This window comes from Hibiscus syriacus, unplaced genomic scaffold (genome assembly GCF_006381635.1).
Source record: "Hibiscus syriacus cultivar Baekdansim isolate YM2019G1 unplaced genomic scaffold, ASM638163v2 tig00111621_pilon, whole genome shotgun sequence".
Lineage (NCBI taxonomy): Eukaryota > Viridiplantae > Streptophyta > Magnoliopsida > Malvales > Malvaceae > Hibiscus > Hibiscus syriacus.
In genome coordinates this window covers 3,688,453-3,760,541 of record NW_024063138.1, presented here as the reverse complement: position 1 = coordinate 3,760,541, position 72,089 = coordinate 3,688,453, and the positions used below count along the sequence as shown (strand labels likewise).

At 33.4% G+C, this 72,089-nt stretch overlaps 4 protein-coding genes and 3 pseudogenes across 8 annotated transcripts; 3 read left to right on the top strand and 4 right to left on the bottom strand.

Annotated features, from left to right (window-relative positions):
- The first annotated feature begins 22,001 nt into the window (after window positions 1–22,001).
- On the top strand, window positions 22,002–24,336 carry LOC120165973 (annotated as a pseudogene).
- An 849-nt stretch (window positions 24,337–25,185) lies between these two features.
- Window positions 25,186–28,061, bottom strand: LOC120166115 (annotated as a pseudogene).
- A 12,593-nt stretch (window positions 28,062–40,654) lies between these two features.
- Window positions 40,655–44,447, top strand: LOC120166114 (acetyl-CoA acetyltransferase, cytosolic 1). 3 transcript variants are annotated; one of them, XM_039175476.1, is made up of 14 exons: window positions 40,681–40,699; window positions 41,307–41,371; window positions 41,736–41,834; window positions 41,940–42,113; window positions 42,209–42,314; window positions 42,390–42,528; window positions 42,618–42,695; window positions 42,773–42,838; window positions 42,965–43,050; window positions 43,360–43,459; window positions 43,585–43,695; window positions 43,782–43,823; window positions 43,966–44,187; window positions 44,259–44,447. In XM_039175476.1, exons 2-13 carry the CDS (start codon window positions 41,326–41,328, stop codon window positions 44,140–44,142), a joined length of 1,224 nt encoding a protein of 407 aa, XP_039031407.1. In that variant the 5' UTR covers window positions 40,681–40,699; window positions 41,307–41,325; the 3' UTR covers window positions 44,143–44,187; window positions 44,259–44,447. The 3 variants fall into 3 exon arrangements, with proteins under 3 accessions (XP_039031406.1, XP_039031405.1, XP_039031407.1); XM_039175475.1 differs by having other exon boundaries at window positions 40,655–40,699; window positions 42,209–42,528; window positions 43,966–44,159; XM_039175474.1 differs by having other exon boundaries at window positions 40,655–40,699; window positions 42,209–42,528.
- Window positions 44,448–45,801: 1,354 nt separating this feature from the next.
- Window positions 45,802–48,345, top strand: LOC120166116 (protein NOI4-like). 2 transcript variants are annotated; one of them, XM_039175478.1, is made up of 3 exons: window positions 45,802–45,910; window positions 46,904–47,083; window positions 48,072–48,345. In XM_039175478.1, the coding sequence occupies exons 1-3, from the start codon at window positions 45,905–45,907 to the stop codon at window positions 48,111–48,113; spliced, it is 228 nt and encodes a 75-aa protein (XP_039031409.1). In that variant the 5' UTR covers window positions 45,802–45,904; the 3' UTR covers window positions 48,114–48,345. The 2 variants fall into 2 exon arrangements, with proteins under 2 accessions (XP_039031409.1, XP_039031408.1); XM_039175477.1 differs by having other exon boundaries at window positions 48,069–48,345.
- Window positions 48,346–49,341: 996 nt separating this feature from the next.
- LOC120166102 lies at window positions 49,342–52,200 on the bottom strand. Of its 2 annotated transcripts, none has more exons than XM_039175466.1 (6): window positions 51,690–52,200; window positions 50,878–51,189; window positions 50,741–50,786; window positions 50,370–50,649; window positions 49,923–49,985; window positions 49,342–49,785 (listed from the first exon to the last, which is right to left on the bottom strand). In XM_039175466.1, the coding sequence occupies exons 1-5, from the start codon at window positions 52,041–52,043 to the stop codon at window positions 49,937–49,939; spliced, it is 1,041 nt and encodes a 346-aa protein (XP_039031397.1). In that variant the 5' UTR covers window positions 52,044–52,200; the 3' UTR covers window positions 49,342–49,785; window positions 49,923–49,936. The 2 variants fall into 2 exon arrangements, with proteins under 2 accessions (XP_039031397.1, XP_039031396.1); XM_039175465.1 differs by having other exon boundaries at window positions 49,342–49,755.
- Window positions 52,201–58,257: 6,057 nt separating this feature from the next.
- On the bottom strand, window positions 58,258–63,764 carry LOC120165889 (annotated as a pseudogene).
- A 4,494-nt stretch (window positions 63,765–68,258) lies between these two features.
- On the bottom strand, window positions 68,259–70,686 carry LOC120165886 (DAZ-associated protein 1-like). The gene is made up of 6 exons (XM_039175317.1): window positions 70,571–70,686; window positions 70,444–70,484; window positions 70,140–70,303; window positions 69,706–69,805; window positions 69,411–69,580; window positions 68,259–69,124 (listed from the first exon to the last, which is right to left on the bottom strand). Exons 1-6 carry the CDS (start codon window positions 70,612–70,614, stop codon window positions 68,630–68,632), a joined length of 1,014 nt encoding a protein of 337 aa, XP_039031248.1. The 5' UTR covers window positions 70,615–70,686; the 3' UTR covers window positions 68,259–68,629.
- Window positions 70,687–72,089: the final 1,403 nt, after the last annotated feature.

The following is a 72,089-nucleotide window of genomic DNA, read 5'->3' as shown; positions in this document are numbered from 1 at the left end:
ATTGTCCTTGTCGGTGCCCCCTAGGGCTGCCGAACCCTCAATCCTAGCCCATCACAGGCTTTAGGGGATCGAGTTCAATTTCGAGGGAACACACCTCCTTATGTCCATGCGGAGGTGATTACCATCACGAGGACCATAAGGCGTGAGCTCCAGGAGAGATCCACTATCCCATGCGGAGGTGAAAACCACACGAGGGCATAGTCTCTCACTCCTACTTAATTAGGACGGAGCGGGGTTTTAGCTCATGTCATGAAAATGCAACTGTGCAGTGTGTGAGGAAAAGCGAAAAAAAACACAATAAAAACACTTTCCTAAATTCACACAATTAATCTGAAATCATTAGCAAACAAATTAGTACAACTATTTAATTGTTAATCGAATTAAATTAAAAAAATCAAAATACAAACAAAACTTATTAAAAACCAAACAAGGGATCAAAAATCAAATTAAAACGAATTTGTAATGTTCAATTGCAAAGACAATTAATTAATCGACTATCGGCTTGACTCTCTAAAAAAACTACGTCCCCAACAGAGTCGCCAAGCTGTCAAAACGATTTTTTTCTAATATGTGAAAAAAGTGAGATTTTAAAAACCACATTAATTCTTAATTATCTCTTTTTAATTTAAAAACAAATGCGATTTAAAAGACCTCTCGTTTCGAAAATTTTTGGATTTCCTTTACGATCGAAAAATACGGTTCAAAGAGTCGCCACCAATCTTTGATTAGGGTGTGATTGGGCACCCAAAAATGCTTTGTCATTTTAAATAAAAATTAATTTTAATTAAAATAACAAATTGAGGTATGCGTTACCAAAATCCGAGTTCGGGAGTCGGTTACGTGTGGGGAAGGATTAGCACCCCCACAACGCCCTAAATCGGTACCTAGTCGATTAATTAACGTTTTTACAATGAACTTTACAAATTCGAACTTAATTTGAGTTTTGATCCCATAAAACAAAAATGTAAATTTAAAACATTTAAGAACACTCAAACGAATTAAATTAAAATTACCAAGTCATTTTAGAAAGATAAAGAATGTTCGATTATTTACAAATATCGAGACCAGATCTTAAAGATATAACAACCTTTTCTCGATATATTTAAATAAACGAACATTTCTTTTTCTCTCGTTCCCAAATTTTAGGTGTTGAATCAATTTTTTGGTTTCACTTTCGGGATACACTTTTATTTTAAAATCATTAAAAACGGACCTCAAATCAATTATGACTGCCCACTTAATACAATTTTAAATTAAAAGTGTATTACCCGTAGTCTGATTATGTAATATGTCGAGTTATGCAAATGAGGCTAATGCAAATTATGCAAAAATGATGCCATGGAAAACTTAATTAAAGAATGATATATTATATCTAATTACTAAATAATATATGAAATTATCGTGCAATGCTACATTTAAATGAATAAATAATATATATATATATATATATATATATATATATATATATATATATATATATATATATATATATATGCATACTTTTAAATATAAATATATACTATACGCATATTAACACAAATAACTAAATATGACTAAAATAAAGAAAACGAATCATAACATAAAAAAAAGTTCAGAAATCAAGTAAAATGCTTAACCTAGATACTAAATAATACATAACACAAATTTACTATCTTAATTATAGAAATAATAATAATTGAGATAAAACAAACATTAAACCATTTTAAGTATTGAAATCAAAAAGAAACCCTTGTTATCCTAATGGACTAAAAACAGAATAAAGTCTACACATACAAATGACTAAAATTAAATGTGCATGAAACAAAGTACCAAGATTATAAACATGAAAATTTTGACCTAGGACTAAAATGCAACTAACAAAATTACAGATTAAATATAAAACTAATGTAAAACTCGAAACAACGTAAGGACGAACCAAAATGAAAGACGCATGAAATATAAAGACACAAATAGAAGCCTGAAAAAATTTAATCTGAGGACCAAATTGCATCAACCTGAAAACACTGTCGTTTTGGCAGTGTTATAAGTTTAAAACCTAGGTAAAATAAAACCCTATCCTCACTTCTCCTTCCCTAGCATCAGCCGTATTCTCTCTCACTCTCAATGTCTCTTCTCTCGTCGACAACCTTAAACGAAACCCACCAGCTACCACGGCTGTCGTGGCCTCTACCGCCTAATGGCTCCGACGAGGAGCGTAGACGTCACCTAACCTCGTTCTCCCCTCCAAATACCAACCTAAAACCAAGATCTAAGACCAAAATACCTGAAACCCAATCGATTTCATCACCTAATTACCTCTAAAACTGGACACTCATCTAAGAGAACGTCCTACCCAAAGCATAAACCGTGCTGCCCTAAAAAACCACTCGGTATCGCCCTCAAAACCCATACTTCTCGACCCCTATATCATGCAATAACAATACTCGCAAGGTGAAAATCTTACCCTCGACGACACAACAAGGCTCGGGTTTCATCACCTAATCACCCGATGGTTGTTAGTGATGAGTTCTTTGGTTTCCTTTCTTTTCGCTCTGCTAATGGATAGTTCTGTTTTTCGTTTCGCTCTGGTTGATTGTTTTTTTCTTTTGGTCTCTTTCGATCGCTGTCAATTTCTATCCTTTTGTTCTTCTCCACTGCTGATGATAGATGTTAACCTCTTTCCCCTTTGTTTTCGGTCGTTCCCCACGTTTCTGGTAGTTAATTCTGATAAAAACTGACCTTCACGTTTTTTTTGGTTTTTAACTCCCAAAAACTGCTTTCATTTGCCCATGATATAGGCCCCAGACAAATTAAGCATCTACATAGAGAATTTTTAAATTCCACCCCAAATGTAAGAAAATCCTTCTCACTCACCTTTGCTTTGCGGATGACTTGTTAGTGTTTTGTCATGGTTCCCTTGAGTCTGTGCTGGGAGTTCAAAGCACCTTAGAAAAGTTTTATGAGTTGTCAGGTCTTAAGTTGAATGCACTAAAGACAAATTTTTTTTTCTTGTGGTTTGGATGAGCATACTCTTGAACAGATTCGATTAGCAACTGGGTTTAGGGTGGCACAGCTCCCTGTCAGGTATCTTGGGGTGCCTCTTGTGACTCGTAAACTCACAGGGAAAGATTGTGTTACTTTATTGGTGAGGATTAAAGACAAACTCAGCCAATGGTCTAACAAGAAATTGGGTTTTAGGGGAAGGCTGCATCTTGTTAAAACTATCCTATTTAGCATCTTTAACTATTGAAATAGGCAGTTCATCCTTCCTAAGGGGATCATTAGGGACATTGAGAGGCTATGTATGCGTTTTTTCTGGAAAGGCTGTGACACCTCAGCTAGAGGAGCTCGTGTAGGTTGGAATCAAATTTTCTCCTTGAAATATGAGGGTGGACTGGGGCTTAGGGGCCTTGCTCTATGGAGTAAAGAATGATGCCTGCTGTTAGTAAAGAATATTCTGGCAAATGAAGGTTCACTTTGGATTGCCTGGGTTAACGAATATTGCTTCAAAACAGTGAGTTACTGGAAGGTAGAATGTAAAATTCACTTCAGTTGGACCTTAAGTAAGATAATGATAATGTGAGAGGAGGCTAGGAGATTGTTTGTTCCTTGTGCTAATTGGAGCCTAATTAAAGGCAAATGTATATGGGATAACATTAGAGTCAGAAGGGAGAAACTAAACTGGCATAAGCTTATTCGGTTTCCTGCTCATATACAAAAGTTCTCCTTAATTTCGTGGATGGCCATCCTTGATATGTTGCCTACTAAAGATAGGCTTGTTCGGTTTGGTTTGGTTTGGTTATGGATAATGTCTGTGTGGTGTGTGTGTAACATCCCAAATTACGGGTTAGTGACTAAATTGAAAATTTTCAGAATTTGGTAATCAAAGTAGAATAGTAGAATAATTCAATGATTTATTTGGGAATATTTCCGGAAAGTTATTAGTAATTATCCAATGAATTAAAGGGCAAAATGGTTAATTGACAAGGAAAGATATTTTTCTCCCCTTTAATAGGAGATAAACACGTAGAAGGGGAGTGTGAAATGGAAAACTCTATTCTCTTATTCATTTTCTTCTTCTCCACCGTGAAGCACCCCAAGCAAAAGTGAGTTTTCTGATTTCTTGATTATTTCTTGATTTTATGTATGGGTTTTTATCATTAGATGATAACTAAGCTTAAGGAAAGCTTACGTTATCTTAAAATCAAAAGATAAAGGAGTTAGAGAAGATTAAAGATTTTGAGTTCTCGAATGAAATCTTGGAATAGAGTTTATAATTAGAAATGAAAGTTAAATTTAACTTGTCATAAGTGAAATTAAGAAGTATGAAGTGTTAGAATTGAATTTAGAACATGTGGAAAATTTGGTATGATTCTTAATTTTAAGAATCATAATGAGATATGGAAGATAAAGATGGTTTATATGGATAAAAGTTGGTTTAAGTAATGGTAGTTGAGTTTAATGGTATGATAGGGGCTTAGAATAGAAGAATTGAGTGAAGAGTTGATGATTTTCGGGTTTAAACAGTAAAATTATGGGTTTTATAGATTATGCATAGGGTACAGATACCCCATGGGGGGTATCGATTCCCCATGGGGGGTATCGATTCCCCCTAAAGAAAAAAAATGGAATTTTAGTTCATTAAACTAGTTTAAGTTATTAACATCAAGTTTAAGGTTCAGGCTTCTGATAATTGTTTTGAAAATTATGTTTATGTAGATATTGAGCCTAAACAAGTTCCGAACAATCAAAGAATTAGAATCGAATCAAAGCAAGGCTAACGTGAGTGCAATTTAATTGTACTTATGTTATTGAACAAACATTGGCTTGTGATAAGCTAGTGACGAAGTTACTATGGTAAGAAGTGACTCCTAAAATGTAAATTGATTTGTGATTTTTATGTGACATGACCTACATGATTACATGTTATATGCATCATTATATATGAGTTATGTCTTACATGTTATTCTATGTGCTATATGATATATGAACATATGAGATTAAGTGAATGAATATAGATGATATATATATATATATATGATGATATAAGAATAAGACATGAATTACATGAAAGTAAACTACGTGATTATATGCACATGTGATATGTGATCATAAGAGCAATGATATGAGTACATGAATATATGAAGCAAAAGAAAAATGCCCATGTTATATGATACGAGAGCTATAGGTATAGTTGTCATGCCAATAGTCGAGGGTCTACGCGGTCCTTCGGGACATATACAGTGGTCATTCGGGATAAATACATAGGTCATTCGGGACAAATTTCATATGCCACTCGGTGGGACTTATACGAGCTGTGGTGATAACATTAGTGCACAACCTCAATATACTCACATACCTTCAGTTCTCACCAGTGTACCATGGGCTAATAAAGAGATAATATCAAATACAATATATATATGATGTATATGTTGTTTTTATGATACGAAATGTGTTATATGAATTATATGATGTTATGTGTGTTTTGTTATGAAATGATTATGTGTTCCATGATGTATATGGAAATGTTCAATATATGCTTATATGATATAAAGGAATTAGTGATAATAATATTATTATTGATAAATATGTTCATGATAAAGGTATATGTGTGCATTGGTTATACAATGGGAGATATGCTTTTATATGATATGATAGTATTTGCAGATGTATGCCTTTTGTTTATATGAAATGGTATCTGATTATACTATATGTTTTATATGCCTCACTAAGTCATCGACTTAGCGTATGATTGTTTCACACGTAGGTTCCGAGAAGAAGAAGATTGATAAAAGTTATGCAAGACAGGTCAGTTTCTCCTTTCCAAAGATCAGATCAGAAAAGAAGTTAATAGTATGTATTTTGTAATACTTATAGTGGTTGGCATGTAAACAAAGATTTGAATCCGATATGTTTTAATCGGTTTTGTAAAATCATATGATTGAATTTTGTAATGTTTTAAATGTGTATATGTAAATGGTAATTTTATACGGGTGAAACCTTAGATTTTTATGAATTTATACGTATTTTACGGAAGTAATATAGTAGGGAATCAATTCCCTGTAGCAGGGGAATCGGTTCCCTAGCAGCAATCTGGAAAATTTTAGCATATAGTATTGTAGCATGGTACTGTTCACGATATTGTTCATACAGTATTTTACTGTTCATAAATACATTTTTGCCTCAAAATTTTATAATGAGCACAATTCAACAATATATGATCGTATTTTCTTAATATAAGTTTAAATGTTCTGTTATTTTGCAAGAATAAAGGTTTTGAAATGTCAATGTGACATCTCGGACTCGTATCTGGGTCGGATACGAGTTGGGGTGTTACATTTAATGGTATCAGAGCTACGGTTTAGCTGATTCTAGGCTAAAAACGAAGTCAAAAGTATTTTAAAAAGTATACATGGCAACACAAAGTGAAAAATTTTCTGATCTGATAGTGTAATGAGTGTATTATCTTATAAATAGAGTTAAATTGTTATGTTATATTAAAGGTATGATCATGAGAGCTTCCAAAATGAAGCACAAGGTGATAGACCTGAAGGTAATAACATTCACCTGCTTTGGCCAGACAGGGAGAAGAGCGAAAACCTCAGGGAATCCTATACAAGATTAGAGAATGTTTTCACGACGTTGAATGATATTATGACGTGTTTCCAATTTTATCTTCTATAACTCATAGAATGAATGTATGGAAAAGAGTTAAGAACACTTAAGTTCAAGGGTGAATTTGAGGAATGTTCTGTTATTACAGACCTTTGGAATAAATGATATGAAGATAATGTAAGAAAGTTTCATTTCTTCAAAGTGGAGAAGTTAAATTGAATAGTTTCATTTCTATGTGAGCAAACTAGAGAATAGTGGACAAATATCACTATGAGAATGTTAAAGGATTCAGTGATGTGTGTATTATTTGTAAAAGAGTTCAAGAATAAGTACATCAATGACCAGTGTGTACGATAAATGAAGCTAGAATATACGAGCTTGAAGCAAGGGAGTTACATATGCATGTGTATGAAAGTAAGTTTAATAAGTTAAGTAGATTAATTGATGAGTTGATTCTGATTTAGAATGATAAGAATGATATATGTGATTGGTTGTATAGGGCTTACACCTTAAATTAAAAGAGTGTTACAGGTTTTGAATTAGTTCTCAATTTAAGAAATGGTTAATCTCGTTAAAGCTCTAGCAAGAGATCAGAATGAAAGGATTGGAGAACAAAAAAATCTCAGATGATTAAGAGAATTAGTCCTTTATAGAGTTAAGCATCATCAAAGAAAGATAGAGATTATGGTTTTTAACTTTAAACCAGATATGAATTAGTTGTATTCTCCACTAGAGAATAAAGCCAATCAGTTCAGACGGATTGGAAATTATAGTATTAAAGGAATTTTATTGTTCTGAAATGGAATAGTTTCTTTACAATATGTACAAGATAAAGTGGAGGATATGGATGTTAATTGGAGAATATTAAAAGACCAAGGAGTGGTTTAATAATATGTATATCAGTTATAAGACAAATGTAAATGGAATGGTTGAATTCAAACCGAAGGAATTGTATTATGGATGAGTGAGAATGAAGGTTTGATAAGTGAAGAAAATAGAGGATGAATTATTTTGACTGGAAAGATATATATATATATATATATATATATATATATATATATATATGGATAGTTTGATAAAGGTTTATGTTTTGATTGAAAGAAACAAGTTGAATAATAAAGTAGTGTGATAGTGAATGTATTAAAGTTAAAGGATTTGCATGTTTGATGGAAACTAAGGATTGATAGAAAAGTTAAAAAGGATAAAGAAGGAAAAGTATAAATGATATGAAAGGAATGTAAAAGCATAAGGGAAAAAGGTAATGAAGAATTAAAGTAATGAAGTGACGATTATGATAGCACGAAAGATTTATTGAAGAGGTGATATGTGAAAAAGAATAGTAGACGTGTAAATAGTATTGTGTATAAGCAAGAGTGTGGATATGATAAGGGGTTTGTATTATAGATGGAAAGAGTTAGCAATGGCTAACAAAATTATGAGATGAAAAATGTATTCGAATTAGGAAATTTTAAGATATTGTCAGGATAAAATAATCGAATATGAAGTGTATTTGAATATAGTTGTATATCTTGATTATGTAAATGTGATGTAGTGAAGGAGATAAGGATTTGTATGTTTAAGAAAAAATAAAGAGTAATAGAAAAATTTAAGAATGATTATATCGATGATCATTTTATAAAAAAAGTTACAATGTTTGATTTTGAAACAGAGGACTAGTATTGTGTGTGTGAGTAAGATTATGAGTTTGAAAAGTTGAGTAAGATACAATTGAGGAAAATTTCAATGGAAAAAAATGTATATGATTGAGTTGATAAGGGTTGTACCCTATATTAAAAAGTTAAGGATCAGAAAATTAAATGTGCAACTGGATAATGTTAGAGGATCTCCACTATTCTAAAGTGGAAAAGTTAGATGAAATAATTTAGTTGCTATGCGGTTGAGCTAAAATATGGTAAACAAATGTTATAATGGGAATAATGTAAGATTCATTGATGTGAATATTGTTTTGGAAAAAGTTTAAGAAATAGGTATGTCGGTGATTATTTTATAAGATGGAAGACGTTGAAATGTTGAGAGTGAACAAAGAAAATTTCATGGTGTATGAGAATGAATGTGGATTTGATAAGTTAAATAAACTATGGTTGAGATAATTCTGATTGGAAAAAGGGGTATATGATTAATTGATTAGGGCTTGTGCCATATATTGAACAGTTGCTATTGACTAACTGTAAGAGTAAAGGTGATAGAGTTATAAGATTGGAAGAAAAGATAAAGTGAGTTAATCAAGTATGATATGGATCTTGTTGAGTTAATCGAATGACGAAATTGGCCAAGAGGGGGGTGAATTGGCAATAAAAATTTTGTGGAAGCTTTTGCAGAAAATTGAAAGCAATTGCACAGCGATTTACAGTGGTTCGACTTTCTCAAACAAAGTCTACGTCCACTACCTTAGCTATCCACACTAAGGATTTTCCAACAAATTCACTAATTTGTTCTTTCTTTTGAGGCCAAAGAGATAACCTTACAATTCCCTCAAGAGTATACCTCAACTCTTGAGAACACTCTTTTCTCAAAGAGAAGATTACAAATTTGCAAACTTACAAGAAAACCTCACAAGGTAAGATGTTTGCACAATTCTAGAACAAAGAAAAGAACACTCAAAGATGAATACAATTGAGCACAGAAAGTGTTCTTGAAAGCAAAATGAATATTGAATGAAAATGGGCTTGAAATGCTCAAACTTGAGGTTTGATGCTTTCTCTTTGATTCTCTCTTGATTCTAGTTGCTTGATGTTTCTTGTTGTTGATCAATGGCTTCTAAGCTTGCTTAAATACACCTTGGATCACTTCTGAACGTTGGGGATAATTAGAGAATATATTATAGCCGTTTTAGTGTGAAAACATTTAATAAAATAGCTTGGACAGTGGGGGGAATCGGTTCCCTCTCATAGGGAATCGGTTCCCTAAGTGTAAAATTCAAATATTTCGACCGTTGAACAAGGGGGGAATCGGTACCCCCTTGGGGGGAATCGGTTCCCTCCGAGCATTCTGGAAATCTCGGAGCCAAACCATTCAGGGGGGAATCGGTTCCTCCTATGGGGGGGAATCGGTTCCCTCTGAGTAATCTGGAATTTTTGGCTTTGAATTGGTTCGAAATACTTTATAAAATATTTTGAAATTGTTTTATGATTAAAACTTAATTTTACACTTAAGTAAGGATCAAAAATGATTTTTGAAATATTTGGAGTAATGTTTTGATATTCGAATAGTTATATCGAATATACTTAGAAAATCATTTGGAAAATCTTAAAATCCATTTAACTTAATTTGTTATATCGAAATATTAAAATGTTTCAACAATCTCCCCCTTTTTGATATAACAAAACATTTTAGTAATTTTAAGATTTTTGAAATCAAGTTTTGAAATTAGAAAAAAAATGAAATTAGAAATTACTTAGAAATTACTCCCCCTTACTTTAACACTTATTCTTCTCCCCCTTTTTGTTAAATCAAAAAGACATTGTAAAACAAGGTTTTGTAAATCATTTAGCCAATTGATTTATTAATTATAAGCTTAAGCTGCTAAGATCATAATCAAAAGAGAGGTTAGCCATTAGTTTCATAAATCAATATTCATAAATAATGTGATATGGCAAAATTGGTCATATTGCTAATGATAATGTAAATGATGCAAAAATGAATAAAACACACCAAACATATAAGTTCACACCATTCATATATCCAAAATCCAACAATCCACAAAATCAAACAAATCAAAATGTTGAAACAATATTCATTTTGTTCAAAGGCTTAAAGCTAAACATAAAATCAAGCATCCGGATCGGTAGGAGGAAAACGGGCTCGCATAGCGGCCATCTCGTGTGTGAGTTCATTGATACGAGCGTTGGTTGATTCATTGTTTGCACGCATCTCCCGAAGAATCTCTAATTGTTGAGCTCCCATTGTGGATAAATGAGACTCTATAGAGGAAAAGCGCGAGTCCATGGTAGCGTATCGAAAATCGAATGTCTCCATAAAGGATTGAAAATATGGAGGCATTTGATGCGTTTGTTGAGCTTGCTCCTCGGGCTGCTCTTCGGGCTGATCAGGTTCTTCTTCAGCTTCATCAATATCCCTCATTAATTGTTCAAACTCGGGATCTTCGTCAGCTTCGGGTGGAGCTTGTGAAGAACTAGCTCCCGGAGTAGAAGAACGAACCCATTCACTGGTTTCTTTGTCCTTTACCCATCCCGCTCTCGTTAAGGAAAGAAGATTTATTTGTTTCTTAAGAGGAAAAACGGCATCTAGACCGACTCTAAGCCCAGCTTTGGAAAACAGATTACTCAAAAAGCAACCGTAAACTAGAGATGAACAGTGTTTCTTGTTAGGAACAAGATTTACGGTTTCAACAATTTCAGCAAAAATAATCTGAGGTAGGTTAATTTTAATACGGTTTTCGAAACAATGTAACCACCAAAGATCCAAAGCTCTAAGAGTAGAATAACGACCTCCGGATGGTCGAAACCACCAAGAAATCATTAGATGAAGAAAACGCTCATGTAGGTCTAAGACACTCGCACTATCTCTTCTTTTATAACGAGAACCTAAGATTTGTTTTCATTCGAAATACCATCATTATCTAATCCAAAAGTATTGGCTATATATGCCGGGTCAATATATAAGAATTGTCCTAGAAGGTAGGAACGAATTCCTATTGTTTCGGTTTCAGCTTGGTTTTTAACACATACGGCATTAGAGTAGAATATACGAACAAGTTGATGGTAAACGATGGGTTCAAGATCAAATAGTTTATCAAATTTCCATTCTTGTAAAATGGGAAGATATTTAAAATTGATAGCTAACATAGCTTGACGAGAAGGAATACGTTCTTCCCGGATTTTGTAAGAATCGAAATACTGATAATACCAATATCGGTGATTTCTAGACCCAGGATGATTGAAACACGAATTTTGGATAGTCAAGTTAGGATCAGTGGGATTGGGATTAGAAATTGGAATAGAATGAGGATTTGGAGGTGGATTTTGTTGACGACTAGAACGACTAGATGAAGACCTAGGACGTTTAGGATTTGACATGGTGAAGGAAATCGGAATAGATATAATAACCTGTAATTTTAAAACAAGTGTATGCAATTCAATTAATCCCAAAACTCAAATGAGTCCTCAATATTTCAAGATTCTCTAAATCAATCCTAATGGGCAAAGTTTTTGAAAAACTTTTGAAAAATATGGTTTTGAGAAACAATATATGTATAGTTTTTCATAACAACAATATAATTTGATCAAAACACAATAATTTGAAAAATAACAATTTTTTTTTTATTTCGAAAATTTTAAAAATTTGAAAAATTCTTGTGTTTTTGATGAAATTAGTTGTAACATCTAGTTTCTAATCACTAAATAATCAATGCCCGTTCACTATTTCAACCTAGAACTAATTGAAACTAATCCTATGTTCAAAAATAATGAAATAAAGAGTTTAGAAAAATTTACCTTGAAATATGAAGATTGAGGGGATTTAGATGTTGTTTGCACGATTTTAATGATTCCAACAGGTTTGGAAGATGATTTATGAAGCAAATTCCGATTAATATCGTTGATTTGAGGCAAAAATGGAGATTTGAGGGGTTTAGAGGGTGAGAACGGCGGAGAGAGAGAGGAAGAGGGTTTTTGAGCGTTTGGGGTTATTCTGCCCGATTTTAGCAGAACCCCAGGGGGGTATCGATTCCCCTGTGGGGGGAATCGGTTCCCCTTCAAAGGGGGAATCGGTTCCCTCAGGGGGGGATCGATTCCCTCTGCACCAAAATGCTAAAATCCGAATTTTTAAGCACAAAATGCTAAATTAATCTTTTCTAGTGGTATTGGCAACTCATATATCAAACATTAATTATGTTCAAATAATTAAATTAATCTTTAATTGATTTTTGAACATAAAATTAATTTTCATTAAGAATCACAAACTCCCCCTAACTAATAGCAAGAATGCAATCAAAAAAATATAAGCATTTTTCAAGATTTATTAAAAGTGCTAAAATTATTTTAAACACTAAGTGAAGATAGATTGGTCAAACTTAATTCTCTCCTAAGTGTCCAAAATATTTCCTTGTCTAAGGGTTTTGTAAAGATATCCGCTAATTGGTGCAAAGTATCAACAAATTCTAGAACTACATCTTCCTTAGTGACATGGTCTCTAATGAAGTGATGTCTTATTTCAATGTGCTTAGTTCTAGAGTGTTGGATGGGATTTTTAGTGAGACAAATAGCACTAGTATTGTCACACTTTATAGGAATAGTACCTACTTCAATTCCATAATCAAAAAGTTGTTGTTTCATCCATAAAACTTGTGCACAACAACTACCAGCTGAAATGTATTCAGCTTCAGTGGTAGATAATGCAACACAATTTTGTTTCTTTGAAAACCAAGAAATCAGCATATTTCCAAGGAATTGGCAAGTACCGGAGGTGCTTTTCCTATCTAATTTGCATCCTCCATAATCCGCATCAGAAAAAGCATGCAAGCTAAAACTAGAGTCTCTAGGATACCAAAGTCCTAAACTAGGAGTGTCCTTAAGGTATCTAAAGATTCTCTTAACAGCTAGTAAATGTGATTCCTTAGGACATGATTGAAATCTAGCACATAAGCAAACACTAAACATAATGTCCGGTCTACTTGCAGTTAGATAAAGCAAAGAGCCAATCATTGACCTATATAGTTTAACATCTACACATTTACCTCCTTCATCTAAGTCAAGCTTTGTTGAAGAGCTCATTGGAGTGTTATGAGGTTTCCCATTTTCCAGTCCAAACTTCTTGAGCATATCTTTGACGTACTTAGCTTGATTAATGAAGATGCCATCTTTTCTTTGCTTGATTTGGAGTCCCAAGAAAAATGAGAGCTCCCCCATCATGCTCATCTCAAATTCACTTTGCATTAGCTTAGAAAATTCTTGACAAAGAACATCATTAGTAGAACCAAATATTATATCATCAACATAAATTTGAACTACTAATAAATCTTTACCTTTTCTCTTTAAAAACAATGTAGTGTCAACCTTTCCTTTTAAAAAACCTTTTTCAATTAAAAAATTTGACAATCTTTCATACCAAGCTCTAGGAGCTTGTTTTAAACCATAAAGAGCTTTTGTCAATTTTAAAACATGATCCGGAAAATTTGAATCTTCAAAACCTGGAGGTTGTTCCACGTACACTTCTTCTTTTATAAAACCATTTAAAAATGCACTTTTAACATCCATTTGATATAATTTAAATTCATTGAAACATGCAAATGCTAATAACATTCTAATTGCTTCCATCCTAGCTACGGGAGCGTATGTTTCATCATAGTCTATGCCTTCTTCTTGAGTATAGCCTTGAGCAACAAGTCTAGCCTTGTTCCTCACTATATTACCACTTTCATCAAGTTTATTTCTAAAAACCCATCTAGTACCTACAGTAGATTTATCACTAGGCCTTTCAACTAATGTCCATACTTTACTTCTCTCAAATTGATTTAATTCTTCTTGCATAGCCATAATCCAATGTTCATCTTTTAATGCTTCTTTGATGTTCTTAGGCTCTATGCATGAAATAAATGCAACATAATTACAGATATTTCTAAGAGAAGATCGAGTAGTTACCCTTTTTGATGGATCACCTATAATTTCACCATCTTTGACATAGTTGTACTCTCTTGGAAAAGATACTTCCCTTTCTTCAATGGTTGGATTCTCGAGGGGATCACGAGTTTCCTCATCTTTTGTTTCTTCCTTTGATGATGATTCTCTAACGTCATATCTAACGTCATTTGCTTGTACAATACCTACATCATCATTAACAGAAGAATCCTTCCTCGGAAGGGGATTATCATCGAAAACAACATGTATAGACTCTTCTACAACTAAAGTTCTTTTATTAAATACACGATAAGCTTTAGAGTTTAAGGAATAACCCAGAAAAATTCCTTCATCACTTTTAGCATCAAATTTACCAAGATTTTCTTTACCGTTGTTTAAAACAAAACATTTACATCCAAAAGGATGAAAATAGCTAATGTTAGGCTTTTTATTTTTGAGAATTTCATATGGAGTTTTCTTTAAAATTGGCCTAATCATTACTCGATTTATAACATAACAAGCGGTATTTGTGGCTTCCGCCCAAAAATATTTTGGCAAATTATTTTCACAAAGCATGGTTCTAGCCATTTCTTCTAAAGTTCGATTTTTCCTCTCAACAACTCCATTTTGTTGAGGGGTTCTAGGTGCTGAAAAATTGTGGCTAATACCATTAGAATTACAAAACTCAATAAATCCAAGATTTTCAAATTCAGTTCCATGATCACTTCTAACACTAGTGATAGAGTATCCTTTTTCATTTGGATTATTTTGAAAATGTGATGAAATTTTCTAATGCTTCATCTTTAGTACTTAAGAATAGAACCCAAGTGTATCTAGAATAGTCATCTACCAAGACAAATGCATATGTTTTCCTCCCAAGCTAGTAGTTCTAGTTGGCCCAAAAAGATCTAAATGGATCAATTGTAATACTCTACTAGTTGATACATCATTAATAGATTTAAAAGAAACTCGTTTTTGTTTTCCTTTAGCACAAGCATCACAGATTTTATCATTATCAAATTTAAGCTTAGGCAACCCTCGAACTAAATCACCTTGAATTAGCCGTTGCAGAACACTCATACTAGCATGACCTAGTCTCCTATGCCATAACCAACTATCATGCTCATCCTTAGCAACTAGGCATAAATTAGTCATATCAATAGAATCTAAATGCACCATGTAAATGTTTCCTATTCTATGACCAACAAGCATAATCCGATTAGATGCAATGTCAATGACTTTACAACCATTAATTTCAAATAAGACATTGAATCCTTTATCGCATAATTGACTAATACTCAATAGATTATGCTTAATCCATTCACATATAAAACATTTTTAATTTGTATGGAAGAGGTATTACCTATTGTACCAATACCTTCAATGTGACCTTTTGAATTGTCTCCAAAAGTCACTTCTCCTCCATTTTTGGCGTTAAGCTCAATGAACCGGCTTTTGTCTCCGGTCATATGTCTTGAGCATCCACTATCAAGGTACCATGAGTTTGAATTTGTTTCCCGTGCCTTGTAGCAATGCTCCTTTCCCTACAAACATAGATTAATTTTGATTTTTGGTACCCAAATTCTTTTGGGTCCATATTCATTAGTTTCCAAAATCCTAGTCCCTTTAGGTATCCATTTGTGTAGGATATTTTTATCTTTAGTAGTAATGAGTTCTTTAGGAACCCACACACTTCTAATGATTTTTCCATTTGAGGTTCTTTGGGGACCTCTATGATTGTAGTTTCTAAAACTTTTTCTAACAAAGTTGGATTTTGAATTTTCACCTTTTTCAAAATGTTTTGTTCCAACTTTATCAAAAGAAGTTTTAAGATCATCAATTTTCTTTTGATGATCATCATTGATCTTTGAAAGTAAATTTTGCAAATCTAAATTTTTCTTTTCAAACTCTTCTAGTTTGATTTGCAAATTTTTGATTTTACTTTCAAGATCGTTGTTGGTTTTGGATATGAGTTTGTTTTCATTTTTCAATTTTGAAACATCATTTTATATTTTAAAAACAATTTCTCATAATCCGAAGCCAACCCATTGTACTCCTCAAATAACTCATCATAAGATAAATCATCAAAATCAGATGAGTTAGAGGTTACCTTAGAATCTTCCCCGAATGCCATCAAGCACAAGTTTGCTACTTCTTGTTCCTCTTCATCGGAACCTTCTTCATCGCTCCATGTAGCCACATGAGCCTTGTGCTTATTCTTTGATTGACCCTTTTTCTTCAATTGTGGGCAATCATATTTGACATGCCCCGGCTTTTTGCATTCATAGCAAATGATTGGGTCCTTCTCTTTTGGTTCATTTTTGAGGCCTTCGTTTCGTTTGAATTTTCTTCCTTGGTAAGGTCTCATCATTTTTCTGAACCGTTTGGCAAACAATGCCATTTCCTCGTCATCATCATCATTAGAATCACTCTCATCTTTTGTGGATTTGAGAGCAACTCCAATGTTTTTCTTCTTCTCCTTCTCCTTTGGTGTCTCTTCAACTTTATCAAGGTCCACTCATCTTCAAGCATCATCTCATGAGTGAGGAGTGAACCGATAAGTTCTTCAAGAGTTAAGGACGATAGGTCCTTAGACTCGATGATTGCCGTCTTCTTTGATTGCCATGATTTTGGGAGGGAGTAGACTAACTTCCTCACAAGCTTTTCATTTGAGATGATCTCTCCATATGATTTGAGACCATTGACAATCGTTGAAAATCTATCCGTCATAGCTTTGATGTCTTCATTTGGTTTCATCCTGAAATTTTCATAGCTATGCGTTAGAATACTAATTTTTGATTTCTTACTCATCTGTACCTTCATGTGTGACTTGAAGTTTGTCCCATATTTCTTTGGCGGTTGTACACGATGAAACTCTTCCGTATTCATCTGGTCCAAGAGCACAAAAAATAATATTGATGGCTTTGGAGTTGAGCTGGAACATTTTTGTCTCTCCTTCACTCCACAACCTTGGATGAGTGAGAGGTTTGATGTATCCTTCTTCTACAGCATTCCATGCTCCCATGTCACTTGCTTGAATGAAGTACATCATTCTATTCTTCCAATAGGCATAGTTAGCTCCATTGAAGAAAGGAGGCTTGTTGACGGGCATCGAATCGAGACGGAGTCGAAGTTTGAAGTGGAGGCCATTGATGACTTTGTAATCGATGTAACTCTTCCCGGATCGACTCAAGAGGCGATTAAACCTTCAAATGAGTTAGGCTCTGATACCAATTGTTGAGTTAATCGAATGACGAAATTGGCCAAGAGGGGGGGTGAATTGGCAATAAAAATTTTGTGGAAGCTTTTGCAGAAAATGAAAGCAATTGCACAGCGATTTACAGTGGTTCGACTTTCTCAAACAAAGTCTACGTCCACTACCTTAGCTATCCACACTAAGGATTTTCCAACAAATTCACTAATTTGTTCTTTCTTTTGAGGCCAAAGAGATAACCTTACAATTCCCTCAAGAGTATACCTCAACTCTTGAGAACACTCTTTTCTCAAAGAGAAGATTACAAATTTGCAAACTTACAAGAAAACCTCACAAGGTAAGATGTTTGCACAATTCTAGAACAAAGAAAAGAACACTCAAAGATGAATACAATTGAGCACAGAAAGTGTTCTTGAAAGCAAAATGAATATTGAATGAAAATGGGCTTGAAATGCTCAAACTTGAGGTTTGATGCTTTCTCTTTGATTCTCTCTTGATTCTAGTTGCTTGATGTTTCTTGTTGTTGATCAATGGCTTCTAAGCTTGCTTAAATACACCTTGGATCACTTCTGAACGTTGGGGATAATTAGAGAAGATATTATAGCCGTTTTAGTGTGAAAACATTTAATAAAACAGCTTGGACAGTGGGGGGAATCGGTTCCCTCTCATAGGGAATTGGTTCCCTAAGTGTAAAATTCAAATATTTCGACCGTTGAACAAGGGGGGAATCGGTACCCCCTTGGGGGGAATCGGTTCCCTCCGAGCATTCTGGAAATCTCGGAGCCAAACCATTCAGGGGGGAATCGGTTCCTCCTATGGGGGGGAATCGGTTCCCTCTGAGTAATCTGGAATTTTTGGCTTTGAATTGGTTCGAAATACTTTATAAAATATTTTGAAATTGTTTTATGATTAAAACTTAATTTTACACTTAAGTAAGGATCAAAAATGATTTTTGAAATATTTGGAGTAATGTTTTGATATTCGAATAGTTATATCGAATATACTTAGAAAATCATTTGGAAAATCTTAAAATCCATTTAACTTAATTTGTTATATCGAAATATTAAAATGTTTCAACAGATCTGAATATGGTTATGTATTTGGATCATATAGATATGATGAAGGCAAAGAGAAGAGTATTTACAAGTTTTAAAGGGAGCTTTGAGGAAGAAAAATACAGGTACAAGAGATGGTGAAGAATAAGATTATGTATAAGTAAAGTTGATTATCAAAGTTATAAAGATGTGATAAATATCAGTGATTAGATATGAATATAAGTAATAGGAGAAGAGTATGTGAACATGAATTAAAAGATATGACCTATGTATAAGGATATTTTGATTTTTGAAGAAATAATTGAATAAAGAAATAAAAAGATGAAGTATAAAGGGTTAAGTATGATAAAGGTTATATGGAAGTGTAGATGATAAGTTTGATATAGAAATACGAAAAGTGTGCAAGGTTATGTGAAAAGATTGTTTGATTCTATGAAGTATATGTTTAATTACGTTTGAAGAAGATTTAAAGTAAATACCTTTTGTTATAAAAAGGTTATTATTCTTTGAACAAGTACGTGAGGTATATGAAAAGATTTTGTGTATTGTAATACAGATAAAAATTAAGGAATGAGTAAAGAATTGGTTTATGGTGTAAAGCAATTAAAGAATGATGAAGGAAATCAATTGATTCATAATATTGAGTAGTAAGGATTGGATGTTACTGTTTACGTGATGAGTGATATTATATGGAATTTTAGAAAGGTCAAAGGAAAATGCAGAATCGAATGAGAGAAAAGATAGAAATGGATGAGGTTATTGGTTAATGTTTATATGATAAACTACAGTAGATGAATGAATAAGGGAAAAAGTTAGTTGAAGAACTAAAGGAATGAAATATTAAATAAAGGAAATAAACTGGGAGTATTAAAATATATGTTTTTGTCAAAGTGTGCAATAAAAATTCGAGGACAAATTTTCTTAAAAGGAGGGGAGATTTGTAACATCTCAAATTACGGGTTAGTGACTAAATTGTAAAATTTTAGAATTTGGCAATCAAAGTAGAATAGTTGAATAGTTCAATGATTTATTTGGGAATATTTTCGGAAAAGTGTTAGTAATTATCCAATGAATTAAAGGAAAAAAGATCAATTGATAAGGAAATATATTTTCTCCCCTTTAATAGGAGATAAACACGTAGAGGGGGAGTGTGAAATGGAAAATTCTCTTCTCTTCTTCATCATCTTCTTCTCCACCGTGAAACACCCCAAGCAAAGGTGAGTTTTCTGATTTCTTGATTATTTGTTGATTTTAAGTATGGGTTTTGATCATTAGATGATAACTAAGCTTAAGTTATCTTAAAATCAAAAGATAAAGGAGTTAGATAAGAATAAAGATTTTGAGTTCTTGAATGAAATCTTGGAATAGAGTTCATAATTAGATGATAACTAAGCATTTAGTACTGTAGCAGGGTACTGTTCACGGTAATGTTCATTACTGTTCATATGTTACTGTTCATACTATATTTTACTGTTCATAAATACGTTTTTGTCTCAAAATTTTATAATGAACACAATTCAACAATATATGATCGTATTTTCTTAATATAAGTTCAAATGTTATGTTATTTTGCAAGAATAAAGGTTTTGAAATGTCAATGTGACATCTCAGACTCGTATCCGGGTCGGATACGGGTTGGGATGTTACAGTGTGGTTCTGGTATGGAATCTCGAGATCACCTCTTTGCAGAATGATCCTATGCTAAGGACGTCTGGGGTGTTGTTTTAAATTCTTGTGGGCTTCGATATGAGTCATATAGCTGGGATGAACGATTCAATTGGTTGACTGCAAACTTGAAGGGTAAATCTCTCCGAATGCATATCCTTAATCTTGCTTGGACTGGTTTTCTGTATTTTATTTGGGAATAGCGTAATCATAGACATTTTAGAGGTTTAACACGTTCGGTTGTTATAATTGTAAATATGATAAATGAAGTTGTGAAAATCAAATTGTATACTCATTGCACGCATAAGATTGAAGATGTAAATATGCATTTGTGCATAAACTGGGGACTGATCTAGTGTTGAGGTTTGTCAAGTTTTGTAGAAGCTAAGTTGTATTCTTTTAGATGAATATAAATTACTTATCCAAAAAAACTATTAAACAAATCAAATTTTATTTATATTTTTTTTGTTGAAAATAACCAATATATTTCATTTATCGAAAGTCGTATCAACAAACGTTTTTCTAATTATAGACTGAACAAATACAGTCAAGACTATCGAAAATAAAATATAACAATGATCGTTTAGTGTTAGCCTGATAAACAAAACCATTAACAAGTGGAGCAACGACATACATAAACTGAACATACCAACGACTTCGAGCATCAAAACATGGGGGAGATAAACTTGAAGAAGAACCAAAATAGCCAACGAAAAAAGTGATCTCCCCTTAACAACAATTCCATCCGGCACATATATACGATAACCAACGAACAGTCTTGTACAAACGAATAGAGGAACCGAGCATCGGGGAAGCAACTAACCATGTATTCAGTAAAAAAAAACAAAAGACCGAAAAGAAAACCAATAAAAAAATATACACCGAGAGTCTAAAACATCGGTAGTCATGATACCTTTTACTTGAAAAATAACCAAGCGAAGTTATTATTGAAAATGCAAAAAAAAAAAAAAACTAAAAATGACATGGTGGTGAGAAGACCACTACCGCTGCCATGAAACAAAGAAATTTTAAAAACTGCCCAATAAATTATGTAACTTTTGCAGAGCACTTTGTGAAAGAGTGGGCTTATTTATAATCTTTCAATAAATACAACTTTAAAGCGTTTTCTAGTATGTCGTCTCGATAATACTTTTTTTTAAAAAAAAAAAAAGTGGGTGTCAGTAAAAACCCTTCTACCGACACAAAATTATCTCGACAATATTAAATTTTTTAAACTCAAATCCCTAAGCCTATAAATCCCAACATATATCCCTAAAATTCAAACGTTGAGTGAGTAGATAATCGTTGACGATGATGGTGGTCGACTACAAAATTAAAGGAATATTTTAGAGTTTTATGAATTTTAGGATATTTTCGGAAGATTAGAACAATTGTATTTTTTAAATTATTATTTATAAATAAATAAAATTTAAAATTAGATTATGTGTCAAATATTAATTGATTGATTGATTTTTAACAATTTTTTAACAGTCGTTATTAATTAGAGACTTAAAATAATAATATCAAAAACATTAAACACCTATATCTACCAAAAAAAACTTTAAACACAAATAAAAAAGATGTATAGTTTATACTTTTTTTTATATTAAGTCTAGAACTAAATATAGGGGGTTAAATTAATTAATTTTTTTGAATTGATTAAATTAATTAATTTTAAAATTATAAAATTATCTCCATCGCCTTAACAAAATTCCCAAAAACAAATAAGAGGATTAAGGGCCCACCTGAGTGTAGGTCCCACCCACTCGCTCTTCGTTGGCAATGGTCAGCCAACGTGTCCTCCACGCCCCTACTTAAACACAAATACCATATCTATTCTACCCCGCAACTTCCATTTCCACCACCCTCTCCTCCACTATGTTGCCACCAACCACGGCCACCTTCTTTCCCTATTCCCTTTCCCTCCTCCTCCACCCTCGCCAATGCACACAACATCATCCGCATCCTCTTCCAATACCCACAATTCTCCACCTTCAACCATTACCTCACCGCCACTCACCTGGCCTCACAGATCAACCGACGCCAAACCATAACCGTCCTCGCCCTCGAAAATACCGCTATTTCGTCTCTCCTGTCTCGACATTTCTCCCTCTATACCCTCAAGAACGTTCTCTCCCTTCTCGTCCTCGTTGACTACTTCGGCTCCAAAAAGCTCCACCACTTTTCCAACGGAACAACGTTGACTTCCTCCATGTTCCAGGCCACTGGAGCCGCCCCCGGAACTTCAGGGTACGTCAGCATCACTAATCTTAAAGGCGGGAAAGTTGGATTCGGTGCTGAAGATAACAACGGAAAACTCGATGCTACTTACGTCAAATCTGTTAAAGAGGTTCCTTACAATATCTCCGTCTTACAAATCAGTCACGTAAGTGCTTCATTTTAATCCTCTTTTTAAGTCTTTTGCACGTAGAATCAGGATTTAAATTACGGTTTAGATCACTTTTTGGACGCATTGCATTATTGTATTAATCGTAATGGTAAACATAGCAGATATTATTATAATTCATGTATTCATCCTTATTTTAGTTTCATTTTGTTATTTTTTTTAAATTCATCATTAAAGTTATATTTTGATTTAATTACGATCATCCGTTGTTGAAAAATTAATATTGATATTGATGTCGTTATAAAATCATCTTTTAAAAAATAAAACAAATATCACATCAATAATTATGTTAATTTTTTAACGGCATATGATAACCCAAAATAATAGTTGCGTGACTAAATATATACTTTACTGTGATTTTAATTACCGTAACGAATTATTGGATTTATTTTTTTAGTAATATTACGGTAACAGAATAATAATGGAAATGATAGCCTGTTATTGTCATAATTGATTGTTACACATCAAACTATGGTCACGATCTATTTTCGACAATAATAATTTCATTACGATACCTCTATCACTATGTAACAATTGTTCGACTATTCGATTACTATTTAAAACTCCATTAAAGATTTGAAAGTTTGACCCAGGCTTTAGATTCAGCTGATGCTGAAGCTACGACGGTCGCGTCAATTGAGCTTAAGCTAACAGAAATAATGTCGAAGCAAGGCTGCAAAGCGTTCGCAGATTTACTTAAATCTATGGCAGCGGACAAGACGTTTAACCAAAACATCGACGTGGTTTTAACGGTGTTCTGCCCAACCGACAAGATCGTCAATGATTTCATGCCTAAATAAAAGAACCTGACAGCGCCAAAGAAAAAGTCTTTGTTGTTGTACCATGGGATCCCGGTGTACATGAACAAATAAATGCTGAAAACCAACGCCGGTATCATGAACATGTTGGCGACGGACGGAGGGAACAAGCTTGTTAGAAGACAATGCAAATCCTAAAGAATTATTTGTGTTATTTAGTATGTATATATATATATATATATATATATATATTATATATATAGAATAATATGAAAATGGTAGATGTGTAAAAATATCGATGGAAAAATATATATATATATTTGTATTATTTAATATTATATCTAAAATTATCTATTAGAAGAATTTAGATATTTTTAATGTTAAATGGCTAAGATGTTGACATGTGCCAACAATCTCATGGCCATTAGAAACTATAAATAGGGGTGAGTTTTTACCATTGTAGTAAGAGTGAAAAAGTGAGAAAAGGGTGCCAAAAGTGTGAGCTAGAGAAAGAGAGCTTTAGAGATAGAGGAGTAAAGTAGTGGGGGTAACTGAGTAATATTATAATTGTATTTTGTATCAATACAAATTTTCTCTTCTCTTAAGTTTCCAGGTTAAGCTTTAATTGTTTCTAAGTTCTTAGTGCACTTGTGTTAGTTTTATTATATGGTCGGCTCTGTCGCCTGATTGATATATGGTCGGTTATACCGCGTGAATGATATATGGTCGGTTATACCGCCTGAATGATATCGGTTATACCAAAAAGAAGAGGTGGTGACGTTGGACACCACCGTTGTGACCACCAAGATCACGGGGATCGTAAAAGATGAAGAGTCGTTGGTAGTGTACAAAATCAATAAGGTGTCGTTGCACAAGGAATTGTTCAAGCCGAACGGAACCGACATCAAGTGGGCCAGGAGTCGATGCACCAACAGATGGCGAGCTGGTTGATGCTGAGAATCTAGATAATAAAAATGGGGTTGAAGGATTGGGAGATAGGAGATTGATTATGGTGGTGTTGAGCTTCTGCATTGGGATGTTGATTTGAATGTGAAATTGCAGGATGCAAAACACAATGAAATTGTTGATTAGTCCCACTCCCCTTTTTATTTGTTTTGTTGTATCATTATTTTGGTTGAATAGATTATAAGCCTATGATGCACTTTGTTTAAGTTGTAAATGCAATTCCTTTTTTTTATATATAATTGAATAAATAATATGCAAACATAACACGTGTAGGACATTAAGGGATTTCCCACTATTTGTGTTTTGGGTTATTAGACATGCAAAACTATACTTTTAACATCTTTTACAAATTTGATTTTTAAATTTATATTTTCAATTTTTATATTTAATTTAATCTCAAATCATTTATATATTCAAATAAAATCAATCGAATATAACATACTTCTAAATACTTAAAATTAATATTTTAATTCTTAAAATATCTTTTCAATTATTGAACTAAAAAAAAGGTAAGCTTGAAAATTTTAATTCTTAAAATATATTTTCAATTTTTATACTTCACTCATGGGTACACTTGAGTTGTAGCTCGCACTGCAATAAATAGATCATTAATTGGAGAATTTTGAGGAAAAACATTTAAGGAATTTTCTTTTTGTTTGATCTGGATCTGTGATTATATACAGTAAAATTGATATTTTGACGAAGTTCAATTCTCACAAGAGAAGAGAGAGAAATAAAAAACCAATACTTTCATACGATATATATATATATATATATATAGACACTTTTAGTTATGAATGGACCAAAATTATGGGTTTACAAGTTCTAAAGAATGGTGCTTACGTTTAGTTTTTTATATGGATAGAATATAATAAGATATCTTAATTAAAATATATGAAAACTTTAGTTATATACTAAGATCCGACATTGAGTATTCGACACATCCAGACATGAGTACGAAGATATAATCCCACGAGAACCTTCCCCGTAGATGGAAAAACTTCAGAAACATTGAACATAGCTTCTATCATTGACCTCGATTTTCTATTGTATATGCATTTGCAAGCATAGAAAAAACCAGAGTTTCATTCACTACCTTGTTACTTCTGCTTACAGTTTGTTCACATCCCTGCTGTTGAAGTACAGGTAACTGGTCTTGCCAGAAGCAGTAGTGGTTCTAGGAACCGGGGAAAATCCGGCATATTCCTTCTCTGACTTTGTTAAGCATACTTTGGCGACACCACGAAAGGAATCATGTTTCTGGATAAAAGGCTGCTCTGCATAGTCGTCGACTGACATCCACTGAAGGAGATAAGAAGACAAACAAATAAATAAATAAGCAACCAATCCCAATGGCAATGACTACTCAGTTGTTGCCCGAGATTTTACTGATTGTTGTTTCATCACTATTGTGTTAACTCTATCACTCTGATCTTTCCACCATCATGAATGATCGGAGGATCAGAATTGGTGTATTGGCTCAGGCCAACCTAGCCTTTACCTTGGGTGCCAAGACTTCGACACTATGGTATCTCCTCTATCATCATCCATAAGGCATGCCATAATCATTTTTAGACCCTAGTTAGTTTGCTACTTTTGTACACTCTATAGGACCTATATACCAATTCCTAGGAGGGTTACAGTCGGAATTGTAACACCCCAAATTTCGGGCTAGTAGTTTCAGGTTTATCCGAGAGGCATGTGTATTCATAGAAACTTACTATGTATTTGAGTTGTAAACTTCAATTTGTATTATTTTGTTTTAAATTATGTGTTATGGAGCTCCGGTTTTGTAAAATGATTTTATATAAGTTATTTATGTTTTATTATGATACCATTCAGTATGTTTGGAAAAGGAAATAAATAGGTTTTGAAAATCAGAAGTTGCCTCGGCAGCCCAGTGTGGTATTTTAGGCCCAATCGGGTTTAGGGTGTTACAGGAATCATCTCTGGCATCCCATGGTGTTCAGTTCTCGAAGATTACTGCTTGATCTCCAGCTAAGTGGAATTTTCCGGTAAGAACTATTTTAATCAGCTAACAGGGTCCTATTGATAGCAATATATTCATCGAAAGTGTTCATGGGAATGTACCTGGGCAGCTTCAATCTCTCTATCTTGCTTCTGAATGTCAAATGAAAGCGGACGTAACATACACATGAAAAGCAGATCCGATTTTGTGAAGAATGACTGATGGCTTTGCCTGAATTTGGAAGTAGGTAGTTAGGACTTGAGTCCAAACTCTAAATCTGTAAAGCAACTATAGATAGAGAGGAAGGGAAGAGCTTTTGCTTTATTCGAAGCGAAAATAGAATCCATAGAACCAGCATGTGGTCCGAGAAGTTTTAGGAATCAAGACATTCTGTCACTCATTTTAACAAACACCTACATATACAATCAATGGAACCATCAATATACGAGAAAGCACAAACCTGAATGCTAAAATTTCCACAAATTCTGTGTCGATCTGAAGGACAAACAAAGACATGATTAGATTACTGGTTGAACTATATACAATTCATAATTAATCAAATTAGAAAATAAGTATAGTCACTTGCCCCTGTCTCTTCTTTAACTTCCCTCATTGCTGCCTCTGAAATATCCTCACCCTGTGGACTGGAGTTCTCAGTTCAAGCCAAAGATATATATATATATATATATATATATATATATATATATGCACACACACAACTTTAGATAATTCACCTCATCGACGACTCCAGTAGGGGAATTTCCAGACACCTGTTCCTTTGAACTTGCCACTCTTCTCTTGAACTACAAGCACCTAACAGATAGAACAAGGAATGAAAATTTTGAAGATTTTGAAATGTGGAAAACTACCTTAGTTTTTCAATTCAACAAAAATCGAGGTAAGGGTACCTCTCTTTTTTCATTCATGACAAAAGCACTAATCCCGACACGATGTGAAGCGTTGTTAGGAATGGTATCGGCAGATTCTCCGATCCACTTTACAAGCATTAGATAATCCGTTTCAGCATGGTGGTATTTAAAACCTTCCTGATCAATTAGCAAGGCAAAACAATCAATGAACTCAACCCCCATTCTTATACTCAAAGTTCCTTTATGTACCAAGAAAATGCATACCTTAACCGTGGGTTCAACCAGATTAACAAATTCAATAGGCAATTTAATCCAAACCGCTCTCTTTCCCTGCAAAAAGAAATATTTCGTGATTGCCAGTTAAAATTACTTGAATTAAGCGAAAAGCAGATGAAGAGAGAAAGAGATGAAATAACTGACTTGTTGCTTCCGTTGTGACAATGAAGCTCTAAGTAAAGAAAGGAAGACCTCAGAATCCATATATTTCTCGATTTCAAGGATGATTCCTCCATACTTATCCTCCACCCCAGTAAGTAATTCAACCTGCTTTTCGATTGCTAAAGCACTTGCTGAAGTCGACATGTATCTGACAGAGCTTAATGTTTCACTATGAAATTGACCTGTAAGAACAAAATCTCTTGAATTTGAAGTTTCTAACCGATTGAAAAAGGAACCAGTAAGCAAAACCAATGAATAGCTCGAGTAAAAATAAAACAAATGCATACCATTTGAGGGGTAACACAAAATCCCACTAGAAATGGGTAGAAAATGAGCAGTTTTAATACAAAAATTATTGGGATCGGTAGACAGTGGTAGAATGGAAGATGTTAAAAAAGGTTTGAAGAAAAGCTTGGATTGTCTTAGTCGCTGCATGTGAATCAGACCGAGGTTTTCCCCTTAAATCCCAACTATGTTATGGAGTTTTTTTTTTCCTCTCGTAAAAGAGTTGTTTTTTTTTTGGGAAAAAAAGAAGAAGACACGATCACCGTGGAAGAGGCAAAGGACTAACCTGAAATAAATTGGAGTTGACGCAGATCGATTGGAAAGTCTTTGTCAATGGTGGAAAACTCTGGGGAAGTTTGTTAGGACGATAAGAATTTTGGACTAGTCACATTTTAGTTTCAACTAAGGATAAATTACACCATTTCTCAATACACCTTACTCTCTCTTTCATTTCACTCACATTACTTTCAATTCTTCTAATTTACTCATTAAACTATCGAATTGTTCCTATATTGATAACTACGAATTATTTTATTATTATTATTCTATGATGTGACATTTTTTATTATTAAAATATAAAAATAACTTAAAATAAATAATAAAATAATATTTTCACTTCTCCGTCGTTTGTATTATCATCTTCCATTCTCATTATCGTCAACCAACATCGTCATTCGGAACCCGATAATAGTTAATCCCAAAATATACCGAGAGACTCGCATTGATATTCCGAGTCCGAATTTGGTGGTTATTTCATCGGAAAATATCTTAAATTTCGTGAATCTCGATTGAAACATTTCAATTCCCTCACTTTTATCTCTTATTCGTGGATTTCGAAACATGTTCCGACAAAATATAGGTCAAATTTGGACTCATGGGGTCAAGGCAAAGTGATCCATAAAATCTAGGACCAAACGACTATCATCTACGACAATCGATGTTTCTATTTTCTCACTTTTGATAAGATTCAGAGTATATTCTGATAAAATGAAGGTCGGATTAGAACTCAGAGGGTCGAGATGAGGCGATAGATGAAATCTAGAACTGAACGACCACCATCTACGACCGTTGGCGTTAGCGTCCAACTCTGACGAATAGTGGACAAACACCATCTATTTTTATTTTACATTTTAAATTAATAATAAAAATGCAACATGATCTCAAAAAATAATAAAATAATTCAGAGTGATCAAAATATGAACAATTCAAAAGTTTAGTGAGTAAATTAAAAAAAATTGAAAGTACAATAAATAAAATATGAGAGAAAGTAAGATTCAATGAAAAATGATCTAATTTACTCTTAAACTAATGCTAAAGTCGATTTTTATTTTTGTGAAGTAATTTTTAATTTTTTTATTTAAAATAAAAGTGAGATTGAAGACATATTAAAATTAGTGATAAATGATAAATTATAAAACAATTAAATATTTAAAATTCTATGATTTGGAAATTATTTTTAAAAATTATAATTTTATTATTTTAATATATTTTTTAAAATTTTATATTTTTAATTTTTTTGAAAGTTATTACTTGAAAATATGAAAGCTATATTAAAATAAAATTATAATTATAATTAAAAGTTCAAATATGATATCATTCATAAATTTTAATATGCCCCGTTATCCCTTTAATAATAACTAACAACAACTATCTAGGGTTGTTCATTCGGTTAAAATCGAATCGAACCGAATCGAATTAACCGATTTTTTTTCTTTAACCGTTAAAAGAACCGAATTTTTTTTCAAAAATATTAACCGAACCGAATAAATTTCGGTTAATTCGGTTAATTTTTGAATTAACCAAATTTTTTTTTTAAATTTTATAATTTATATAAAAATTAAATTTTTTTTAATTCAAAAAAAGTTTATAATTAATTTAAATAATATATAATTATAAAATAAAAATTTCAGATAAATTTTTTAATTAATTAATATTGATTTAGGTTTAAAAATTATTAGATCTTAAATTATTAATTGGATTTTAAATGGTTTGGACTTAGCCCATATGTTATATATAATATATAAAATATTTTTTAATTAAAAAACAGTTTACAATTAATTTAAATAATATATAATTATAAAATAGAAATTTTATATAATTTTTTTAATTAATTAATATTGATTTAGGTTTAAAAGTTATTGGATCTTAAATTATTAATTGGGTTTTAAATGGTTTGGGCTGAGCCCATATGTTATATATAATATATTTAATATTTAAAATTTAATTTTGGTTAATTAACCGAATTCGAACCGAATTAACCGTTAATCGAATTCTAAAAATTTTCTTAACCGTTAACCAGCTGAACTAATTCGGTAACCGAACGGAATTAACCGAATTAATTTGATTCGGTCGGTTAACCGAATTAGTTCGATTATTTGAACACCCCTAGATACGGTGTTGGTTTTGTAACAAATTTCAAAGTTTACAACTTTTGCTACAATTCGATCACTAAATATATAAATTCTGTCATTTTGAGGACATAATAAAAACAGTTAATTTCTAATTTAATCCCTAAATCTTAGAAATTTTTTATTAATATGAGGTGAATACAATATAATACATGTTCAGACTCTTAATCATTTGACATTAAACATTCAGACACCCCTGCATACGTGATGTTCAAACCCGAAATCTTAAAGAATAATTACAATTTCTCAAATATTGAGATAATCTGATTCGTTCAGATAAAATATTAATTTAATTATGAAGTCGTTAATTGTACATATTAATTATCATAGTACATATGTGAAATGATAATTGAAAATGTTAACTGTCATATGTGATAGATGAAAAAATGTTAAATGTTAAATGATATGTGTGTAGAATTTAAATTTTGATCCAAGTGTTCTGATCAAACGAACTATTGTCAGATGATAAGGGTATTGTTATTTATTGATTAAGAGTAGGGATGCTTTTTTTTCAAAATATTTATTGTCTTGACGAAGACGAGGGATATACATTTGTTTGATTTTGTATCTTGACAAGGAGGTATTCGTTTTACAATTATGTTAGATTAGATGAAATGTAAATTTGCTAGCATATTTTAAAAAATATATTAAATCTAATCCTAATTCTACTTAAAGTGGAGGGGAAGAGAGACTCTCGAAGAAGTAAGACGAGCACTCTTAATGGGTTTAGAACCAATGACCTAAAGAAATGCGAAGGGACAAAAATATACAGTTTGATCAGTTGGTCAAATATGTTTTCTCAATCTGTTAGCATAATTATTTCATGATTATATCCCATTTTGATTAATGATTTTGCATAAACTATGATCACTATGTGTAGGGATGGGTATGAGTCGAGTTGGGTCGGGTTTTTGCTCCACCCGACCCGAGGAGTCCTCCACCTTAGACCCGACCCCAACCCGATATATAACTTAAAAACCCGACCCGACTCGACCCAAAATAATAAAAAATTTATTTTTATTCAATAAAAATAGTGACTTAATTGAAAATAATAATATATAGAGGGGTATTATTGTAATTATTTCTAAATATATAAGGTAAAATTATATATTTTATCGGGTCATATCGGATCGGGTATTTTTCACCCTAAACCCGAACCTAACCCGAACATCACATTAAAAAAATCCGACCCGACCAGAACCTGAATTTTTTTAAAAAAAATATATGACCCGATTGTGTCGGGTCGGAATCCGTCGGTTCGGGTCCCATGCCCCTCCCTAACTATGTGTATATATATGGTTCATATGTATAAAGTAAATGTTCATGTGGATATATACACATGTGATGAGAATAATAATATGATGTTGCATGCTGATAGTTGAATTTTAGAAAACACGTTATAATTATGTATATGAAAAACTCTAGTATTGCATGACTAATGTTATCATGTGAATTTGACATAAATGTTAAGTTGTTAGTGACCACTGCATTGTTATTGAATATTTTTGTTTTCTTATTGGGAGGAAATGCATGTTTTGTGCGTTTTAGAATCTTAAAATGCACTTTGATAGATGCATATGGTTTAAGAGAAACATTTTGGAACATTTTAGATCCAGAGTTATAAAACTCAACCCTCAATTTCAAATCTAATGTCCTTAAATTTCAAAATTTAAGGACTAGTTTTGAAAGTCACAATTCTAGTAAAATGTGTGGGTATCAAAAACCAACTTTAGGGGTTTAAAACTCTAAGGGTGCGTTTGGTTCATGGAATGTAAGATTTCCGGTGGGAATGTAAGATTAACAGGGAATAGGATTATTGAGAATGTTGTATTTCGTGTTTGGTTGGTTTAGCATAAATGTAAGATTACTGTGTTTGGTTAAAGAAATAAAAGATTATTGGAATGTATATTTGATCAAATTGTCCTTATTATATATTTGTTTTTTAACAAGTTGGAAAATATTTATATATTTTCTTTAAAAATTTTAAATTCATAAAATTTATATATTTTTTTACAAAATTGAAAATATAAAAAAGTTTAATGAAAGGGTAAAATTTTATTTTAACCCCTGAACTTCATATAAAATTTTAATTATAGACTTTTTTTTGTAAATCTAAAATAGTTTAAGGATAAATTTGTAATTTAACCTTCGTAGAATTTTTATTATTTAATGACAGAATAAGGATATTTTTGAAGAAAAAAAAATTAAGGGCATTTTAGTTCAAAACTCTGGAAATCCAACAATACCTAAGGAAATGGAGGTAATGACATTCTCGGTAATATACCCAAAAAAATCTACTATTGGTAATAAAACATTACTGGTAAAGAGATTTCCTGTCAACCAAACATGAGAATATTTGAACCAAACAACCCATAAATGGTAATGGCTTTTCTTATGAGGGCGGGCTATTACAACTACTTAGGCACATCAGAAGCCCAAAATGGCAGTTAAATCATAAAAAAACAAAATCATTTTGAGCTTTAAAGCCTCTTGGCCCCTCACTTTATAATGACCATTTCAATTAGAGGGCAATTGTTATATTGTATTCATCGGTTATGCCTTTAAATCTTACAAATGACCTAGCATGATCCAAACAAAGGCCGAAGCCTGCCCCAAGGAGTCGAGGGAGGATTGAAGATTCCTACCCCATATCCTCATTTGAGCCATTGTTTCTATCAGCCAAGCCAGACAAAAGAGTCTAAGAAAACCCTTAACTCGACTAGTGATGTATCTAGAAATATTTTTTAGGACAAACAATGCTCAATCCGAAAATATTTTTAAAGGTGAGCACACATATGCTAATAACAAATTTTTTGAATGGAAAGGACATAAATAAAATTTTAAGGTGGACATCACCAATAAAATTCGTAATAACTGAAGAAAATTCAGATTCTATGGTAGGCACATACCCACCCTCATATACATATGGATCCACCACCGAAGGTAAACACGCTAACACAATTTTTTTAAATGAAGTTGTGACAAACATAATTTCAGGGACACCGTCAATAAAATAAATAATTTCAAAATGAACACATGTACACCCTCATTTATACATGGATCCACCATTGAGATCGGCTGAAAGAGAACCTACGTCTTTTGCTTTACGAATCCGTATATGTCAACCTAACAACCCTCTGTTATTGCCTAACAAAGTCGCCAAATTTTCATCATTCTCTATCATAACTGGTATAGACCTTGCTTTCCCCCAACAACATTACCAACCGACCATCATGGCATCGAGCTATCAAAGACAACTCTATCCTTTATTAATTTTGATCAGCCCCTTTTCGTCACGTGAAATTAGAAAATGTAAACTTGTTGTACTCTATCCGAACTTCTTTCACATGACACATTTCCGTTTTCATTCTTCTAAGATTTCTGAAATTTTATAAAATTTTCAGATTTTTATATCATTCGATCATTTACAGTCTCTTAAAATGACCATTACCAAACCCACGTAATCTATCGACTAAATCTACTATATGATATTTCATATTTATTTATAGTCATCATCTTATAGAACTTGGACATGACATCTACACTAAAAGTCTGTATATAATCACTATGAGATTCGATAATAAAAATTACACTCTCCCTAAATTTCTCTCAATTGTTTATCATTTGTACCATCACCGATCATCATCACTAATACAAACCGTGCTCATTGACTCTCCACCTCATACTAACAAGATTGAATCATCTCAATTTTAACCCCAGCAATAATATTTGTTGGTTTCTGGAAATTTGGAGCCACTAACATTTGTATATTTTAACTGCAAAGACCTTTGTTGCGCTGCTTCTTCCTTTGTTTTCTAATATGCCCATTATTTCTATATATCCCTCGGTTCTAATAAATTTACATTTAAAAAAACATTGTAATTTGATAAATAAAAAAGTTATAGTGTTGTAGCTGCTTTTCTAGTACACTTCTTGCTTCTATCTTTTAGTACTCAACTCTAGTCTTAGATTGAGTAACTGTTAGAACAAATTTGAAGTCTATTAAAATGAAATTGAAAAAATTGTGGTTCATAAAACAGAACATATGCACAAAGAACAACGAGGAATTGAGGATCAAATTGATATGGTGTATAAATATTAAGAGTTAATTTTTATAATTATTGTAACTTCTAGACTCAATCTATTCATTACGACTATACCTAGCGGATTACAAGAACTTTCAAAACGTCTCTAACAACGTAGTACTAATAATAAAATCAAATCGAGGTATATACATCATAAAAATAGCAATAAACATGAAGTGTCAAAGAAAATTCATGTATTTAAAATAATTCATGAATCAGTAACAAAAACTTTGTTATAAAATTTGTATTTCAAAAATAGGAACATGTCACCAAAATAAAGGTAGTATGAAAGATGGAAAAAATTACAATAAAATGTATTGCACGGAATGTGTTAACCCATCAAATGGCAAGTTCAAGATACCTATCTAAAAGTATCTGAAAGGGAAAAGTTGGGGGAGTGAGCTAGGAAATTCAGTGTGTACCGATAAATGCAGAATAAAACATACAAATAAGTTTCTAAACACGTTCAATATCATAGGATAAAAGTGACAGTAAGGTTTTTATTAAAATTACTTAACTACCCTCCAATCATACATCGATATGTAGTTATTTAGAAGTGCATCCATAAGGACTTACCCTAGGCCCATTGGGCGTGGGTGTCAACTTAAGGGAACACTTTGGGTCAATAAGGACTTACCCTAGCTGAAGTGCAGAAGCCTACCTGAGGAGTACTCCGGGTCCATAAAGATTTACCCTATGCCTATTGAGCATAGAAGCCATCTTAAGGGAGTACCTTAGGATCTATAAGGTCTTACCCTAAGTCCATTTAGGCCTAATAGCCTATCCAATGGTCGCCTAAGCTCATAAGGATTTATCAATTTGATCAGAGTAAAACCTAGAGAGACTTTATAACATATCCTGAAGTTCCCCTATAAAATAGTTTTAGATAGTACCAGTAGAATGAGGAAATCATAAATCATACATATTTATTTTTCAGTAAAATTAGTAACTAAAGAACATGTATCAGGCAAACATAATTCATAATCAATAAATTAAGGATCAGACTTTCAATTAGATAAAATCATTCATAAGTCAAATTAGATAAAATAGTATCTAACAATCATGTTTCAAAACATATAGAACAATCATCTGCACATGATAATTCAAATAATTTAATTAAAACATTTGTATAACACACAAAGAACATATCTCACAAAATGAGATCAGTTCAAAAGGTCTATTAAGCACCAGTCTCGTTACATTCTACAACAATACTCAAACCTACGTCATATTATAACAGAGTTACAACATGAGTAATATTTTAAACGGATTTATCTTAAGGTTTGCAAAACCACACGAGTAATCACGGGCTCGCGCGAACGAACGTATCGAGAGCAGCTGGGTCGAGAATACGTATGGTCAGGAGAATCACGAGTACATTATATAATCAAAAACATAAATCAGTTTTTGGTCCAACTTTAAATGCGCTCAAGTAAACTATTTAAATAAATATGCATGTTCGAGAAACCCTCCGCGCAGGGGTGACACGTGGCTCACGTTAACAACCAAAATAATGGCAAAGGATGTTTGATCGCTCGAGATACACTAAATCACCATAATCAATCCAAATCAGCTCGAAAACAAGCCAAAGCTACGAAAAATAAACGAAAAAAATGACTAAGAAGCTTACCCAACTCCTGACAAAGAAAGGACGACAACAACGAGGCAGGATTGACTGAGTTTTGTTCGGGAACATTGAGGTCGGTCAGAACGACGAAAAATAGTAGAAGCAAAGTTTTAACTCTAGCGGATCTTTGCAACGTTCTCCATGGTAATCGGTGGCGATTCACAGAGTGTGGGCGATAGGATTTTGCTCAAAGCAAGAAGACATTTATGATGCCGTCGATGATGACGATCCCCGATCAATGACAATAGAGATCTAAGGCAAAGAGGACATCACAACTTCATTGGCTTTTTAGCGAACGACAATCGACGTGGGTGAAAGACGAAGGTTGGAATTTGGTCATGGGACCACGCTGCACACCACAGACAACTAGAGAAGGTTGGACAACGATGGACAACGGTTTTGATGGTTGAATGACTTCTTGGGGGCTTGGCTTACTTCAAAATGGGAATAGTCTGGAGTGCAATCGCCAAGTTGAGGAGGCATTTTGCGTATGGAGCAAATTGGGTTGGGAAGGTCGCCCTTATAATGGGCCTCTGTAAAATTCGATCTGGATTAGTCTGTCAATAGATCAGATACCAATGATTAATTCAAAACAAATTAGGGGTTATAAAAATCTAATATGTATTGATGTAATAAATTAAACTTGATATCATATCAGCAACAATAGCCTAGCGTAAATGCTAAGGCTTAAGCTTAGTTTCCAGTAGGTCACGATTTTAACCCCCTTTAAACTATATATTTTTCTTTTCTCTCTTTCTATCATCTCTACAGTCAGAGGTTAATGGGTAAAACATGGCTCAGGATTCGGAACTTTCCTTGAGTTACAGATAGGTTCATAAATTTTAATAAGGTGTCAATTTAGTCACCGTAATTAACTTAAGGAATTATCATTATCTAGGAAAATTGGGGTGTGACAATTATGATCAGAATATATAATGCATAAACATTAAGAATTAAATTATTATTATATCGAATTAAAATTATCAAGTAAATTTTTATTATTAAATTAATTTTGAGTAAAACAATACAATAAATAAATTAAGTGATTATTTTAAAATTTTATACTTGGATAGTTAAAAGAGAAAATTACTAATATTTGAGTGATTATTTGTATAATTTATCTAATTTGGTATATGTTAGAATATATTAAATAAGCAAAGTAGTGAGTCAAGAAAGACTAACTTTAAATAACATATTATCCCAACACATACATATATAAATACATTCGAGTTCTGAACAACTTATTTTATTGCGTAAATTACAAATTTGGTAACTAAACTTTCATACGATTTCTATTTTACTCACCGTACTTTTAAAATTTTCAATTTGCTTACTCAACTTTATGGATTGAACTTTTTGTTCACTCCACTGTTATATCACTAACAGCTCGTTGATGTGAAATATTTTAATATTAAACATGCCACATCGGATTTCCACGTAATAATAATGATAAGGGTAAATGACAAATTTGATAATTGAACTTTCATATGATTCATATTTTACTAATCATACTTTCAAAATTTTCAATTTTCTCACTCAACTTTATAGATTGAGTTTTTGGCCGAGGTGAGCCGGGGTGAGATGAACGGACACGAGGTGGCTGGAAAACAGGTTCAAACTGTTTACCCAATAGCTGACAACGGAGGCAACGACGATGAGAATGCAAATCGACTGGGTTTTGGTCGCAAAGAGGAGATGACTTCAACAGTGGCGGTGGTGAGACGAACAGACCGCCCGGGTGGCCGAAAATCGTCGAAAACTGATGGGAAGCTTTGGTTTCCCGACGAAACTTCGACAGTTTTTATATGACAAATGATGAGGAGCCTTGACGATCAGCCACCAGAGTTTTGGTCGCGGTGGCCTGACACTCGCACCGATATTGGCAGTGCGAGCCATAGCTAGTCGAAAATGGGTTCAGCGATGAAGGCAGCGGTGGACGATCGTTGACGATGAGAAGTTTTACAACAGAATGACAAAAAAAACTCAATCTATAAAGTTGAGTGAGTAAAATAGGAGTTATATGAAAGTTCAGTTATCAAATTTGTAATTTAACTTTTATTTTTTTACTGGTCATAGCATCCGTGGCTTTTAATGATTAAAAATTATTTCTCTAAGCCACGTCATAACGGCGTGAGAAGCTTAACGGCAAAGTGACAAAAAAAAACTCAATCTATAAAATTGAGTGAGCAAATTGAAAATTTTAAAAGTACGGTGAGTAAAATAGGAATCGTATCAAAGTTTAGTTGTTAAATTTATAATTTACCCTATTTTATTAGACGGTGGACTGCGACAAAAATAGTGTCTCATATGATTTTTTTGGATGGTGATGAAAAATAAAATACGGAAGAGGAGAAAAACAAAGAGGAAAAGAAACCCCAGTTACTTAAATCGGTTCTGTTTGAAAATTCTATATTACAAATCTGATTGAATTGAAAACCAATAATATTATTTATATAATAAAATAATAAAGTTTGGGTGACTGACTTGACTTGACTTGAAGGTGAATTGCATTTGTAACGCTCAAAGAGGTTGGTGAAACTAGTCAATTTTGCCTACGATATTCTTTGATTTTAATAAGTTATATTACTGCTCATTCAACTTCAATTTTTAGAACGCTTGTATTTTAATTATTTTAATAAATATTGTTAAATTAATTCAGTGGTCATGGCATTGGGGCTTTTGTGAAAGGTCCCAAGTTTGATTTACAACCTTCACATTCGATTTTTATTTTAAATTTTTTTCAGTGATTAACGTCTATATGTTTTAAAGTTTAGATTACCATTAGAGTAGTTTATGCTAATAATTAATGTTTGTTTATTATTATTTTAATCCCACTCTTCAAGGATTAAATGTGCCATTACATGCAAACTTTCTCCTGCTCCCACCTTCCCTCGCCAAATTTTCTTACAGCTGTCCAATCACTTAATACGTGTCGAAAACATATGTTAACATGGGCATGAGCACAAGTTGAGTCGCGATTGCGATTCACATGTCTCCGATCACTTAATAAATGTATGTTTGAAAAATTATATTTAAACATTTGAAAAAAATCAAAATCTAAATAATATGAAAATTGAGAATCTCATTATGGAAGTTCTTTCATCTTGAATTATCAAATATTAGTTATAAATTTTATTTAGACTCACGTCTCTTGTCAGTACGACAATTAAAAAAATAATAAATATTCAAATCTCAAGTATTTTAGAAGATAACATTTAATAGACAAATACGAGTATCCAAAACATACTTCAAATACTACTCTTATAATTTTTTCCTATAATTTTGGTCGCTTTCTCCCCCCCCCTCCTTTTTCTATTTTGGCCTTTAACAACACAACCATTGAAAACGTCAAATTATTTCTAATTAAAGTATGATCGTAATCTTTACTCCACATGACACAAATAAGCATTATTTTTCTAAACAATCTTTTTAGATATTATTTTCTAAAATAATAAAAAATGTATTATTTACCTAAATGTGCATATATCCAATCATTCTTAAGCATTTGCCAAATAAAACATTCTTAAGAATCTTTTGGTTACATATATTAATTTTGATGGGGGAAAAATAAGTAATGCTTTGTACAAAATCATTAGGATTCTTCTTATTGGATTTATTTAATTTGTGGGTAATGCAATAAAGTTCCCAAGAGCAGCAGCAATCACGTGGGGAGGTCTGGCTGATGCTCCCGGTCGTCATATTCATCTTAGCCGGCGCAGCCCCGAATTGACTATGTTACCATTACTTGTCTTGACTCAATTCTGATCAGAATTTTCAAACTTCCAAGCCCTTATCCTTTCATTATTTTACAGTTTTGTCCATTTACTTCACCCACCATTTGCATACGAAATCCAACTAATTTATTTATTTATTTTATTTGTCTTCTTCGTGCTAGTCAAAATATGCTTGCGAGAGAACAATGCTTCTCACATTTAAATTATTATTTCATTGAGAATTCTTTATGTGATTTTAGTGATAAAAAATATTATTTTTTTCCAAATATTTCAGGTCTAAGCATCGTTTATATAATTTTATTAAGTAAAAAGGTATTACAATTTCAAAGAATATATCGAGATTCAAACTCATTTAAGATGAGAAACATGAATATTCTTAATTACTTATTGAATTAACGGATCTCAATTACATGTCAATTTTACCTTTTATTTCTATGACTTAAATTATGATGTTTAAAATTAGGATTTTTTTTAAATATGATTGTTCATATATAATGTCTTAACTTTGAAAAGTACTTTAAGGATATTTAATCTTACGGGTTAATTAGATGCTAATTTAATTGAGAAATAATTTTAAAAACGAATTAATTGAATATCACAGAAACAATTGAATTGAAAGTTGAAACACTCTCAATTTAGAGGTAATAAATCTTATAACTATTTTTATAAATAAATTTTAAACAAAAAACTACTAATTAAAAATCAAATACAGAATTGATGAATTTATAAAAGGATAAATTGTTAGTTCACCTGTAATTATTTATTTCGTTAATTTTTCATAAAAGAGTTGCACAAAATATTTTGACTCAACGAGTATGACAAAAGGAAAATAAATAAATTTGTGCGTACGGGGGACATGAGAGTGAAATTATTAGTATTTCATAAGGATTGATTTGTAAATAAGCGCTCGTCCGTGAGGCACGTCTCGACAGTCCTGCTTATCTTTGTATAAATACATTAACCAAAACTCTTTCAGTTGCATCATCTCCCTCATTTCTGCTTCAGTTATTTTCAACGAACCCATCAACAGGTATGTCTAATTTCTCCCAATAGCTTTGATCATCTCTTGGCCGCTCGTGAAGCCTTTCATTTTGATTTTCGCTTTTCTTCTCCTCATATTGATCTTTGTAGTTTTTAATCGAATTCATATTCAAATCAGATCTGTTTAGCGGTACACAGCGTCTTTTTCTTGTGATTATAAGTTTTTCCACTCGATTGGTACTGTGGAATTTTCTCTATATTTTCATTAAAATAATTGTGTATTTTGTTAATAAAAGAGATTGATTTCGTAGTAACAAAAAAAATCCCCTTCAAGTTACAACATTTGGATTAGCCATAACTCAGATTAGTTTTGGATTCGATTATATTTAGCTTAAAATATTGACTAAAATACATATTCTTTTAGCTCAACTTTTTTGGGTTGTTAAAACAAAAACTAACGTTCTTTTTTCATGTTAGTGCAAAGTTATAGCCCATGCTTTTGATGTGAAGTTTAAGAATAACCAAAAAAAAAAAAGAAGCAAAACTTTCATTACACTAATTGTTCTTGACTCTTGGAAATTTTTAATACCCTTTATAATAATCAGAATTAAGATTATTATCAAGCAGTAGCTTATGGTAACTTGTACTCGCTGCAGATCTATTTTAGATTCACCTATGGCTCAAACAGCAGCAGCATCTTCAGATTCTATAAAGCCAAGAGGTATGGAATTTTCTCTCTGTTGATGCATCTAGAAAGATTTGCATGTTTGATAACTTCTATGATTGGTTTATTCACTTATTGTAAAAATTCCGTGATAGGGTTTATACCTTGATATGAATTAATTTAGCTAAATATGTTATAGTAATAGTTGAAAAACGATTTCCTTATTTATGGGTGGATACATGTGTGCATATTTTATCATCTTGCCCGGGTAACAATCCTTTGGTATAGATGCTTTAGCTTATAAAATGAAGAAAAAAAAGAGTAATTGAGATCATTTGAGGATAATTTAGTTGTTTTATTTCGTATAAGATGAATGAAACTTGCTTATGTTTTTATCAATGTTTGTTGTATATTTGTACAGATGTTTGTGTTGTTGGTGTTGCACGTACTCCAATGGGTGGATTTCTTGGGTCTCTGTCATCTTTACCTGCCACCAAGCTTGGCTCAATAGCCATAGAAGGTTTGATTGGAAAAACCTTGGTTCACTTGTCGGATAATTATGTTTGTTTCATTATTTTAGGATGCTCACCCATTTTACTTAATTTCTATATATGTCAAATTGCAGCTGCTCTTAAAAGGGCAAATGTTGATGCGTCACTTGTGCAAGAAGTTTTCTTTGGCAATGTACTCAGTGCAAATCTGGGTCAGGCTCCTGCTAGACAGGCTGCACTAGGTGCAGGAATACCAAACTCAGTTATATGTACCTCCGTTAACAAAGTTTGTGCATCTGGGATGAAAGGTCTGCACATTACAATTTAAGTGTTATTTTGAAAAACTAAAAGAGGGTATTCCCTAAATGCAGTATACTTTTCCTTTTTGTTTGGGGCTTTGCAGCAACAATGCTTGCAGCACAGAGTATTCAGCTGGGCATCAATGATGTTGTTGTGGCTGGTGGCATGGAGAGCATGTCTAATGCACCTAAATATTTGGCAGAAGCAAGGTTAATACCATTCTCCTGTTCACGGTTCCCTTGTTGTGTTCAATTTATGATTTCTGATCAAGTATTAGCATGCAGGAAAGGATCTCGGTTTGGGCATGATACTCTTGTAGATGGAATGATGAAAGATGGACTATGGGATGTGTATAATGATTGTGGCATGGGCAGCTGTGCTGAATTATGTGCTGAGAAACATGTTATTTCAAGAGAGGAGCAGGTACTGTGGTCTCTTCAAGGGTCTCTGGAAGAAATGGACTTTCTTTTCCTGGGTAGAATTTTGGACTAATATCTTCATGATTTTTGCAGGATAATTTTTCTGTTCAGAGCTTTGAGCGTGGTATTGCTGCTCAACAGGGTGGAGCCTTTACATGGGAAATTATTCCGGTTAGACATATGCTTAATTATAAGTGTGAATCGTCATGTATAAGCTATTGTATATAACCAAATTTAGTACCACACAGGTTGAAGTTCCCGGGGGAAGGGGAAAGCCATCCATCATAGTTGACAAGGATGAAGGCTTAGGAAAGGTACATAATTTAGAGCCATCTATCACTTTTCACAATTTGATGCTTCCTGTTCTTTCCATTTCTTTAAATTGCCTAAATAAATTAAATAGATGTTATACCACTTGATTAATATTACTTTCATTTCAGTTTGATGCTGCAAAATTGAGGAAGCTGCGGCCAAGCTTCAAGGATAATGGAGGCACTGTTACTGCTGGCAATGCCTCCAGTATAAGGTCCTTTACTTGACATCTCTATTCACTTTATGCTTAGACCTGACTTCCATTTATATAAAACCATAGTCAGATTGGAAATGTTCAAGTAAAAGGCTCACCTCTTTTGAATGAACAATTTGGTTTTCCTATATTGATAGCTTATTTTCCACTTCGATAAATCCATTATCATAGGCCTCTTCGTGAGAGTTTTGCAATCAGGCAATTGCCTGTTTGGTCAAAATTAAGAAACATTTTCCTATTTGACCTCATAAGTCTTTTACGGAAATGATCTGGAATTTGTAATTAAATGGAAGTTGGTCTTATGGGCAGTGATGGTGCTGCTGCTTTAATCCTTGTCAGTGGAGAAACAGCACTTAAGCTAGGACTGCAGGTGATTGCAAAGATTTCAGGATACGCAGATGCTGCTCAGGTACTTTTCAAAACCATGTATAAATTTGAAGAAACATTTTAAAGAACTGCCAAACCGAAATATTGAGCTTTACTTTTGATGTTAATCGTCATACAACCTGTTACTTATGTGAGAAAGATTTCCAGTCTCCAGAGTTTTTCACAACAGCTCCATCCCTTGCAATACCCAAAGCCATTTCTAATGCTGGCTTGGATGCTTCTCAAATTGACTACTATGAAATCAACGAAGCCTTCGCTGTAAGATAACGGTTCTTTTTTTTCTAAATATATTATTACCTTTTGTTAAAGTTGAAAGTTTTGCAATAATGCCCCATTCTCTGCAGGTTGTGGCTCTTGCAAACCAGAAACTGCTTGACCTTAATCCAGTGAGTTCTCAATCTCTCAAAAGCACCTGCCTACTTATTTTCAAGTTTAAACATAAAAGTGAGATAAATAATGTATCAGGAAGAAAGTTACTAGTTCATTCTTCTTTATCTCACGTTCTTTTCCCTCCTTAAATGGTTGTAGGAGAAGATTAATGTGAACGGTGGAGCTGTATCCTTAGGACATCCTTTGGGTTGCAGTGGAGCCCGTATCTTGGTCACACTTTTGGGGGTTTTGAAGCAGAGAAACGGGAAATACGGAGTTGGTGGTGTTTGCAACGGAGGTGGAGGTGCATCTGCACTTGTTGTAGAGCTCCTGTAAGCAGTTTTTATGTTTAGGTAAGTCTCATGCGTACTGAAATAATCAGTAAACACAAATTCCCAATCCGCATAACTATCTCATCCGAAGACGTGATCGTGAGCTCTCGTTGTTTTCAGGTTCAATATTGTATGATGTTGCAACCGTCTTTTCAAGTATTCAGAGGATAAATTCATGCTGCCAAACACAGTTTGATGTTGTGCAATTTTTATTTCATTCTCAAATAAGTTGTAGTGTAGTGAATGAATGGAATGTTTAATTAGGTTTGAGAAGAAATATATGTTCAATGTTGCTTTTGGTTTTCCTTGCAAAACCATGACTGAATTCGGTTCTTTTCTGATATGGGGAATAGCATGTGGAAGAAGGAAAATCTTATGCCACATATATGGATGCTCTCAGCTTTAATTAACATTGTTATTTAAGGATTCAATTCATGGTATCAGGCAAAATTTTAGATCATCTCTTCTCCAATGCCAAATTGGCAACGGTATTTGTTCTAGCGCATGCATCCAATGTTAGTATATTCAATTTCCACATAGATTTTTCTTTTGGCTTACTATAAAAAGAAGTGTCTAAATTATACTCAAAATTAACTTTTGGTACTTAAAAAATTTTTCGCTAAAAATAAGTGCCTAAAGTTTTTTCCGTAACACTTTTAGGTGTTTACCGTTAAAAAAAATTCGTTGACATGTGTCACGTCCAGATTTAAAAAATAAAACGTGACATGTGTCATTTAACGGTTATTTTAAAAGTAGGCGTCTAAAAATATAACGGAGAAAACTTTAACCACCTATTTAAATCAGGAAAATAATCACGAGAAAAAAACATGATTGGAAAAATAACATCAAGATTTATGAAGAACGTGAAGATTTTATATTCATTGTTAATTATTTGATAAAAAATATTTTTTTAAATAATATAATTTTGATAAGCGTCAAATAAAAAAAATTAACGGTTATTACAATGTTAAGTTAATCAATAATATTTTTTAATTAATAAAGAGTATAAATTAGTCATTTATTTTTTATATTAAACTTTTAAAAAAATGATAATTTATATATTTAATATCTAAATTATTATTTTCGTTCTATTTTAGTTATTAAACTTTATTTTTTTAAAAGAATACTTAATATTTAGTTTATGTTTCATTTTGGAATCCATCGTTAAAAACATAATAGTAATATTGATGTGTCCTCATAATATAATATCAAGTCATCATTAAAAAAAATTAAGAAAAAATATCACTTCAATAGTTCTATTATATTTTTAATGACAAGTATCATATTGAAGTATAAACTAAATAATTAGTTTATTTTAAAAAGGAATTAAGTACTAAGATATAATAAAAATAATAATTTAGATACTAAATGTGTACTTTATCTTTTAAAAAATAACTATATTATGTATCGACCATTTTTGTAAAGTTAAATACATTTAAGGGTTATTTGATAAAATATAATTATTAAGCGTTGAATGAATCAAAATCTTTGTATGAATTAATTCTAAATATGATATACTGTTTGATAATAATTTTAAATATATTTATAAATATTTTTATTTTTATCTTTATAATAATTTATTATATTATAAGGTATCTGTACTAATCAAACGGTCCCTTAGCCGATATTCCTCTCTCTCTCTCTCCCCCCCCCCCCCCCCGGTTGGAAGGAAAGAGAAAAACCAATTATCAACAAGGAGTAGAGAAGAGAGCAGAGGGCTGCCCAAATCCCATAACAGGGCGATTTTCATTCCTTTACCAAAAATCATGGCGGTAATTTCCCTTCTATCATCCTTCATTTATATCTCATTCTTTTTTTCTTACGATCGATCCATTTTTTTTCATATCGTTCGTTTTAATTTTATATCCTCTTGTTTTTATTATCTTCTGTTGAAGTTGCTTCCTCTTCCTCAATGTTGTTAGTTAATAGTTATCTTTTATTTTATTTTTTCAGAATGAATTTGTTGACCTTTGTATTATGTTCTTCGTTTTTCTTAATTTGATTGCGTTAAAGAATTCGATCATACAAAAATTTATTTATTGTTGTTTTTGTTGTTATTATTTCCTTTCTCAGATTTTATTTTTACGATTATGCTTCAAGTTTAACTATAAATTTCTTTTGGAAAAAAGGTTTAGAGGCGTTTCATCGTTAGCTCTTATATATTAATATCTATAATATATAATATAAGACACATGAATTCATTTCCCATTTATCAATTTTTGACATTTGAAGGAATTCGATGGATAGTTTTATCAAAATAATAATAATAATAATAATTCAAATACAGTTATTATTAGATTGAAAATTAATCCTATTAGTGCCTTCATGACTATTTGGTGTTGCTGAATTTTGTTTTTTATGCTATCGTTTGGTCGTACTGAATAAAATTTTAATGTTAAGCAATGATTATTTGTGCTATGTTGTTTTGACGTTTGGTTTTAGAAATATGCTGCATGTTCATACAGTGTCCGTGCTTTCAATTTTATCCTATCCTTGCTCTAAATCATGTGCATTCAACATTTTTTAACTACCTCATTGCTTAAAAGTAATCAGTATGGTTATGCGGAATTTTATGTGTATTTCTAATCTATACATGTCATCTTCATGAATCAGCTGTCTTTTATTATGTTACTTTTCTTGAATGGTCAAATATCATGATTTGAGTTCTGGAATTTAAGTAGGCTGAATCGTTTCATGAATGTATTCATTTGTGGCAAGTTTCTTTGAGACGATGGATCCATTGAATGAGCTGTTATGGTGTACAGGATAAAGGTCGACCATTGCCTAAGTTCGGTGAATGGGATGTCAATGATCCAGCATCAGCCGAGGGGTTTACAGTTATCTTCAACAAGGCTCGGGATGAGAAAAAGACAGGTGGGAAGGTTGAGTCTCTAGGGACTAATGATCCCGCATGCAAGCAAGATGCTGCTTCTGGAAAGCCGCAAGTGAGTAGTAATCCTGCTTATGCCTAATTCTTATTGCAGTTAAGTAAAGATCCCTCTAGTTCTCCTTTTTTGAGCACTTTGTTCACCCTTAGAACCACACGGTTTAAATTTTAATGTCTTGAAACATCGCTTCTCTCGCTCATAAAAGAGATATATTTAACTTTTATTTGTTTTTAGTGCTATGTCCAATTGTCCATGCCTACTAGACACTTCCTTTTCTGATTTATCAAACAGAGAAGGGCCCTACCAGGATGGATTTCTAATAGTACTATCGCCCCCTCTTTGCATGCCGTGACTGCTCCGTTTACTTGATTTAGTCGGTTCTGATCATTGTGATCAAACATAGTAAAAAAAAGCTCACTTGTTTGGATCATTGCTTTTGGTTAACTCATCCTGCATTGATGCTACTTTCCATGCCGTGACTGCTCCGTTTACTTGATTTAGTCGGTTCTGATCATTGTGATCAAACATAGTAAAAAAAAGCTCACTTGTATGGATCGTTGCTTTGGTTAACTCATCCTGCATCGATGCTACTTTCCATGCCGTGACTGCTCCGTTTACTTGATTTAGTCGGTTCTGATCATTGTGATCAAACATAGTAAAAAAATCTCACTTGTTTGGATCATTGCTTTTGGTTAACTCATCCTGCATTGATGCTACTTTCTGTTTCTTTTGAATACAATCATGCGATATTGCTGTCCCTTTTCCTTCCTTATATTAAATCTGATGTTTTGGATCTCATGGAATGAAAAGAAAATTAAGATCTTGATGAATAATATATCATTGATTCTTATTTGACTGCAATTCGATTTCTTTTCGAAGCATACAGCTTGTTAGTGCAATGCAATTATGCAATGTCCTGGCAACTTCTTTTTTTCGGTCGTGGGGACCTTTTGATCAAGGGCATGTTGTTTTGCTTTCAAATTCAGCTGTGTGGGTATTGTTGTTTCATGTTTTTATCGATTTCAAAATATTCACATTACAGCAGAAAAAATGGTTTTGCTGTGTACGAGCTACTCATGCAGATTAAGTAGATAGCTCCGCCAAGAGAGATCATTAAAATATCTACACCAAGTCCTTGCCCCTTCCGAAGTAATCCAGAAGACCGGAGCGGCATCGTAAGCTATGATAGGTCCTGCTGGAACCGGTTTCGCTTGCTTGTTGGAGCTTTGGCGATGGAAAAACAATGTTTCCAAGTTTATGTGAGCTTGTTACCACTGCAGTTTTGATGCCTGCTTTATTAAAATACTTGATTTGATGCCCGGCTTATTCCCGTGATTTAAATTGAATTGTTATCATATTAAATATTTATATAACACGTGATCCCTTACACTAATGTGAAACTCACTCCCATGAATTTTGAAGTTTTATACAGTTGATATTTAACACTAATATAATAAATATGCTCCTACAAATCAAACGTGTTTCACATTATCACTGCTATGGCATCTCAATCAAACGGTTGTGACAACACCACCCCCATTATCGCCGACGTGATGTCCGAGATATACAAGACGTGGCATTGTAATTGAGACAAGCTCCTTCGAGACCAAAGACAACGGAATTTTTAAAGGAGAGAGACCGAAAATCGGTACAAAGAAAAATGGGTGAAGGAAAGACAAGGTTTGGACTTTATTTTTTTATTAATAAGAATCAAATAGGTTTTTAATGGACTATCAGAAGAAAAAATATACTTATTTGGAGTAATTGTTGATAGGCCCTTCATCTTTATTCAAGAAGTTAATATTATGACATGTGATACGACCTGACAATCTGATTGATCCATGTGTCTGATCAGCTTAAAAATGAACGACACCAGTGCTTGAGGCCTATTAATAAACGAAATTAACTAAATTTGCATGACAAAGTTGTGTGTTTTAGTCATCCAATTCAATTTCAAGTTCAAATTCGTGTAGCATTCACCTTTTCTATTGGAATGTTTCATTTCATAATCTCCTATTTAAGGTTCTCATGTGTAGCCCATGGTATTGTACATCCATAAGTATTCTTATCTTAATTTTTTTGACAAATGTTAGCCCAATATAATCCCTTTTTAAAGTGACCAAGTGAGAACTTAAACCTACGTTAATTGGAAAGTATAAGAACATTTAAACCATCGAAACAAGTCTAATATTTAGTTTATAATTGTATATTTTCTACTTAAATCAATTCCCCTATAAGAGGGCCCACCCATTTCCGCTGAAATTTGCCGACAACTCCGATGCTCGGTTTCAAAATCCATCTCCGACCGGACATAATTATGGCAATAACAACTGCCATTCAAAGCCAAAGATATTGGTGACAAATATCAACATGTCAAAAAGGACCCATAGCAACATGTGTGAGACATATTTGCACAACTCAACCATCCAAGTAGAGGTAGTTTACTAGGCTACCATACAACATATGAACACCGTATACCAGAGTTTACAAACTTCATTGCAGAGATTTTATACGCAAAATATCTTGGTGTTGGAGCAGTTGTCTGCTATACAAGGCTACCATATACTCCTCTCTTCCTCGCATAGCCTCTTGTAAAGTCTCTTTTGATGATCAATAAACTGCAAAAATAAATCCCTTCGCTCCTTCGCTTTCTCGTATTCCTCGGTTCTACAATAAACAACCTTCAATTCATTGTTAAAGCAACCATCCCTTCTACTCGGTAGTTTGTTCTGTCCATTGTAAATGCTTGAATCAAACATCTAATACAATAGAAATAGTGTCAAAAATCATGGAGGGAAATGATTGTAAGATGATGGTTCTGACGCAAGCGTCCATGAATGTCTTTGGACCTTTCGTTGTCCTGAAAATATAATTAATACACTCGAGTAGGACTTACAGGAGATTTTAGCATCAAGCTCCAATGATCAGTCGTTGACATTTTTCAGCGGCTACCCATGGTCTGCAGGCAGTGATATGAAGGGATGATTTGAGAACAAATCTGAGTATACTAATCCAAAAAGAAAAGTTATAATAGAGTTCAGCTGAATGTAAAAGATAAATTCACATTTCGTAGCTCTGGTACTCATAACCAACTCGAGTAAAAAAAATCCCCGAAAAGGACAAGAAAAGAACAAAAGCATCTGTATTGTGTAACTCGGATTTAGGAAAATAAGAAGAGGAATCAAAAGTGCAAGCTCAATAAATGTGTTGATAGCCAACAAGGAAATGCTGATGGGTTTAATAGTAGCACAAACAAGATGATAAAATCACTAGTTAATAAATCAAATTCTGAAGTTATAATGCTATAAAGACAACACAATTATATGCATATGTTATAACTTACCTCCCATTTGAGGATACGATGAAATGATTAGGATTCTGCAAAAAATCAAACAACCGTCCTTCGACATCTCTTTTGCAGTCCAACATGATGACACCATTGGCATATGGCTCCCATGGTAAACTCGGGAAAATATATACTTGTGTTGCAATTGAAGTTTGTTTATAGATAAACTTTGAAACTGCTAATGAAGATAATTCTTTTTCGAGATTCTGAACTAGTATTAAGTAAAGCTTTTTACCCCCTCCTACATCAGTATCCTGTCTATCGTTGCAATTTTCTCCTATAACAATAGCACAGAAAACTTGCTATTACATACGAAGAAAATTTATTGATTTGAATCGAGTATTTTAGAAATAAAATTACGGACAAACCTTTTGATGGCCACACTTCACTCAAAGACCGCCGAACATACTTTCCCTACAAATACATAGGTATAGCATCAATATCTCCCACCTACTATATGCTTGGAAACAAATAAACTCCAAAACTTCACATACAAAAAAGTTACCTGTCTCAAATTCCCGATGAGTCGCCGCTTCTGTTTGACAATTGGGCTACTGTTGTTTTCTTTAAGTTGAACAACAGGATCATTACTAGTAGTGCCAGAAACAAATTTGCACGAGGCTTTCTCGCTGTTTCGGATCGCTATCTCCATGAAAGTTGCTACTTTGGGGTGTAACTCAGAATCTTGCAGAAGGCATATATTTGCAACCCCCTTGTTTGATACATTGCCAACATTAGGACCATGCAGCCAAAAGAGCAGGAAGATGCAATTACACTCTTCTTGGCCATTTAGATTCGAATGCTCCTTACGCAGAATCTGAAAGATGAAAAAAGTAGCTCACTTTCTTAATAGAAATAAGAACTCCACATCAGGGATTTAAATTGCAGTTGCCTTTTCGGTTGTGTTTATAGCTATTGCGATCATTGCGGGTATCATGGTGTGAAATAACGGTTTTAGACGGTACCTTTACTGCTATATAACCGACACTATTTAAATCCCTGTAGTCAACATATATCTTTATCTAAAGTAAAGTACATGAGCATAGACCTATTCTTCAATACCAAAAATGGGATGTCCGCCAAATACCAATACAAGAGCAATAACAATTATATCCTTTATGTTAAAGCTAAAAAGAAATAAGTAACACCCAGATGAGGTCTTTTAACAGTTTCATACCGGAGGCAAAAAAATTGCAAATATGCAAGACCTTCATTTCCGAACAGATTTAGGATTTTTTTTCAAATGGGCAAAAAATAAAATTGAAAATACAATTACATGCATAGTTTGAAAGATAATGGGAAAAGAGTTGTACGCACATCGTCGACGATGGCATCGTAAAAGAGAACTTCGCCATCGGCAAAAGTATCGGAAGCGCAAACGCGCATGCCTTTGACGACCTTGAGGCAATCATGATCCTGAAGCTGAGCGGAGACCTTACGTATCCTGCCAACGAAGTCGTGAATCTCGTCCTCCGACTTAAAATTTCCATCCGGGAAAACGTCGTCTATATCGTCGGGGAAGTTGTCGTACTTGATTCTCAGCTTTTCACTTCTGTCGCCCTCTAACAATAATCGGACACTGTACCAGGCGTCGTCTGGGTACGACCGGAATTCCATATCGTAATCTTCATCCGTCGTATCTAAGGAGTGGCTGGCGCCGGATTGCGACATTGCTGACGGCGTGTCTTTGCTTCCCCCCCCCCCTTTTCTGTAAGCTTGAAAGGTGACCGATTTTCTGTTAAGTCTTTTTTGGATTTTTGTAGAGAAAAGAAAACATACGAAGGACAGTAAACAAAAGGAGTTCGGCTGTAAAATGTTCGACACTATTTCCACTGCTGACCTCGTTTATTTTTCATACTCGTGCACCTCTAATCTGGAATGAATTAAGTATTTTATATTTGAGATCTATGTTGTAATCTTTTTTTTCAAAAACAATATTTATAAAAAAATTAAAAATATATTTATATTATTTAAAAATTTGAAATTACGATTGACCTTAATAGTTCTCCTTAAATATTCGAGAATTATACTTAAATAAATATTTCTTTATATTTATCTTATATTAATAAATTATAAAAAAAGACATTTAAATTTCTTAGATAAAACAGTGAAATATTATTTTTTATGATTATAATTTAAAAGCAATGTATTTTAAAATATCTTGGAATATACTTTAGATATTATTAAAGTAATTTTTTTTGGTACACGATGAAAACAGCATACTAATGTCTCAACTCGCCCGCTTCATTCCTATCAGCTCCCAACATTGCAAGAATTTCAGTTGGAGGGACTGTAAAATGGAGATATCTTCTTCTTGAAGAAGTGCTAGATTCGCCAACTTATCAGCGCATTTATTTCCTTCACGCCACATACGCCGAACTTCAACCACCCAATCTTCCTTAAGGATGTTTAAGCAGTCATTAACCATATAGATTTCTGAAAGGTCTCCCATCCTATCTCCATTAAAGAGATCCACAACCCATTTTGCATCCATCTCTATGATCAAATTCCTTAATCCAAGACTTTTAGCTAAAATGAGACCCTGTCGAGCCCCCCAAATTTCAGCGATCGAGCTATTAACCCTCCTTAATCTCAACATGTATCCAGTTTTCCAGTCTCCATTGCTATCTCGGATCAGTCCACTTGCAGCTGCCAGATCTGAATTCATCTTATACACACCATCAGTATTTAGAATCCATCCTCCCTCATGTGGTTTTTTCCATTTTACCCAACAAGGATCATTTGCCATCTTTCTATGAGAGGCTAACAAGGCCTTCTCTATATCTCTGGCAAACTGCTTAGCATAGTTTATCACTTTAAATGGATCAGCTATCGCCTCTTTAAAAATCCTTTCATTTCTGCTCTTCCACAGCCCCCAAATGGTTGCCATAAACAAGGGACCCCATTCTAAGCCATTAATCCCGATCTTCTTTGGGAGGCAGTTTCTTTTCAGCCAATTTTTGAAATCCATATAAGTAAATTGACTATCTTGCTCTCTAGCTTTTAACTCTTCCCAAACGACTTTTGCTACGTGACACATTCGAAATATGTGGTTTATTGATTCAATTTCGTTTCGGCAATCTTTACAGTTTGCGTCTTGTGTCATGTTCTTCCTGCATCCAACTTCATTTGTATTGAGTTTGTCTAGGTAGGACATCCAAATAAAGAACCTGATTCTGTCGCTGGTATTTGTTTTCCAAATCCACTTCAGATTTTCCCCATATTGACCACCCATAGAGATGGCTTGGTATGCTGAAGTAACCATAAACTGCCCGTCCTTAGAGAATCCCCAAGTATTTTTATCTTGTTCTTGAAAATCAGTCAAAACTGGAATCGAGACTCTTTGAAATTCCATCCTTGTCTCTTCAGAGATCAGGTGTTGAATTTCTCGGATATTCCATGATCTATCCTCGTCAATATATCTGGCTACCTCTTCATTTCTGCTCGGGTCGTCCATTAATGGATATAGGTTCTTAAATAATAATATTATTTTTTAATACAAAAGCTGGCTTCAAAACGCGCATCATCCTCCGCATCCATTCGGACTGCGTCTGGTATAAATTCATAAATCATAAAGAAAAAATGCCACCTCACTCGTCCATGCCATGCTAGCTAACCTATCCGCAACCTTATTGCCTTCCTGTGGAACAAACTGAAACTTCTACTGCCAGTCCCAATTAAGAAGAGCCTGAATATTGGGCATCATTGGAGAGCAACTCCTTACATCCAACTTACTTTGAAGCCTGTTTATCACCTCCTTGTTATCACTTTCAACAATGATCCGCCAAAAATTTCTATCCCAAGCCACACATACACCCATATATATCCCCCAAAGTTCTGCATCAACCACCGAACAGTAACCTATACGCTTTGAAAAACCAATAATCCACCCACCCAGATGATTACGAATAGTACCTCCAAATGTTGCAAGTTCCGTTGATGCATTCCGCGAGCCATCAGAATTTAGCTTCATCCAACCATTCATAGGAGCCTGTCACCCAACGTTGCAGTTCTCCTTCGATAGCCGAGGACCCTGCAATTGTTGCCTTCTAGCAAGAGCTACAGTCACCTCCTTAGTAAGCCATACACTCCGCTAGAGGATACTTCCATTCTCAACATACTCCATATCGAAAATAATCTTGTTCCTTCGAGTCCAAATACTCCAAACCATCGAGCCAAAGAAGAGATCCCAATCGTCTTCCACAATGGGGAAATACCGGGATTGCCGTAAATTCTTATCAATCCAGCTTACGACATCATCTTCCATGAATTCCTCAAACAGATGAGGTTTAACAACATCCTTCCACACCTCTCGTGTTGCCATGCATTCATGGAAAATATGAGAGAAACTCTCCATCGCTGCACCACATAACGCACAGTTCGAATCGATTGTCAAATGTTTACGCATTCGTTCTTCATTTGATAAGAGCCGTCCTTTACAGATGGTCCAAAGCAGCATTCTAACACGAGGCCAACCCCTATATATGTAGAGAATATCGCACGGTGCAGCAGCAGCTCCATAGGTATCCAGCAATCTCGCAGCATATGCACTGGTGATGGAAAACAGACCCTATCAAATCCGGACCACTGGTGGGCAAAGGAGGACGAACAGCTGCCAACGCTGAGCAGGCAGTACTCGACAAACACTCCTTGAACAGCCGCCACATCCATTCCCCATCCAAATCCACAAAGCAGCAAACGGCAAACCCCTTTCCAGGTATACTCACATTCGGTTTCAAATGATAAACAAGAGGCCCCAAATCCCCAAGCCAATCATCGGAGTCAACTGTATTTGCCACTGCTTCGTTGGAAGGGGACCGTTCTGCTGCATACTTCTCTCTGTTGATCTTTATGTTTTTTGCTTTCTTATTCTACTGTTCTCGAGTGATTTTTACTAGACACTTCTGATGTTTCTAAGGCCAACGTATTCCTTGTTTCAAAAAAAAATTGATGGAAACAATCACTTTTTTCAAAATGTAGAAAGACTAATTCACGTAATTTAAAATTAATTTATGATGATTTTTAATATAAAATATTATCTTATTTAACTTTAAAATCATAGTATATATAATAATATCAATTACAATAAAATAACATTGCATTGCAATTAATTTTAACCTAAAATGTTATATATCCAACATGAAAGTTATATAATTGATAATAATTTTGATTACAACAAAAAATGTCTAGATAATGAATTTTTAATTGCAACCGGGACAATTATACATTCCCGTGATTTATTATGAAGAATGTAATATTTTTAATTTAAACCTAAAATATTACCTTATCCAACTTAAAACATTAACAGATCGTATTTTAAACTATTCCCCAGTTTGCACTCCCTGTTTAAAAGGTAGAAAGACCAATTTACACATTTTTTCAATAAAAGAATCAAAATGCAGTTCAAATATAGTACAAGGACTACCGTACTACTTCAACAATATACATCACTAAGTACTTATGGTAACTATTATAGGAGAATTCTACTTCCTTCACATCATTAATCAACCAAGAAATGATTTCAACGTGCACAGTAAGTACAATTTTTTTTATAGGAATTAAAGGTCTAGTTAAAAACCTCCCTTCTTAATTAAAGGAGCTTGTAGAGAAACTCCTTAATCAGAGGAAGGAGGTAAAGAATGCCTTAAGATTTCATTCAACATAAGAAAATACAAAAGATACAATCCTAGAGCCACCCCAACATAGACAAAACACCAAAAACAACCGAATACAACCTTCAACCACAACACTAACAGCCTAATCATCTCAGCTACAACAACTTTCAAATGACTAACCAGACTAAAAGCAAAACTTGGCCCGAAATACAACATAACACAATACAACTATAAAAAAGGCCAAATATACCAGCTGACACAATCCATAGAAGCCAAATTCAAACTCCGAAGCCATGAGCTTCCACACGATAAGAGTTGAACAAAACAGACTTCGAAAAAATTCTATCCGCCCTTCTGCCACTAATTGCTCGACTTCACATCGAAGACCCTCCGAACTTCCAACTCCATAATCAAAAATCATATTCTAGTCCCCTCAAAACTATTCAGTACTTAATGATTAAGTTAATACTTCCACTGCTATAATGTTCCGAAATAAAAAACACTTGTGAGCATTTAGACTCTAAACCCAAATCATTCCCGATTTGTAATGAATATTTCGCTTCCTTCTTTTGAGTCTGCCACCTTGCTCGAAAATCAAAATCATATAGGGATCTACCTACAAGTTCAGGCCAATCTTCCTCGCGTTGCACCTTGCTCTGGTAATTCTTGCTACAGCGGTCTTGGAGAGAGCTGAAATAATTCTTTTTCCCCTTCTTTGCTCTTCGGTTCTGCCTGGTCTCACCCTTGGATCTTTTGAATGCACAATAATTTGTAAGGCCCACAATAGTCCCATCCTCCACCACCTTTGAGTCTACCCGACCATCTAACATGGGGAAATCAATTAAATAATCCTTAATTCCCTCATAAGCACGTGCAGTCTCACCACTTTTCCTTATGTCATTTTCTGCCTCTCTCTCCGCGTGGTCCAACACTTCCTCGTGTTCCACCACTTCCTCAAAATTCGTTTGTACCATCCCCTAACCAGCAACCACATTCCTCAGACCCGTAATTAATTCCTCCCCTATGTTCCTATCCTCCTCATCCTCACCCGACAAGTTGCTGCCTCTAATTCTGTTCCCCAAACAACATAATAGGATGTCTTCTTCCTCAGAAAACCGCTCGGAATTCTTCTCCACCAATGAGTCCACCTCAGCACACTCCTCCATCGCGGGAGGCTTAACTGGCGAGTCACTAACAAGTTCCTCCACCGTGGATAACGGGTAGGCAACTCCCTTATCCTCCAAGGACGAATCTACCCAGGCAGATTTTGGGCTGAAACAAGGTTCAAACTCAGAAACATATACTGTATAGATCTGTTCCCCAACTTTCAAATCTAAATATTCTTCCACTCAAGCTTGACAGTTCGTAGTAATCTGAAACATTGCCCTATCAAACGAGCCGGGATTTAATGTCCCTTCCTCAATGGAGATAAGAACTCCCTATTTGTCTGCAATGTTGTTAAAGGTGGAATGACTCAACAAAAACGGTGGGATCCCTTTGCACGAAAGTCATGCCCGACGGCTGCTGCACTGGAAATTTTCCGACCACACTTCCACTTTGTCAAAGCATTTTTCCAACGCCCCAATCTGATTATTAAGAGCATAGTCCCAACTCTCTTCATCTTCGAAAATGATTAAAATTGATAAACAACTTAACCTCATAATTTTCGAACCTAAAATGCCTTCCTTGTGCATAGGAGCAGCCAACTCTTTCATTTTTTAAAATTTTCTGCACCGACCTACCAAACTATTTCTGAGAGTGATGAGCTTATCCTCATCAACAACACCGACAATGGGAGCCTCTGAATGCTTATGAAACTCCACTTTACTCTTGGCCTCAGCTAGTTTTGGGCCAGCAAACTTCTTTCTCCAGAAAGCTTCACGAGATTGAAATATGGCCAAGAAAACTCTAACTTCAGTACCTTGAATCCTAGATCTGTCGGCACAGATGATAGCCTTCCCTGCGTCCTCCAATCTGGTGAAGCGAACAAAGCCAAACCTACTTCCTCCCTTGCTTCTTTTGTTAGGGATGAAAGAATCAACCACCTTGCCATAATTATCGAATATTAGCCAAAGACCTTGATGATGAAGAAGCTTTGGAATATTGAAAATGATCACCGTAAAGCAATTTTTCCCAACAGATCTAATCACCTTACTCGCCATCTTAAGACAATAAAGAGGGATCAAAGAAAGAATTTTTTAAAATCGCCTAAAATCTAGTGAGAAGCAGGAGCTTCTCTCGAAAGCTGATGTAAGTACAATTTTAGATTAGTACTTAAACGTAGGCTTCATTCATTTTCATATATTGTCTTGTCCTGACATACTGTGTAACAATTTCAATTCAATAATATAATAGCATTCACCATGTACTGAAATCTGCAAATCAAACAGACTTGCCATCTCAATTTAAATTCATGTTATTAATTTAATAATAAATTATTTAGTATTTATTTTTCAGGGACAAAAAGGGATTATTTATTGTTTAGTGCAACTATCCCCATTCCAGAAGTTAAATTATAACAGATATGCCTTTACCAAAAAGTCCAGCTATTCCTTTTCCAGGGTCGCTTTGCTTCACTATTGATTCCCCAACCAAAATTTGTTATGGAATGATCTTCTCTATAAGTGTATGAATATGCAGAGCATAGAAGATGCATTTTATAGCCGTTGATACCAATTTAACTTCAAATTCGCACCGAATGTTGCAAATTGCAGTCATAAACATTATTTTCTCGCATTCAATTTACGAACCAGATTAGTTCGTGGATGATCATATATCAAAAAGTAGGATTATTAGTTCTACGAGGTCGATGTCTATCATCTTCACCTTGTAACACACTTCCTTAAAGTAACGCAAAGTTGCTTCTACCGGTACCAAAGGAATCTTATTCTTAGGTTTTTCTTCACTTGCCTAACTCTAACAATGTAACATGCAACAGATAGGAAAATACTTTCTTGTTGATCCAAGATCATCAAGAAAATAAAAGAAAAACATTTTTAATATCGAGCAAAGGATGCAAATACCTTAATGTAACTCACCGCTTTAACACCAGCTTCTTGCACATAAGCAACATGATCCGGTGTAAATAGCCCAGATTCTCCTACAACCTGATGTGGTAAATTTAAAAATAGATTGTTTAAACAAAGTATATAAGTTGCATGTACTATATAAAAAGTGAAGCAACTTCTAATCTGTTAATGCATTGAAATTATTATAGTGAAGGTTGTTGGGCTTTCAATTTAGAAAAGGTGAAGGCTCGCTTACAATTATATCTTTCTGACGGATCAATTGCCCACGCTCTCCTTCAAGAAGCTTCTTTGTGTTACTGATATCTACCTCAAATGTTTCTGAAGACAATAAAATAGGGGAATCATTGAATCCTCTTAAACATTGATCGCAGTCTATGTTAGAGATAAAAGTTACCAAGCTAGTGGTAGACTCTGGTCTCTACTATTGTATAAGGAAACAATGACACTTCAATTGTGATCGTTATAGTCATACGTAACACATTTCCGATTTTATATACATGAAAAACAAATAGTCCCAATACTTACTTAAAGCATAATGTACATACAAAAAAGCCATCAAGTTGGGGAGAAACCAACACCTAAAAGGCTAAAACCAATAAAAAAAATGTTTGTATTGCCCATATATAGCTGTGAGGAGAAATTCTTTTCTTAAGAGATACAATTTGAAGGCATTATGAAACTCAACCTAAAAAATTCTGCTTCCTACAAAGATGCATGTGATTGTTATTCACTTGTACCTAGAGCATTCGGATCGGGTTTGGTTCGGGTCAATTTGGGTTGGGATTAAGTTCGGTTTAATTTTGTTCGGATCGGATCAGATCGGATCTGGTTCTAATCTAGTTCGGGTGTACGGTGAATCGGATCAGGTCGGGTGATTATTGGATCGGTTGTTTTCCGGTTCGGATCAATATCGGGTCGGTTGATTTTTGGGTCGGGTTAATACCGGATCGGTTAGATTTTGGGTTGGGTCAATATCGGATCGGTTGATTTTCGGTTTAAGCCAACCTTTAGATCAGGTCAATTCGGGATGAATTGGTTATGAGTCTAATCAAAATCAAATATATATAGAATAATTGATATATACTATGTCTTCTTACTTGTTAATTTTATCAGTTAGGTTTAATTTCAATTCTCAATCGTTCAATATTTTGAATTAAACCATCATTTAGAGATGATAAATCGATAATTTGACACAAATACGATCCTATAATACGTGTTAGAATTTGTTATCAAAATTTTATATTGATCTCGTATGAAAAGTTAATAATGAGAACTATTTGATAAAGAAATATTTTTTTATTAAAAATTTTATTTCCAATTATAAATTTAATATTTTTATTAAATTTAAAAAAAAATACGTAACTTTATTTGTTAAGTTTTAGTCGTAACATAAGTAAACTTTTTATTATTTTTATTATAAATCTAATATTATTTCCTTTATTTTAGTTGTTTTCTATTATTTTTATTATAAATCTAATATTTTTATAACAAGTAAGATAAGTAAACTTTATTTATTACTGTTTTCAATCGTACAATTAGATTTTTACTTTTATATTCCTCTTAAACTTTATATTATTTTATCATAAATCTAATATTTTTAATAAATTATCAATTTTATTTAAATTAATTTATTATTGAAAATAACTTTTACTGTTTAATAATTTTTATCAATTTCAATCTGTACGGGTTGCTTTCGGGTTGGGTTAAATTAGGTTCAGCTTGCTTTCGAATTCGGTTCGGGTTAATTTAGATTTTGGTTGATTTCGGTTTCGCTAAATTTTGGATCGGGTATGGTTCGGTCGGGTATCGGATCAAATTTGATTATCATGTTAGGGTTAATATTGGGTATTGGGTCGGGTAAATCGGTTCAGGTAATCGGGTTCGGGTCAAGTTTACCAGGTCTACTTGTACACTTGTTTCTGAATATCAAAAGTCAAAACAAATTTATTTTGAAAATTTAATATTTAAAATTTAGAAAAGCCAAGATATTTTGTTAGAATTTATATTGGACTATTGGGTGATTGGTGGCTGCAATGATCAAAGAACCTACAACTCTCTTCACTATATTGCACATTTTGATTTTGACTACAGGAAATATTATCCAGGTATATATTCAAAGGGATGTGGTATTAAGTGATGAATTAATCTTGGATTTTAGATTTGGAATTCATTCCCCCTTCTAATCTACAAACAAATGATGTCTAGCATTGTCACTAGTAAGCTGGTTGTCAAAATATCGACAATGGACACTTGTGAAGGAGGGGGGGGAAATAATATAGAACAAGGTTATTATGTCAGAATGAATCAATGAACACACTATGTACTCATTCTCAGACAACTCTAGAAGTTATGATAACGAAGAACCTTTAAACTACAAGGATTAAAAGTCTCATGAGGCAATTCAATTAGCAATTGCAGAAACTAGCAAAACCTTACCAAGGTTACGATTATTGATACCAATAAGTTCAATCCCCTCTATACCAAGAACACGATCCATTTCCCTCTCATCATGCACCTAAAGAAAAATAACAAAAGCATATGAACATTGGAAAGAAGTAGATAAAAAATTAGTAATACTAAAAGCTCATTTTGGAGCCATGGGTTCAATTATACAACTCATAAGACACTTAATTATGATTTCTAATTGAATCGAGGAGGGGAAGAGGTTTCAAAATGCTCAATAAATTATGGAAATTCAACTCCCAAGTGAAATTCATTTCATAACCCAAAAAACACCTCACCAATTCAAAAGCAATAGAAAAATGATGATGATAACAATAGCAAAGAAGCTCTGTCTAACCTCTACAAGTGCAGCCAAACCAAGCTTCTTGCATATTTTAACCATACATCTGATGTCAAGATCAGGCAAAACAGCAGCAATTAAAAGTATTGCATCTGCTCCTTTGATTCGAGCATAATAGATCTGCCAAGCATCTATCACAAATTCTTTGTACAGTAGAGGACACTGCATTCATTATAGGGGAAAGATTTATAAAGGTTTACCAAGTGTACATATAAGAAATATCAACATTATAGATCAACTTAAAAAGGTTACTCAGACAACAGGCCTTAACTCCAGCACTTCTTATTGCCTCCAGGTTTTCAAAGCTTCCCTAGATTGAATAGGAAGTAAAAAGCAAGTCATAATACTAATATACAGACCAGAGAACTTTTCAAAATCTATATCGGAGAGAGAAAGAGAGACTGCAAAAGTGAATAAAATCTTCACAAAACCAACAATTGTGTACCTTAAAATACTTTTCATCAGTCAAAATGCTGAGACAAGCGGCTCCACCCTTCTCATATGCCTGTGCTATCTCAACCTATAATGAGAAACATTATATATATATATATATATATATATATATATATATATATATATGATAACCACTTGCTAATAAAAAGGATAGACTGATAGAAGAAAAACACATAGTTCCTTTAATTCACTCTTTCTGGAGAGAAACATACTCTTAAATTTTGAAAATTTCCTCCCTAGCATAATTGCAAGAAAACCTTAATCTTTTAGAGTATATACACTTGAAGAATTATATACGACAGTGGAAACAGAAAGTGGCAATTGCTTATTTAATAATATATTTATTTATCAACTTTCATAAGTATGCATAATGAGGCCTTGATCTATACTCCAACCTCAAGCCTCTAACCTATTTTATGGAAGAATCTTGATTTTATGAAAAATCCAATCAAACTTATAGCATCAAAAATTTCACTAGGAAATTCACAATTTAACAGCCAATGTTAGAAGATTGATAAATGCCCCATAAATGTATTTAAAGTTAAATAAATTCATCATCAAATATACACAATTCAACTTTCTACACCACCACGGTTTATACAATAATAACCGCACAAGGAACCAGAATGAAGCTAATAATGCTAATACTAGGATAATATCCAATCCATCATGAGTAGAATAATAAAAAAAGGACGCTCAACTACTATGAAATAAAAGAACAAGAAAAGTCCTTTACTGGATCAAAATTCTCTCTCAGAATTCCTCTGCTAGGGGAAGCCTTCTTAACTTCGGCAATTAAACCAGGCAATCCAGTCCGCAAATGCGCAGCCTTAAGCGCTCCAACAAAGTCTCTAGTCGGAGGCGCATTATCGATAAACTTCTTCAATGAAACCAAAGGCTTCCTCTCTTTAATCTGCCCAACCCAAAAATCATCAGCACCACACATTCTAGAAATGTAAAAGCAAATGAATTTCAAATAAAATAAAATTAAAAACTGTAAATATTACTTGGGAAACTTCGATGTCCTTGTTCCAAATAATTTCCTCGAGAATATTACGGGGAGTGTTACCCTCATTCTGCAGACGGAACTCGAAGGGGCCCACGTAATGCTACGGCGGACCAGTGGGAGGCCGTCGCCGTATTCTTATACCCTGACTTTCTGCGACTTCGTTTTGGAACATTCCAACTTCCCATTCCTTTACTTTCAAAGCATCTCCCCCCTCTTCCCCTTTCGGGGACATCGCCTCGGGCTACACACCCAAAAGAAATTCAATTGAAGACGTGAAATTGAATGTTTATATTGAGATTATTGTTATTGTTATTAACCTGCTGGGCTCGAATGGCGGGAAATTAGAGCGACGGAGAGGAAGGTCCATTGAGGAGTGTCTTGCTAAGAACTTGGGAAGCTGATTAAAGGAAGGAAAAGACTGCAAGGAAATTTCAGGAGTTGACTTTAGCCAAATCAGTCCCTCCACTTTTACAACTGTAAAACCCTAACTTTTGCATTTCTCTCTTGTTTTTAAAGGGTTGTTTTGGGGAAAGGGGTGCTGCGATACAGTGCGGATGGATGTAGTTTAGTAAACTGGATTTGTTTTCTGTTTTAAATTTATGGAAAATTGGTAAAAAGTTAGCTCCGAGGTTGAGAGATACGATACGGTGCGGCTGGATGGATGGATGAATGTTTACATAAGTGATTTTTTTGGGGGTAAATTATAAATTTAGTACATAAATTATTAGTTTAATCTGTTTTAGTATTTAAACTTTTATTTCTTTCTAAATCATCCTAACATTTAATTTTCATTTCATTTTAGTACACGTTTTTAAAAACTTAATTCTTTTAGTACCTTAACTATCAATTTTGATTTAGTACCTAAACTTTTAATTTTTTTTCAAAACTTAAATTGAAATTTTGAACGGGGTACAAAAATGAAACAAAAACTAAGTTTTAATTACAAAGTAATAAAATGAAATAAAAACTAAATTGTAGGTACGGTTTTGAAAATTTTGAAAGTCTAGATACTAAACGGATTAAAACTTATAGTTTAGGCACTAAACGCATAATTTATCCTTTTCTTTAATGTAAAATCTCGGAAAAATATTAGGGTCATTTGGTTCACAAAATATAAGATTATCTTTGGGAATAAGATTATTGGAATGTTACATTAATTGACATATTACTAAAAATGTTGTATTATTTTTTTTGATTTCTTTGGAGGAAAGTAAGGTTATAATGTTTAATTGAAGGAATATAAGATAAGAAAAGATATGTTTTAAGGTATTGCCATTAAGATATATTTTCTTTTTTTAACCAATTGAATTTTGATGTTTTTATTTTATATGCACCATATTATTTTATAAGTATTAAAAAAACTAAAACTACTCATAAATGAAATAAATTTATAATCATTTAGTTATATACAAAAGTAAGGATCATTTCGAAATAATTATATTATTTTAGGGTTGCGAGTAAATTATAAATGTTATCACTCAAATGTCCTTTTACTCCTAGTTTGGTCACTAAAATTTAACTTCTTTTAATTTGATCAATTATTTTTTATTTTATTTTATTTTATCATCCCACCATTAAATATTTAATGTTGTTATGATCAGAAGGATATTTTTTTCGCATCTATTGGGTTTAATTTTACTTTCGTCAGACTATAATTGATTGAAAATGAGAGGTTTTTCAAGATCTGATTATCTACCCATGTTAGAGTGTTCTATTCGAACGTCACGTTTACACACCATCCTATGACTAAAAATGACTCTAATGTTATGCCTTATTTATCTTATCGTTAGGGATTTTGGAGATTCATGAATGTATCAAAATGAGTTGAAGCTGATAAAAATGATTTTGACGATCATAATGTATGTGTACGTAAATACGACAAAGCTCAATCTATATAATCGTTTTCTTCGTTTGATTATTATTTGGATACTGTCCTGTTTCTAAGAATGCTAAATTAAGGGTTCTTAACTATCGGTGGATCGATTGTTTCAAGTGCAATAGGAGACATGATTTAGCACTCATTATGTCCAGCAATGTCACCAAAGCAATAGGTACAAGAGGAAATTCAAGTTCGTCAGATACAACATTGGGAAGAATAGATTGTAGGGTACCGATGCACTGTATAAGGTGTCGACACACTTGAACCCGAAAAAAAAAAGAAAAAAAGTTGTAAATATTTCATAGTATCAAAACTGTAAAAAAAACTATTTGAGAAGAATATTCAATTCTATTGAATGGCACGAACCAAGTGACCTATGTGGTAAAGGAATTGTTGTTATTCCTTGAGGATCGGGGCTCAAGCACCATAATTGCCAGGGGTGTGAGCCTTCAATGTCAAGGTTGAGAGTTTATCTTTGTACAGATATTGCCTTATATTTACCCCAATTAATCAAAAAAAAATTCTATTGAAATGATAATACCCTCACCTCTTTACTCTAAACAGATTCAGGGACATTTTTTAAGGGAGAAGAGCGTAATATTTCAAAAATTTTAGTGATAATTTTAGTCGGAATAGATATTATATTAACATCTAATATCAAAATTGGTATGCTATATCAATAAAAGATGATGAGTTTGGGCAAAAGATAGTAGGAATCATGGTAATTGTAAAGAAGCAAGTTATAAGATTTTGGACTAAATTCCAAAGTTTCAAAATTTTAAGGACAAAATGATAATTTTTGCCATAAAAAAGTTTGCATAAGTGAATGAAAAAAATTAATTCACTTATGATTATAGTTATAATGATTATTCATATCAATTTATGAGTCACATTGAATTAAATTAAATTTTAAAATAAAATTCAAAGACTAAATTGAATGACGGTTAAAAATAGAATTATCAAGGAACCTAACTACAACCACATTCTCATGTAAATTATAATTAGGGAATTTATGTTAAACAAAAAGGATATATAAAGTATATATAAGAGATAACATTAACAGTCATTCACTCATTTGAGAAAGATAACAGTAAGGAAAAGAGATATGTAGGGATAGGCATGAGACTCGAATTCAACCCGATCGGGTCGGGTCTTTTATAAAAAAAAATTGGGTTCAGGTCAGGTTTTTAAAAAGTGATGTTCGAGTCGAGTCGGATTCGGGTTTAGGGCGAAAAATACCCGACCCGACCCAAAAAATATATAATTGTACCTTATATATTTAGGAATAATTACAATAATACCCCTCTATATATTATTTTTTTCAATTAAATCACTAGTTTTATTAAATATTTTTATTATTATTTTCGATCAGATCGGGTTCAAATTTTATCTCAAAAATAAGGTCGAGTTCGGGTCGAGTGGAGAGTATATATTTTTAGGGTCAGGTTGGATCGGGTTAAGGATGTAAAATTTTCGAGTAGGATCCAATCCATGCCCATCCCTAGATATGAGTGTTGCTTGTAGAATAATGAATAAGGAAAGAGAAAAAATGAAATGCTTCATCTCTTCACTAATTTTGCATGTGCCCAACGTGAGAAAGAAACCTAAAGAGAGGTAAAAAAAATCTTCATATTTGGAAGCAAGAAAAGAAGAAGATCGAGGAAGAATTTGAAAAAGACTATTAGAGGATCCCAAGTCAAATTACTAATTGTGTTGAGAAAAAACTGTTTATTAAAGATAGAAAGATCCTATATATACGTATACATTGGAAAGTAAACAAACCATGTAATTTGTCTTTAAGAGTCCTAGAATTTTAAGTAAATCGAGCTGGCAATAAATCCTTCAAGCGATGCACGTTTATGATTTCAAGATTATATTGAATGCTTTAGTGCTATTTATGGCTTTATAAGGAAATTTAACAAATTGCAACTTACCCGTATAAAAATATTTATCGACAGCCAAAGTGGCCTTAATCTAGAAAAGCTTTTAGGTAACAATAGAGATGCACAGAAGCCGGATTTCAATCCGATCCGGATAGGATAAAAATCGATCCGATTTTTTCACCCAACCTAAAAACCGGATTTTAAAAAAACCGGTTCAGATCCTAACCGGTTTGGAGGGTCGGATGGTGTAACCGGTATAACCGGTTTCGGTTTGCAAAAAACCAGTTTAAAAAAAAACGGATTTTTTCGGATAAAAATCCAGTTTTTTAAAAAAACCAGATTTTTTTCGGATAAAAAATCAGTTTTTTATCCGGTTTGAAAAAACCGATTTTTAATCCGGTAAAAAAACGGTCGTTCAATTTTTTCCCAAACCGGTTATACTATCCTGTTTTTAAATATCCGATCCGGTTTAAAAAAAAACCGGTTTTTCCAAAATTCGATTTCGGATATTTTTTACCCAAAATCAGATATTCGGATTTTTTGTGCACGTAACAAGAGTTGCTTAAAATATTAGTAATTACTCTTAGGGGATCAGTATCCTCTTTAACAACGAATTAGGAGTTATACTTTAACTTAAAAAGTAGATTTTCAAACATACAAGTTATTACAATTGACCTCATATTAGACTGTAGACGCCAACATAGCTAACGTGATCATCTTAACAATCTAATTGGATTTAAAACATAGAAAACGACAGTTTCTGTTATTATGTTATGACTTGCAATCGTTGCAATTAGATTACAATGAGAATTTGAAACAGCAATACAAACAATCATACTCTTCAAATTCAGACCTCGGCATATATGCATACATACAAACCCAAACCATGGCTTGAAACACTCCCATCTACCAATCACTACCTTGTAATCACCCCAGATTATTCAATATATATACATATATATGCGCTCATGCCTCAGATAAACCATCCAACCTGCAACAACAGTGATTCACAAGCAAACCAAGCAGTAGAGCCAAAACTCATTATGTGCCCATACTATCATGTAAAACCCGTCACACTATTTGATTTTTTATCTATTTGCATTTCAACTCAACGAAGCTAAAATGCCGACACAGTTTAGTTATCAAGTAGTTATCTTACATGTAAAAGTTACCTAGGCCTTGTGATTTGTAAACCAAGAAAAAACGAACGTTAATACTAGAAATGCAACAAGATCTCCGCGTCAACAATAATATAGCATCTATATTACTAATTACCTAAATGTTACATACACACCTAAAAACTGGGGCTAAGTTCAAAACAAGGTCAAAAGTCTTTTAACTACAATATACTGACAATAATGAACTTAAAGCAGGATATAGCAGCTCAACTAAAATTCAAGTTTGCTCATTGATGAGAAGCTCTAGGTTGATGCTGGTCTAACTTGGGGTCTCTAAGCAATGGATGCAATAGATTGGAGACAGGCAAATCTAACAGTTGCCGTGATCTAGAATTGTGCCGACTTGCAAAATGCCTAGCAAACCATTTTGAAAACCTGGCAACTTCTACGGAAGATCTTAAGCACATTCTACCTTGCATAAGGATGGTAGCGACTAATGCCACCATATCCTGATCTATTGCCATATAATGGACCTGGTCCACCAAATCCAGCACCCGGATCTGCAGCATAACTACCACTTGGACCTGGATCACGATAACTTCCATATCCTCCACCTCCACGACCATATGCACCTATACCACTCCCACTAAGCCCACCAGCATAGGGACCGTATCGGCTAGAATAACCAAACGATGGATCTCCACGATAACCAGGGAAACCACCACCACCACCAAACCCCCCATAACTACCACCAAAATCGGCACCAGCTCCACCATAACCACCATAATCTCCAAATCTACTTCCAAAATCTCCATAAGACCTATAAGGCGCAGGACCAAAACCACCATAATCATCAAATCCACCAAAACCATGATTGTATGAACGAGACCTAGATTCACTACCATATGCAGGACCAGGTGCTGGATTTGAGGCTTTCTTTGGTTCAGCCTTCTTGATCTCAACCTACAACAAAGAAGTATGTTAACCTAGGTTTCCTTCACCAATAAATTCTCTGTACATCCTACCTTGAGAGGAGACATAATAACAACAATAGGCCTGCAACAAACCCAGATGCATTGAAAGTTGAAAAACTAAATAAATCAAAAAACAAAAGAAGTGAATGATGATAACAATGTGGTTGCTTTCATCACCGGAAGAGTTTTAACATGCCACTTTGCATTGTATCTGTATAAAGTGTACATACATATATGCTTACATCAGATTGAATAAGGAACCACTTAACACTCACCTGATTACCCTCCATATCTATCATGTTCCCATTGGCTAGCATATCATCAACAATTGTTTCATTGTCAAACACAATAAACCCAAAACCCCGAGAGCGCTTGGTTGCATGATCGCGTATTATCTCATGTTCCACCACCTTTCCATACTTTGAGAAGAAATTCTTGAACTCATCTAAGGTTCGAACAGCACGGAAAAGGACAAATAATAAAAAACAAAATTCTTCATCTATAAGTATCAACATAACATTAAGTAAAATAAAAAATATAGCAAAAGTGTATGTGCATAAAATATCAGACCTTCAGTAACTGATGTTGGAATCCCACCAACAAATATTTTCTTTGTCTTGAAGTAATTTGACTGGGAAGAACCTTTTGGAATAGTCCTTTTAATCTCAACCTGCCAAACAAATCAATCCATCATGCAAGATTAAACACTTAAGAAATCTCACGATAAGAATAATCCAAGATTTCCAAGATTAGCTAAATCCACCCCAGCCCCAGCAATATTATGGTGGGTAGTTTTTTTCCCCTTTAATTACAGCACAATAACACTAAAAAACCTAACTCTCCGCAATTTATAAGCAACACAGTCATAAAAAGAGGAACTAAACCCCAAGAAAAAAACAAGTTCTAAAGTTGATCAGATCCTAGTTAAGATTTTTCATATTGTAACCAACAGCAGAATCTTCAAATGCAACAGCACAAATACAAGGTTGAAAGCTTTAGCTTACTTGTTTCCCATTAATAACATGATCTTCTTGCATAACAGTGTCAACAACAGAAGGATCCGCGAAGGTGATGAACCCGAAACCACGGGGCCGGCCAGTATGTCGATCTTTCATTATAACAAAATCTGTTATCTCCCCATACTTTTCAAAGTATTTGATAAATGTATCTGAAAAATCCCACCATAACATCCCGAAAACCCAAAATAAAGTAGATAAAAGTCAGTAATTTGAATAATACTCATCAAAGAAAAACAAATAAAACACAACGATGGATGATAGGGAAAAAAAAGGGAAAAAGCTCTGTCACCTAGAGTCGTGTCCTTGGCTAAGCCTCCAACGAAGATTTTCCTACACAATAAAGAAAGAAAGAAAATATCATATATCGAGATTGTTTGGAAATAGATAACAAAGGGGAGAGTATAAATTAGCATTACCCAGGGCTAGCGCCATCATTGTCACCGCCTCTTCTGGAACCCATGAAAGTTAGCGGCGGTTTTGAGATCTAAATATAGAGATGTGGGAAATAAGGTATGGGAGGCTAGGGTTTGAAGATAAAAGGTTTAGTGGAGGTACGTCTAGAAATAGATATTGAAACTTTTCAAAAAAGAAAAGAAAAAAAAAGAAATAAATATTGAAAATCAAAAGACATACATACATCAATTATATATATATATATATATATATAGCACTCTCATTTCTAAAATTCATCTTAATTAATTTAGATCGATTTTAATTTTAGTGGATGAATCTTATAGCAAAGATCTTTTTGCATACATAATGATTCAAACTTAATACTTTACTTAAACATATCAAATTGCTTATTACTTGAGTCAATCTCTATTAGTTGCACGCATATTGATTATATTGGGGATTTGTTTAGGTTTATTAAGGCGATGAGTTTTTTTCACTCAATTTTCAAGGTTTTCTCTTGATTAATCTAAATCGATCCTGATCGCACACTTGATTTTAGTGGATAAATTTATCGACTAAGGTTTTCTACATACATAAAGACTTAAACATAAGACCTTAATCAACATCAATTTAATTACCACTGAACCAACCTATCGGTGGCAGTGAGTTTTCTTGATGCTTTGTGTTCGGTAATCTTCGACGTGGGGACTATGGGAGTCGAAGTTTGATTACTCATTTTCATTTTTTAGGGTTAATTATACATTTAGTTACTCATATATTTTTGTGATTTTATTTTGATCATTCAATTTTTTTAAAATAATTTTTAATAATTTGTTTTTGGTCACCAGTTGCTTTAATTCAATTATTTTTGTAATTCGTTTTAGTCACTAAATCGATAAAAATATGCAAATTTTAAAGATTAAAACTACTATTTATATCAAACTATGCTAGATGTTTGTTTCAATTTTAAAGTATGGATAGGAATTAATTATATTTTATAAAAGGCACAACAGTGGGATTACACCTGCGAGTCACCTATGAATAGCAGGATGATATTTTTGTTACGGGTATAACTATTTTTTTCACAATTTCTTCATTTTATTCTTTTTCTTCCTTTATTTTCACTATGTCCTTTCTCACTTCAGTTTCACATGCTCTTAGTAATCTTTATATTGATTAGTCGTCTATCATCATCAATCTCCATGGATAATGATCGTAAGGCCTTCAGAAATGCAACATGACATTTCAAGCTTCCTAAATACAGAATTGAACATTTCTCACAAAACTACACTAAAATTGAAATGTATAGCCAAAGGCTATTCATTTTCAACCATTCCCATCTCCTCCATTCATCATCGAATGGAGCCAATTTTTGGATAATTTTTTTCACGGTAACTTTTCTTCCTCTTTCTCACTTTTGTGATTGGGCTTTAGACATACATCATTGAGTCTTAAAAGTTCGAACACTAAATTTTTATCTTCTTCTTCTTTTCGGTTTCTCTTTTTGATTTTTTCTTGATTTAGAACTTACAATGTTTGGTT

Bases quoted from the DNA above. Each gene is read 5' to 3' on its own strand.
- LOC120166114 (XM_039175475.1), top strand. From the start codon at position 41,326: ATGGCTCAAACAGCAGCAGCATCTTCAGATTCTATAAAGCCAAGAG. The intron at 41,372-41,735 runs GTATGGAATTTT...ATATTTGTACAG, and splicing joins AGATTCTATAAAGCCAAGAG to ATGTTTGTGTTGTTGGTGTT. The intron at 42,839-42,964 runs GTACATAATTTA...CTTTCATTTCAG, and splicing joins AGGATGAAGGCTTAGGAAAG to TTTGATGCTGCAAAATTGAG.
- LOC120166116 (XM_039175477.1), top strand. The intron at 47,084-48,068 runs GTGAGTAGTAAT...TTCACATTACAG, and splicing joins CTGCTTCTGGAAAGCCGCAA to CAGAAAAAATGGTTTTGCTG.
- LOC120166102 (XM_039175466.1), bottom strand. From the start codon at position 52,043: ATGTCGCAATCCGGCGCCAGCCACTCCTTAGATACGACGGATGAAGAT. The intron at 50,787-50,877 runs GTAACTTTTTTG...ATGTATTTGTAG, and splicing joins TCATCGGGAATTTGAGACAG to GGAAAGTATGTTCGGCGGTC. The intron at 50,650-50,740 runs GTTTGTCCGTAA...CTATTGTTATAG, and splicing joins TGAAGTGTGGCCATCAAAAG to GAGAAAATTGCAACGATAGA.
- LOC120165886 (XM_039175317.1), bottom strand. From the start codon at position 70,614: ATGGGTTCCAGAAGAGGCGGTGACAATGATGGCGCTAGCCCTGG. The intron at 69,806-70,139 runs GTAAGCTAAAGC...TTTGTTTGGCAG, and splicing joins ATGTTATTAATGGGAAACAA to GTTGAGATTAAAAGGACTAT. The intron at 69,125-69,410 runs GTGAGTGTTAAG...TCTTTGTTGTAG, and splicing joins TAGATATGGAGGGTAATCAG to GTTGAGATCAAGAAGGCTGA.